General features: G+C 42.0%; 3 protein-coding genes across 6 annotated transcripts; 2 read left to right on the top strand and 1 right to left on the bottom strand.

Annotated features, from left to right (window-relative positions):
• The first annotated feature begins 4,161 nt into the window (after positions 1-4,161).
• Positions 4,162-16,005, top strand: LOC112257801 (gamma-sarcoglycan-like). The gene is made up of 7 exons (XM_024431656.2): positions 4,162-5,722; positions 6,147-6,248; positions 7,259-7,349; positions 13,800-13,919; positions 14,117-14,189; positions 15,215-15,338; positions 15,575-16,005. The coding sequence occupies exons 1-7, from the start codon at positions 5,525-5,527 to the stop codon at positions 15,746-15,748; spliced, it is 882 nt and encodes a 293-aa protein (XP_024287424.1). The 5' UTR covers positions 4,162-5,524; the 3' UTR covers positions 15,749-16,005.
• A 412-nt stretch (positions 16,006-16,417) lies between these two features.
• LOC112257802 (tumor necrosis factor receptor superfamily member 19) lies at positions 16,418-25,005 on the top strand. Of its 4 annotated transcripts, none has more exons than XM_024431659.2 (7): positions 16,418-16,728; positions 16,814-16,924; positions 17,391-17,569; positions 17,656-17,741; positions 23,734-23,895; positions 24,073-24,189; positions 24,379-25,005. In XM_024431659.2, exons 1-7 carry the CDS (start codon positions 16,666-16,668, stop codon positions 24,384-24,386), a joined length of 726 nt encoding a protein of 241 aa, XP_024287427.1. In that variant the 5' UTR covers positions 16,418-16,665; the 3' UTR covers positions 24,387-25,005. The 4 variants fall into 4 exon arrangements, with proteins under 4 accessions (XP_024287427.1, XP_024287429.1, XP_024287428.1 ...); XM_024431660.1 differs by having other exon boundaries at positions 16,421-16,728; positions 24,353-25,005; XM_024431661.2 differs by having other exon boundaries at positions 16,419-16,707; positions 24,073-25,005.
• Positions 25,006-25,058: 53 nt separating this feature from the next.
• Positions 25,059-40,138, bottom strand: mipepb (mitochondrial intermediate peptidase b). Its single transcript, XM_024431655.2, has 19 exons — positions 39,466-40,138; positions 39,040-39,213; positions 38,843-38,931; positions 38,646-38,732; positions 38,366-38,429; positions 37,994-38,176; positions 37,684-37,840; positions 37,493-37,541; positions 37,307-37,367; positions 37,147-37,199; positions 36,750-36,903; positions 36,492-36,569; positions 36,195-36,399; positions 35,804-35,913; positions 35,241-35,315; positions 35,047-35,163; positions 33,464-33,585; positions 29,851-29,924; positions 25,059-25,755 (listed from the first exon to the last, which is right to left on the bottom strand). The coding sequence occupies exons 1-19, from the start codon at positions 39,601-39,603 to the stop codon at positions 25,658-25,660; spliced, it is 2,088 nt and encodes a 695-aa protein (XP_024287423.1). The 5' UTR covers positions 39,604-40,138; the 3' UTR covers positions 25,059-25,657.
• Between the last annotated feature and the right edge of the window lie 11,122 nt (positions 40,139-51,260).

The raw sequence follows: 51,260 nt of genomic DNA on the forward strand, positions 1-51,260 counted from the left end.
GTTTAGTTTGTCTGGGAGCAAGACGTCGGTGTCCGTGATTGACTGTAGACCCAGTCACATATGTCTCTTGTCTGAGCCATTGAATTGCGACAACTTTGTCTCTATACTGATGCTTATCTTATTTGATTGCCTTGCGGAGGGAATAGCTACACTGTTTGTATTCGGTCATGTTTCCGGTCGCCTTGCCATGATTAAAAGCAGTGGTTTGCGCTTTCAGTTTTGCGCGAATGCTGCCATCAATTCACGGTTTCTGGTTGGGGAAGGTTTTAATAGTCACCATGGGTATAACATCACCGATGCGCTTTCTAATAAACTCACTCACCGAATCAGCGTATACATCAATGTTGTTGTCTGAGGCTATCTGGAACATATCCCAGTCCACGTGATCGAAGCATTCTTGAAGCGTGGAATCAGATTGGTCAGACCAGCGTTGAACAGACCTCAGCAAGGGCGTTTCCTGTTTTAGTTTCTGTCTATAGGCTGGGATCAACAAAATGGAGTCGTGGTCAGATTTGTCGAAAGGAGGGCGAGGGAGGGCTTTGTATGCGTCACGGAAGTTAGAGTAGCAATGATCCAGGTCGCGCATTTAATATGCTGATAAAATTTAGGCAGCTTTGTTTTCAGATTAGCCTTGTTAAACTCCCCAGCTACAATAACTGCAACCTCAGGAAATGTGGTTTCCAGTTTACATAGAGTCCAATGAAGTTCTTTCAGAGCCAACGAGGTGTCTGCTTGGGGGCGGGGGATATACACTGCTGTGATTATAATCGAAGAGAATTCTCTTGGTAGATAATGCGGTCAGCATTTGATTGTAAGGAATTCTAGGTCTGGTGAACTAAAGGACTTGAGTTCCTGTATGTTGTTATGATCACACCCCGACTCGTTAATCATAAGGCATACACTCCCTCCCTTCTTCTTGCCAGAGAGATGTTTGTTTCTGTCAGCGCAATGCATGAAGAAACCGGGTGGCTGTACCGACTCTGATAAGTTATCCCGAGTGAGCCATGTTTCCGTGAAACAGAGAATGTTACAATCTCTGATGTCTCTCTGGAAGGCAACCCTTGCTTGAATTTCGTCTACCTTGTTGTCAAGAGAATGGTCATTGGCGAGTAGTATACTCGGGAGTGGTGAGCGATGTGCCCAGCTACGGAGCCTGACCAGAAGATCGCTCCATCTGCGGTGCCGTTATTGGTGGTCTAAACAGAGGATGCGCTTTGGGAAAGTCGTATGCCTGGTCATAATGTTGGTAAGTTGACGTTGCTCTTATATCCAATAGCTCTTCCCAGCTGTATGTAATAAGACTTACGATTACCTGGGGTAACAGTGCAAGAAATAATACATAAATAAACGAAATACTGCATAGTTTCCTAAGAACGCGAAGCTGAGCTGTAATCAACTATTTACCCACTTAATAACCAGACCGTCGTACAAACTTGCTATGCTGAATCCTTGACGCACAACATGTTGCTATATGCTGCCAGCAAAGCCACAAGCGAGCCACTTGTGTGTAGATCACCATTTGTCCTCCTGCGTCACTTCAACACAGAAAATCTCAGCTAAACATAGAATGAAGATGAATACCTGTCTCTCTGTGACCACCGAAAATGTAATAGATGAATATTAATAGCCTAAAAAGCTTGCTGTGTTATAAATAAACGAAGCAAGGATACTTAAAAAAAGGAAAACACAAGCAAATTTCATGTGCAATCAGTAAACCTACCTATTAGCCTATTTCTTAGGGATAGGAGTCCCGTCAACGGGGCAGTTGTAAATCATGCAGCGCCGTGTGTCACAATCGCAGATTTTAGAGAAACAACAAATGTTGGTACATGCAGTATAAGTGTCTTGTATTGTTTTGGGAAACGGGTTTGACATCTTTGGCAGTTATTTCTTAGAATGCATCATTAAAACAGTCATAAGCTTAAGTTCCATCGCTATCGGGAAACCGGGCACAGATCGACTAACAGGAGGGTAAAGTAACTTGCCCAAGGACAATTGGCAGATTTTTCCCCCAGTTGGCTTGGGGATCCGAACCAGTGACCTTTCAGTTACTGGCCCAATGCTCTTAAACCATTAGGCTACCTGCCACCCCTCTTATGCATGCTCATTTCCACGCCAAAACCACCACTGGTGTGTGTGGCCAAAGAGCTCTATTTTCATGTCATCTCACCAAAACACCGGTTCCAATCCAAGTGCCAAGACCATTTGCAATACCATCTGTTGGATGGCATGAAAATAGAGCTCTTTGGCTACCCATAACAGTGGTGGGTTAAGAATTTAAATGAGAATGCATGAGCAGAAAACAACCCCATACCTACTGTAAGAATGGTGGTGGATATTTGATGTTATGGGGCAAAAAGAATTCACTGGTCCTGGGGCCCTTGTTAAGGTTAAACAGCATCATGAACTTTACCCAGTACCAGGACATTTTGAAATCTGGTTGGCTATTTGACCAAGAAGGAGAGTGATGGAGAGCTGCATCAGATGACTTGGCCTCCACAATCACCCAACCTCAACACAATTGAGATGGTTTGGGATGAGTTGGACCGCAGAGTTAAGGAAAAGCATCCAACAAGTGCTCAGCATATGTGGGAACTCCTTCAAGACTGTTGGAAAAGCATTCCAGGTATAGCTGGTTGAGAGAATGCCAAGCGAGTGCAAAGCTGTCATCAAGGCAAAGAGTGGCTACTTAAATATAAAATATATTTTGATTTGTTTAACACTTTTTTGGTTACTACAGGATTCCATGTGTCTTATTTCATAGTATTGATGTCTTCACTAATATTCTAGAATGTAGAAAATAGTAAAAACAAATTAGATTGTGTGTCCAAACGTTTGACTGGTACTGCATATTGTTAATCAAAATCTTTATCAAGGGTGTCAATTTCGCACCCCACTGTATATACAATATACCATTAGTGTTTAGGCCACGTAGCAATGAAATTCCTCCCTTCACATTACTTATTGTAAAAGTATAGACATTTTGGTGTATTTGTTTCATTAGTCCACTGTTGATAGTCCCAAAATGTTTTGCACGTCAGCAATCACGTTTTCAAGATATAGAATGATATGATGCAGATATGATTCTTGTACCAACAACCCTTACCATGGTACCATGGTGATTTTAATGGTTAAACATTGTAACTTCACCTGTAGGGAGATTCGTTGTTGTAGGCTTAGGACTAAATCAAAACATTGGTAATGCATGTATTGGTCTTCAAGTGGCTCATTAAAATGTGTGTATACTTAACAAACAGCTGTGCAAATTACTTTCCAAAATGTGATTTAAAGTTCCGAATGAATTATGTGTGCGCACTGGGATGTGTAAACTCCAAATCAACAAACCTGTCCTTGCGTGATGGCACCCAGGCGCACTGGAGTGGCATGTTTGTAGTGATAACGCCCCCACAGGGATTTAGAATAAGCAGTCCATTATTAACACAACATTGCATAAAGGCATCATATCACTCATTCTGGAGTGGAGTTCCAGTCCAGAGATGTTGAGTTGACAGGGTCGGGGGTCTTTTTTATATCCAAATATCTAAAGCTGTGGCACCGTCACACCTTTAAGAATTTGCGACAATCTGAGTTTCAGGATTGGCGCTATCGCAACAAGGTAATATTGGTGTAGGTATCAGACAATCACTCATTTTAAACGACTTTCTTTGCCATGAATATTTGGTTTTACGCCTGTAAATCCAACACCAACATGCCAGAGACGAGTTTTCTAGTCGTGCAGTCTGTCAAGTCGGTAAGACATTGAGGTATTTTTGTTTACAATGAGGAGGATTTGAATAGAGCATGCACTGACCGACAGACAGAATCGCATGCGGAAAGGAAACGTGATGACTCGTGTTCATTCGTACAGTTTAGGATATGTTCGTTCACAGCATCTCCACTTTGAGCGAACATTTAGGTACAATCCTTCTCTAGTGTGAAATTATGAATGAGTGAATTATAAAAAATGATATTATAAAACCTGTCCTTGGTGCTGATTGTCAACAGCACGTTTTAATTAATAATATCAACATGCATAATGAATCATATGCAATAATTATTAATATTATTACAAAAATCTATAGGTAATTCTGAAATAATATCAGCAACCCTTCAGCAGAATGCTGTACTGAAAACATCTTAATTTTCTAATGAGACTGAGAATCACTTGAAATACTGTATATTTGATGTCTCTTTTTTCTCGTATACCTGACTGTTTTTTTTTCTGCTATTCTGCAAAAAAGTTTTGGACAGAGAATAATGACATGGTTTTTCACCTCTAATGGATACCCATAGGTAGCCCATAACTTAGGCTGAACAAAGAGAATGGAGAAGTGAGGCAGGCAGCGAAATGTGGGTACCTAATGTAGACGATATAATGCAGGAGAGCAAGCCAAAGTCCTCATGCGGAGGGATGCTAAGCATCACTCAGTCAGTGCCGATTCGGATCGTGATTCATGGCATCTTGCTGGTAAATGCCAGGTCCATGGGTCTGAGCTCCATACAAAAGTCCCATTGCCTCTGCAAAGGAGGGAAACTTTCTCTCTGAGACTTTGGTAAGAGATGCTTATTGTCATTGATTTGTCTGTCATTGGTTAAGGAACGAGCTAGTAGTCTGAAGATTCTTCCCTATTGTTTATCATGTTGCATCTTGCATGTCATATGAATTAAAGTTATTTTTAAGTAGCATATGTTATTTCAAGATCAGAAATATTTTTGTCGCTATGGTATAAAAATGTGTAATACATCCCCTGAACATGAGTTGGATGATGTAAAAACCAGCAATCGCTTAAAGTTATGTTACAGAAGATTCATTTTTGACCATCACACCACTTATTCCCATAGATTGTTCCCCTGTTTCAGTGGGGGGAATACTGAACAGCTCATTAGGATGCTTTGAACAGGAACTGAACTGAAATGTAATTACTGGGGAGATTTAGCAGAGTTGTTCCTGTTTTTCTTTTTAAGGGGTTCTTCACAACAAGATCTCATTATTGTTCAGTGCTGTTCATCCTTTGAGGCAAAGTTATCATTTCCATCTCATCTTGTTCCCATCAGTTATTTAAAGCATGCAATGTATAGATTGAGAAATGTACAGTTCACAAATACATTTAGGATTTTGGGTCTCATATCCACTCTAAAAATAATTTCATCATACTGAAGAGATGCCAGAAATTAAAAACTTCTAAACATCCAAGATTCAAATTGACTGGACTTCTGCTCAAAAGGATAATTTCACTCTCACCACGTTTGAAGCATTCGGTTTTCTGATTAGTTTCTAAACAAGGTACTGTATAATAATGGTTTATCTAAATAAAGTAATGCAACAGCAGATTACATGACTTCAATGCAATGTGGTCACACATATAGCAGCACATTATTGCATCTTTACTTCAAACTTGTATGACTTGTACACATAACATGTTGTATGAACATTTTTCATTGTGATGCTCCATGTTAATGCTATGTTCCCCAAGGTTGTAGGTAGCCTATTCTGCAACAGTGCTATAACTGTCCTTCTCAGCTGATGGTTTTGCAGCAATACCCCCCACCAGCAGAGGGTGCTGAAGGCCCGGACACAGAGGAGCAGAATGATGATCACAGGCTGGGGGTCTATGGCTGGAGGAAGCGCTGCGTCTATCTGCTGGTGCTTCTCCTGCTCTCCACCCTGCTGGTCAACATTGCCCTGACAATCTGGATCCTCAGGGTCACCTGTCTCAACACAGTGAGTGCATTTCAACAGTATTTCTCTTCTCCCCTGCTATGAGGTTCCCTCTGACAATTTTGAGTAGGTGGCCAGGAGAAGGATGCATGAAATCAAATTAAATTATTTTGAGACTCACAAGGAGTACATGCTCAGTCTAGTTTGCTCAGTTCAGTATTTATCAGTGACAGTTGCTTATTACTAGACATCCTGGATGAGATAGGCTATCTTGAAATGGGTTTTATCTATAATAAAACAGGGAAGTCATTTATACACCTTTGTCTAGTTAAAGACCATCGAGGCATGTCGGCAGTCTCACAAAACACTTCAGAGGTACGATAAGATAACTTTGAACTCTTCTGGAGGAGAATATCAGCATATTACAAGAGCAAGAATGGCAAAACAGAGTTTGTATTAAAAGTTAATTTCCTCCTGACTGTTTCAGGAAGGAATGGGGCAGCTGAGAATAACATCAGATCGGGTGAGGCTTGATGGAGTGTCCGAGTTCCTCTTCTCTCTCTACGCCCAAGAGATACACTCCAAACAGGTAAACTAATTCAAGTTCTTTACATTGAACATTTACATATCTTCCTGTTTCCCCTCAATGTTCTGGTTAACTCAGTGCTAACTCCACTTATACTGAATGAAGTGTCTGAGCCATGAGTTGAGGACCAATGAAATCATATTCCCTTGCAAAGATTGCATCATCATCCCTTTCACCATGGATTAAATATTTTATTCATCAAATGTTTTTGTGTAAAAAGATAGTAACACAGGTATTTCAATCATATTTAGAAATACACAGGATGCATTTCAAACTTCATCCACAGTAAAAGTTTTGTATGACTTTTTATTAAATGATTTTATTGATAGGAGAGGTGGGAGGTGGTTGTGCATTGATAAGCACACCAAAGCCAGCATTAACAATACGTTATACAATAAAGACGGCAGTTCAACAAGCCTATTTCACACCGTAGCCTGCTTGATTGGCAAGATAACTTTTATAATTTTGATTTTGCCACAAATTAAAATGTGGAACTGACTCGCCCATGGATTGACGTTTCAGCATTGTCTCAATGAAGAGTTTGGTGTTTGACTAGCTAGTTAAAGCCAATTCATGCTTGATCCGAAAATGTGGTCGGAGGCGCAATTGCGGAGCCTTCAGAGGTATGCAGAGGCCAAATTGAGCTCCATACTGCATTGGCATGCGGTGCACACATTTTGTAACAATGCGGGAGACTCTGTACAGCCACGCATTGACATGATTGGTTGACGGTAGGTGGGGCTGAAGGTCCTGTATAAATACAAACTCACATTCTTGACAACATCCTTCACAACAGTTCTGCGATGCTCCGCGAAGAGCAACACATATGAATGCCCTGCCTTCTGCAGAGAGAACAGGCCATATCACCGTAAATGAATGAAGCCTGAGCTGGAATGTGAAGCTAACTGAAGCTGGCTAGTTTTAGAAAACCCTGAATAGATTTAGCTTTAATTGTAGTATACCGCTCTGATCAGAGTGGCACTGCACTCAAACACTGTTCTCTTGCTTCACAGGACACCTCCCTTCTTATCCACTCTGAGTCCCGGAATGTCACGCTCCAAGCCTGCAATGGGAAAGGAGGTGTGTTAGGTAGCCTTAACCTGGGTAAGAGTCCATCTTTGCTAGCTACAAGAATGTGATATATAGTGCTATTATGACTCAAAACATGCTTCTAAGGAATCAAATTCAAAACTAGTATTTTTTAAATACACTTTTGATGTTTAATAGATGACTGTATAATGAACTCATGCTGATGTATCTATTAGTTTCTCTGTGGCACTGATAAGATGCAGACCTACTGGACTAAATAGATTTATGAGAAATGGAGATGTCAAAAAAAGCTAGGTGCAACTCTGAATAATCAGAAAGGATGGCTTTAATGTATTCAAATCAAAATGCCATAGATGGGATGCCTCCACATGAGCCCTGAAATATATTATTCTCAGTTTATGGGCTCATATATATATATATATATATATGATTAATACCTTGGATCCCTACATTTGATGGCTAATATAAATAGCCTGTGAGTATTTATCAAAGTAGATGTCCAAGCCCCCGCTGAAATCTAATTAACATAATAAACCCCCCCAAAAAAAAAAAAATCAGTCCGTTTAAGCTAGAGATATGTTTTTTTGCATTGGATGCATTTCAGTCCACCGCATTCACCGATGTCGCACTTCTGCACCTGCGGTGAAAGGTGACAGAGCTAGAGCGGTGTTTGTCAGACCATGAGACATCCCAGAAATCGGTCTTCTCACAAAATAGTCTGTAGCGTCCGAACAGTTTGGCCCACAAACTATTATGACCCCTCTATGGAAAGATGCTCCACAACCCCCACAAGCGTCTTGGGACTCGTCTGAAGTTGGTACAGCCGATCTGCCAACTTCTGTCTGTAGCATCCAAACAGTTTCAGGTACACGGTAATGCCTCTCACGAACACATACATGTAAGTTGTGGGGCCTGTGGGCGTCCTAGAGCAACACAAGACTCGTCTGATGGTCCGCCGTCAACCATTTGAAAACATTTATGGAAGTACAGTATATATGGAGACTGTTTAGTGCCGAAAATAAGGGGTTAAATACAAGTCCAAAAATAAAGATTCCTGATCTTTCTTATACACGACATGACCAAAAGTATGTGGACAGCTGCTCGTTAAACATCTCATTCCAAAATCATGGGCATTAATATGAAGTTGGTCCCCCCTTTGCTGCTAGAACTGCCTCCAATCTTATGGGAAGGCTTTCCACTAGATGTTGGAACATTGCTGCGGGGACTTGCTTCCATTCAGCCACAAGAGCATTAGTGAGGTCGGGCACTGATGTTGGACGATTAGGCCTGGCTCGCAGTCAGCGTTCCAATTCATCCCAAAGGTATTCGATAGGGTTGAGGTCAGGGCTCTGTGCATGCCAGTCAAGTCCTTCAACACCGATCTCTGTATCGCTTTGTGCACGGGGCAGTGTCATGCTGAAACAGGAAAGGGCCTTCTCAAAACTGTTGCCACAAAGTTGGAAGCACAGAATCATCTTGATTGTAATGTATGCTGTAGCATTAAGATTTCCTTTTGCTGGAACTAAGGGGCCTAGCTCAAACCATGAAAACCAGCCTCAGACCATTATTCCTCATCCACCAAACTTTACAGTTCGCACTATGCAGTCGGGCAGGTAGCCAGACAGTGAAGCGTGATTCATCACTCCAGAGAATGTGTTTTCACTGCTCCAGAGTCCAATGGTGGAGAGCTTTACACCACTCCAGCTGATGATTGGCATTGTGCATGGTGATCTTAGGCTTGTGTGCGGCTGCTCGGCCATGGAAAACCATTTAATGAAGTTCCCGACGAACGGTTCTTGTGCTGGTGTTGCTTCCAGAGACAGTTTGAACTGGGTAGTGAGTGTTGCAACCAAGGACAGACCATTTTTACGTGCTACAGTGAGGGAAAAAAGTATTTGATCCTCTGCTGATTTTGTACGTTTGCCCACTGACAAAGAAATTATCCGTCTATAATTTTAATGGTAGGTTTTTTGAACAGTGAGAGACAGAATAACAACAAAAAAATCCAGAAAAACACATGTCAAAAATGTTATTAATTGGTTTGCATTTTAATGAGGGAAATAAGTATTTGACCCCTCTCAGTCAGAAAGATTTCTGGCTCCCAGGTGTCTTTAATACAGGTAACGAGCTGAGATTAGGAGCACACTCTTAAAGGGAGTGCTCCTAATCTCAGTTTGTTACCTGTATAAAAGACACCTGTCCATAGAAGCAATCAATCAATCAGATTCCAAACTCTCCACCATGGCCAAGACCAAAGAGCTCTCCAAGGATGTCAGGGACAAGATTGTAGACCTACACAAAGCTGGAATGGGCTACAAGACCATCACCAAGCAGCTTGGTGAGAAGGTGACAACAGTTGGTGCGATTATTTGCAAATGGAAGAAACACAAAATAACTGTCAATCTCCCTTGGCCTGGAGCCCCATGCAAGATCTCACCTCGTGGAGTTGCAATGATCATGAGAACGGTCAGGAATCAGTCCATAACTACACGGGAGGATCTTGTCAATGATCTCAAGGCAGCTAGGACCATAGTCACTCAGAAAACAATTGGTAACGCACTACGCCGTGAAGGACTGAAATCCTACAGCGCCCGCAAGTTCCCCCTGCTCAAGAAAGCACATATACATGCCCGTCTGAAGTTTGCCAATGAACATCTGAATGAATCAGAGGACAACTGGGTGAAAGTGTTGTGGTCAGATGAGACCAAAATTGAGCTCTTTGGCATCAACTCAACTCGCCGTGTTTGGAGGAGGAGGAATGCTGCCTATGACCCCAAGAACACCATCCCCACCGTCAAACATGGAGGTGGAAACATTATGCTTTGGGGGTGTTTTTCTGCTAAGGGGACAGGACAACTTCACTGCATCAAAGGGACGATGGAAGGGGCCATGTACCGTCAAATCTTGGGTGAGAACCTCCTTCCCTTAGCCAGGGCATTGGAAATGGGTCGTGGATGGGTATTCCAGCATGACAATGACCCAAAACACACAGCCAAGGAAACAAAGGAGTGGCTCAAGAAGAAGCACATTAAGGTCCTGGAGTGGCCTAGCCAGTCTCCAGACCTTAATCCCATAGAAAATCTGTGGAGGGAGCTGAAGGTTCGAGTTGCCAAACGTCAGCCTCGAAACCTTAATGACATGGAGAAGATCTGCAAAGAGGAGTGGGACATCCCTCCTGAGATGTGTGCAAACCTGGTGGCCAACTACAAGACACGTCTGACCTCTGATTGCCAACGAGGGTTTTGCCACCAAGTACTAAGTCATGTTTTGCAGAGGGGTCAAATACGTATTTCCCTCATTAAAATGCAAATCAATTTATAATATTTTTGACATGCGTTTTTCTGGATTTTGTTGTTGTTATTCTGTCTCTCACTGTTCAAATAAACCTACCATTAAAATTATAGACTGATCATTTCTTTGTCAGTGGGCAAATGTACAAAATCAGCAGGGGATCAAATACTTTTTTCCCTCACTGTATGTGCTTCAGCACTCGGCCGTCTCGTTCTTTGAGTTGGTATCGCACAATCTGTTGGTCCGTGTGGAAAATATTGTATTTAATATGTTTTAGGCTAATAGCATTCAGGCCAATTTTTCATGAAAGAGTTTTATTTAGATATTTTTGGAGAAACTTCAAGGGGTCTGAATTCTAAATCAAATAGCTAATTATCCTTGGTATCACCTTAAAACAATTCTATATAGTTTAGAAGAACTCCCTCTCCCGGCTTAGACTGTTCTGGGTTATATTAGTTATGAAGGTAAGACCCAGATGCAGACAATGTCGAATTAACAATGGTTTAATAATCCAACAGGGGTAGGCAAAAGACAGGTCAAGACAGGCAGGTGTCAATAAACCAGAGGTGGGGCAACGGTACCGGATGGCAGGCAGGCTCAGGAAGAGTGGTCAGGCAGGCAGGCGGGCTCAGGGTCAGGACAGGCAAGGGTCAAAACCAAGAGAGCGAGAAAAAGGGAGACTGGGAAAAGCAGGAGCTGAGACAAATGTTAGTCGATTTGACAAACAAGACGAACTGGCAACAGACCAACAGAGAACACAGGTATAAATACACAGGGGATAATGGGGAAAATGGGTGACAGCTGAAGGGGGGTGGAGACAATCACAAAGACAGGTGAAACCGATAAGGGTGTGACAGGTTATAACATAATGAGGGTGAGAGCGGATATCAACATTAATTATCTCCCAACTTAATGTATTCATGCTCAATGCTCTTTAAAATGTCTGTGTCCTCTCCATGTACTACAGTTGAAGTCGCAGGTTTACATACGCCTTAGCCAAATACATTTAAACACAGTTTTTCACAATTCCTGACATTTAATCCTAGTAAAAATTCCCTTTCTTAGGTCAGTTAGGATCACCACTTTATTTTAAGAATGTGAAATGTCAGAAAAATAGTAGAGAGAACGATTTATTTCAGCTTTTATTTCTTTCATCACATTGCCAGTGGGTCAGAAGTTAACATACACTCAGTCAGTATTTGAGAGCATTGCCTTTAAGTTGTTTAACTTGGGTCAAACGTTTCGGGTAGCCTTCCACAAGCTTCCCACAATAAGTTGGGTGAATTTTGGCCCATTCCTCCTGACAGAGCTGGTGTAACGGAGTCAGGTTTGTAGGCCTCCTTGCTCGCACACGCCTTTTCAGTTCTGCCCACAAATGTTCTATAGGATTGGGGTCAGGGCTTTGTGATGGCGCCTCCAATACCTTGACTTTGTTGTCCTTAAGCCATTTTTCCACAACTTTGGAAGCTTAGGGTCATTGTCCATTTGGAAGACGCATTTGCGACCAACCTTTAACTTCCTGACTGATGTCTTGAGATGATGCTTCAATATATCCACATAATTTCCCTTCCTCACAATGCCATCTATTTTGTGAAGTGCACCAGCCCCTCCTGCAGCAAAGCACCCCCACAACATGATGCTGCCACCCCCGTGCTTCACAGGTGGGATGTTGTTCTTCGGCTTGCAAGCCTCCCCTTTTTCCTCCAAACATAACGATGTTCATTATCGCCAAACAGTTCTAATTTTGTTTCATCAGGCCAGAGGACATTTCTCCAAAAAGTACGATCTTTGTCCCCATGTGCAGTTGCAAACCATAGTCTGGCTTTTTTATCGCGGTTTTGGAGCAGTGGCTTCTTCCTTGCTGAGCGACCTTTCAGGTTATGTCGATATAGGACTCGTTTTACTGTGGATATAGATATTTTTGTACCTGTTTCCTCCAGCATCTTCATAAGGTCCTTTGCTGTTGTTCTGGGATTGATTTGCACTTTTCGCACCAAAATACGTTCTGTCACGCCCTGACCGTAGAGATCCTTCTATTCTCTATGTTTGTTTGGTCAGGGTGTGACTCTGGTGGGAAAGTGTATGCTTTCTGGTTCTTTGTTTTTGGCCGGGTATGATTCTCAATCAGGGACAGCTGTCTATCGTTGTCTCTGATTGGGAATCATACTTAGGCAGCCTTTTTTCCTTTTCTCATTTGTGGGTTGTTGTCTTTGTTTGTGGCATGTATAGCGTTACAGAGCTCCACGTTCATTTTGTTGGCGACATTTAAAATAAAAGAATGTACGCTTACCACGCTGCACCTTGGTCCGATCATTTCCTTGAAGACGATCGTGACACGATCTCCTTCCTGAGTGGTATGACGGCTGCATTGTCCCATGGTGTTTATACTTGTGTACTATTGTTTGTACAGATGAACGTGGTACCTTCAGGCGTTTGGAAATTGCTCCCAAGGATGAACCAGACTTGAGGTCTACAAAAAAAAATTCTGAGGTCTTGGCTGATTTCTTTTGATTTTCCCATAATGTCAAGCAAAGAGGCACTGAGTTTGAAGGTAGGCCTTGAAATACATCCACAGGTACACCTCCAATTGACTCAAATGATGTCAATTCGCCTATCAGAAACTTCTAAAGCCATGACATCATTTTCTGGAATGTTCCAAGCTGTTTAAAGGCACAGTCAACTTAGTGTATGTAAACTTCTCACCCACTGGAATTGTGATACAGTGAAATAATCTGTCTGTAAACAATTGTTGGAAAAATGACTTGTGTCATGCACAAAGTAGATGTCCTAACCGACTTGCCAAAACTATAGTTTGTTTACAAGTAATTTGTGGAGTGGTTGAAAATCACGTTTTAATGACTCCAACCTAAGTGTATGTAAACTTGAGTAAAATATAAATGTGTTTCGGTGATGACCCTCATTAGGCAACTCAATGGATCCCATTTATGAAGCACCTTTCATTTCAGAATCTAAGCGTTTTTAAATATTGGGGTTAACTCACATCTCCCACTACCTACTGTATGTGTACGTGGAGATAGCAAATAGCTGTTCTGCTGAATCAAAACACTCTCCACACACAGTTATTTCTGTGTGGGTAGATGTGTTTGTAACATTTGAACTCAACCCACTGTGTGCATCCATTTACTTAAGTGTTAATTAAATGCCTACTGTGTTTTAATCACTTTGGTAATATAATTTATTATTTGTATTTAGGTCCACAATCCATGGAAAGCGTAGGACAACATTTTGAGGTGATGACAAGCACTGGGAAATTGTTATTTTCTGCTGGTACAGAACAGGTAGTTGTTGGAGTGGATAAGCTAACCATTACAGGTATGTGGGCATTTCACACTATTCAGAGAAACAGTCCAACTTTGTTTAATCATGAAACATCCTTTGTTAGTTTTGTCTGATATACTGTAACTGTCAGGGATATGGTAACACATACAATATCTGCATACTGATTCACATGATGTTATTATAAGAATATAATCTAAACTGGGCAGTGCTCCTAAATTTGTGTTCTACAGGGTCTGATGGTGCTCAGTGTGAACATTCCATAGAGACATCCCTGGTTAGGGCAGAGCATTCCATGGACTTGAGGTAACTTTAAAATGTTGACACCTAATGGCAGTTTTTATCTGATCATAGGGGAGAGAAGCCTTTGCTTTTCTTCTATTGTTAAATTAGAGTTTTGATGATTTTGTCTCCATTTCCTGTGACAGAAATAATCCCACCTTGGGTAAACAACATAACGATTAAACGTAATTTGTTGTCTTACAGTCACCATATGTATCACACAGCAGGGCAACATTTCCCAGACATCTTCTCTCTTCAATATAAATGTTCCATCAACAGCAGTGTCCGCAGTGGTGGAGTGCAGGCTGCAGCACAGACGTAACAGGCACAACAGTCCCCTGCTCTGGGGTTAGGAGCAGCATGTGTTTCCTGTGCCGTTGTTATCTCTCCCTCCATCTTGGTTTCCCCAGTGTGTGGCCCTCAGAATGCACAGCGCTCTGCTCACTCTCTCTCCCTCAGCATACAAAGTGTCCTACCTTAACTAATCGTAATCCTAATGCCACACACTCCATGTACTGCCAGTGGGTGGGAGTAGAGACCTCCTCTTTTGTGTACGAGTGGGCAGACCTATAAATTGGGACTTATGTATTTAGGGGCTTTACTGTCGATGTAAAGAGATGCTTTTGTGGAAATATGTAAATCCAATTTACATGTTTAATTAAGATAAGAGGTATTAAGCTAATTTCTGATTTGGATGGATCAAGGGGTCTCATAGCAACAGCTTGGAGATGGTGTGCATAAATATTCATGTCATTGGCTCATATTGCTCGGTGAAAACCCCCAGTGAATTTGTCCACAGTTCTTTCAGTCTGCCGATTTCCAACAAATTAAATTCAAATATGTTCTGTATTCGAATTGATAACATGACTAAATACATTTGAATGTAGACTGAATAAATGTGCTAAACTGGTAATGTGTGGATTTTCTGCCACCTATAGGCTTAATTCAAGTCCAATGCAGCCTTCTAAGTGTAAAGCATGCACCATTTGTGTCCATTCTCTTATTATCTAATATTCTTTACCGTATACTCTGTCTTTCTGTGTGTTCAGGCTAGAGGCCCCCACCCGGTCCCTCCACCTGGATGCTCCAAAGGGAGTCCACATCAAAGCAGTGTCCGGCAGCGGCCAGGCCGTGTCCAGCATGGACATCTCTCTACTCTCTATGGACGGAGTGGTAAGAAGAGGCACCACTAAATCTAGGATAGCACACATGGCAACACTTTTTTCCTTCAGTGTCCTGATTACAATACTTAATACACCTTTTACGAATTCAATTGCATTGGAATAAGGACACTGTCATGTTTCCAAATATATTTCTTATTGTTAGCAAAAACTAAATGAATGTCTTATGGTTCATGTGCTCAAACAAATAATGAATAAGCATCATATTATTTTCCTCTCTTTCTGCAGTTGATTCTGGATGCTGAGAGGGTGCAGCTGCCCAGGTTACCTCTGAGTGGAGAAGGAGAGAAAGGGAGTCCTGGGGAGCAGTTGTATGAAGTGTGTGTGTGTCCTGATGGAAGACTGTACCTGTCCAAAGCTGGTCACACCTCCACCTGCCATGACAACAGTCACAATTGTTAAAAGACCACACTCTATTATCTTGAGATTTGTATTTACCTGGGATCATCTTTATAAATACATCATCATCATTGTGCAGTCAATCGTGTCTTGCCTGAAAATTATGCAAAGTGCATATTAGAAAAATATGAAAGTTCAGAAAACTTTTAATAAAACAACATTTGTATATTTTAATAGTTTTTTTTTCACAGCTTCATATCTAAAATATGTACATACAAGGTGTTCTACTCTAGTGGCACCAACTATGTTACCTGTTTTGTCTGGGAATAGTTTCATTAATTATATTTGTGGATATTTTCATCCCTTTCACAGTAAACATATGTTGGTTATGATGTTGTACAACCGGATAACATGTATGATACTATACGTCCTATATGATATTGTACGACCGCTATTCCATCCATAACGTAACCTATTGTAGGGTAATATATCATACTAAACGGAGAGAAACAAATGCATTTTCCAAATCCTACCCATTGCTCTGAAGACAGGTTGATATTTTGAACATGCAGTGTACATATGTGATTCAAGATTGTTCATAATGTTCAGGGGGAGCTTGATGCGCTAGTATCTGGCAGGCGGCAACAGTATTTGTTGAAAAAGTAGCCTACCCAATAGCCGTGTCTGCGAACTACACTTCTGACTGGGTATTTAGGAGTGGGGCGCGGTATTTTATAGGAACCTGTTATGGAATAAACGCTGTTGCCTTATCTTGCCTATGGTAGCATCATATGTAATGTCCACCAGATATCTACTTATATTACTGTACTTAATAGCTTCTTATGTCAATTAACATTGGACGTACTGTATCAGAAGATGGACCGTTTAATCGCATTATTATGAGCGTGGGTGGTATAAAAGTATTAGCTCATTGATTCCCATCCAGGTATTGGCAGACATTTTAAGACAAAATAGTTAACATGGAGTGGAAGCTAAAGAAGATTCTGTCGCTTTTACTGGAGGTGATTATTTTGTGCTATATGGTAAGGCATAACGTTTTTCATTTACGGATGTAGTTTTTCATTTGTTGTAGTGTATCTGAAGTCTGTGAATGATGTTCTTGGTCAGGTTCATGGAACTGCAGTGGAGAATAGAGAATGCAGGGAGCAGGAGTACAGGGATGAAGCAGGGGACTGTATCGCCTGCAGACAGTGTGGATCTGGGCAGGAGTTATCCACGGTGAGTAGTCTATCAAACGTATTCCCTCCTGTCAAAAGTATTGATACAACCAGTCATGCCGTTATATATAATATAATATATAATTGATATGCGCGCCGCAAGTAGACTAGCGGTTAAGAGCTTTGGGCCAGTAAGAAAGGTTCCCCTATAAGATAATACAAATCGCTGGTTCGAAACTCTGAGCCGACTAGGTGAAAAATGTGTCAATCTGAACCTGAGCAAGGCACTTAACCCTAATTGTTCTGGATAAGAGCATCTGCTAAATGACTAAAATGTTATGTATTTCCTGTGACATACTTTGTTGACATATGAAACATTTTACACAAATGTTACTCTACAAGTTGTCTCTTTCTCTCTCAACCACTGTCAGCGACCTCTGCTTGCTGTTCCTTCACAAACTCCCAACCCCCACCACACCTCCTCACCATCAACTGGGTCTCCTGTGTGTGTGTGTTAAACCCCTCAGGAATGTGGTTTTGGCTATGGGGCGGGTGCTCGCTGTGCACCCTGCAGACCAGGGCGCTACAAAGAGGAAGCAGGAGGGCAGAAATGCAAGCCGTGTCTATCATGTGCCCACACCAGCCGCCTCCATAGAGCCAACTGCACCACCACAGGAAACGCTGTGTGTGGAGACTGTCTGCCCGGGTGAGGACAGCTGCTGTCTCATCCTCCCCATTATCTCCGAAGTGTCTCCATTTTCCATCACATATGCTGTTGTTGTTGTATTACAGGTTCTATAGGAAAACCAAGCTGAGTGGGTTTCAGGACATGGACTGTGTACCCTGTGGAGACCCTCCTCATGCCTATGAGCCTCTCTGTGAGTAGGCCTTTTCATCAATACAAATGATCTATGCACACTCACACACACTACATACTCTCACAGACATGCATATTGACGCCACACTCACACAGACACAAATTGTATTAGTCACATACACATGGTTAGCAGATGTTATTGCAAGTGTAGCGAAATGCTTATGCTTCTGGTTCCAACAGTGTAGCAGTATCTAACAGGTAATATCTAACAACTTCACAACAAAACCTCATATCTGAAAAAATTCCACAACAAAACCTAATACACACAATCTAGTAAAGGAATGGGATAAGAATATATCAGTATAAAATATATGGATGAGCAGTGACAGAGCGGCTGAGATGCAATAGATAGTGAAGGACACAGTATTCTTTATATACATATGAAATGAGTAATGCGAGATATGTAAACATTCTTGAAGTGGCATTATTAAAGTGACTAGTGTTCAATTTCGTAAAGTGGCCAATGATATCAAGTCTGTAGGTAGGCAGCTGCCTCTCTGTGCTTGTGGTGGCTGTTTAACAATCTGATGGCCTTGAGATAGAAGCTGTAGTTTCAATCTCTCTGTCCCAGCTTTGATGCACCTGTACTGACCTCGCCTTCTGGATGGAGGCGGGGTGAACAGGCAGTGGCTCGGGTGGTTATTGTCCTTGATGATATGTTTTGCCTTCCAGTGACATCGGATGTTGTAGGTTTCCTGGAGGGCAGGTAGTTTGCCCCCTGTGATGCGTTGTGCAGACTGCACTACCCTCTGGAGAGCCTTGCGGTTGTGGGCGGTGCAGTTGCCATTCCAAGTGGTGATACAGCCCGACAGGATGCTCTCAATTGTGCACCTGTAAAAGTTAGTGAGTGTTTTTGGTGACAAGCCACATTTCTTCAGCCTCCTGAGGTTGAAGAGGCGTTGTTGCGCCTTCTTCACCACACTGTCTGTGTGCGTGGACCATTTCAGTTTGTCGGTGATATGTACATCAAGGAACTTTCCACCTTATCCACTGCTCTCCCATCGCTGTGGATAGGGGGGTGCTCCCTTTGCTGTTTCCTGAAGTCCACAATCATCTCTTTTGTTTTTCTGACATTGAGTGAGAGGTTATTTTCCTGACACCATACTCCGTGGGCCCTCACCTCCTCCATGTAAATAAGCCTACCACTGTTGTGTCATCTGTAAACTTTATTGAGTTGGAGGCGTGCATGGATGGAGGTGTGCATGGCCACGTAGTCGTGGGTGAACAGGGAGTACAGGAGGGGGCTGAGAACACACCCTTGTGGGGCCCCAGTGTTGAGGATCAGCGGAGTGGAGATGTTGTTTCCTACCTTCAACACCTGGGGGGCGGCCCTTCAGGAAGTCCAGGACCCAGTTGCACATGGCGGGGTCGAGACCCTGGGTCTCAAGCTTAATGATGAGTTTGGAGGGTACCATGGTGTTGAATGCTGAGCTATAGTCAATGAACAGCATGTTTACATACACCTTAGCCAAATACATTTAAACTCAGTTTTTCACAATTACTGACATTTAATACCAGTAAAAAGTCCCTGTCTTAGGTCAGTTAGGATCATCACTTTATTTTAAGAATGTGAAATAATAGTAGAATGATTTATTTCAACTTGTATTTCTTTCATCACATTCCCAGTGGGTCAGAAGTTTACATACACTCATATTTGGTAGCATTGCCTTTAAATTGTTTAACTTGGGTCAAACGTTTCAGGTAGCCTTCCACAAGCTTCCCATAATAAGTTGGGTGAATTTTGGCCCATTCCTCCTAACAGAGCTGGTGTAACTGAGTCTTCTGATAGGCTAATTGACATAATTTGAGTCAATTGGAGGTGTACCTGTGGATGTATTTCACGGCCTACCTTCAAACTCAGTGCCTCTTTTCTTGACATCACGGTCACTGTAGGTACGACGTATCATGGTAATTTCCTGTATTACTAAGTGAAAGGAGAGTTTACAAACTACACACAAATCAGAGTTATACTTTAAACTTAATCTTTTAATAATATGAGCTTCCCCATAGCCCTTTGACAGATCAATTCAGTGTCTATAAATGAATTCTGAGAGTGCTTACAAAATGGCAACTGAGATCTTTTATAGCAAAGATCCACCCCTCCCAACTCACAATGACGAACCACAGGTCTTAGGAAAACTGCATAAAGGAAGACTTTTACTTGAGAGAGGAGTATCCCATAGCCAGACAGCATTAGCTATAAATTATTGTTCAGTTTGGTCTCCTAAACAAAGTTCTTATCTTGTTCTTGGTACAACATAGTGCCAAAACATTACCTCATCCAATGGCATATATCATTTGTCAATTCTAGATACTCCCATCTCAAATACAATCCCTCCTGGACAAGCTCACGGAGAGGAGAGTGAGCCTCTAGGTCAAGATAAGGGCAACATCAGAGGGGACATACAATGGTTCCAGACACTGCCATACTCTTCCCCCAAATGGGAAAAGTAGGGAGTGACTAGCACAGACATTGTGGAGCCAAGAGATAATTGGTTTCCCCTCAATCATACCTTCACATGGTTTAAAAGAAATGTTCACATATGAAGACAAGCCTGACCTCTCCCCTCTCTGGGCCCCAAGTGACTTTACCCCCATAAGCATATTTATGAAAGTAAAACATCTTATTTATCAATGTTAACTAACTAATTCTGCTACGACAGATGTCATCGATGCACTTATTGATGAAGCCAATGACTGATGTGGTGTACTCCTCAATGCCACCGGAGGAATCCCGGAACATATTCCAGTCTGTGCTAGCAAAACAGTTCTGTTGCTTAGAATCTGCTTCATCTGACCACTTTTTTATTGATCTAGTCACTGGTGCTTCCTGCTTTAAATTTTGCTTGTAAGCAGGAATCAGGAAGATAGAATTATGGTCAGATCTGCCAAATGGAGGGTGTTGGTTCCGTTTTTCTGTGCTCCGTTTTATTTACTTAACAAATAAGGAACACTCAAAATGTGCACTTATAAATCATAACAATTTGAATCAAAATACAGCTGTAGACAGAAGTCAAAGATCAAACATCACACATACAACTGATGTCTCTCATGAGTTCTGCCCCATAGGAAAAGTCCAAGTTACTTTTATCATGCTTGTAGTCAACCCCCTGTGATGTCACTGCATACGTCATTACCTGCTACTCCTCAGACCAAGCCCATGCATACACAGCTATAATAACTTGCAAGAGATACAATAGTTCCAGTGTTTTCTAAGGCCTCAGCAGTAAATGTCCACTCCCCCAAGTTGATTTATAGAGGTATGTCTGATTAGCCTCTTATCTCTTCTAGTCCCCTGCATGGCTCTTTGTTTATCTTTGAAATGCTTTTTCACAGACCCCGTTTCTTTATAAGAGGCAGAGACTTAGAAAAGATTGGAACAATTCTAAAACCTTACAATGAATATATATATTGTTAATCTGTAGTCTAGGACACTTTAAATGTAGAGGAGGATGGGTCCCATAGCCCCTCCCCTTCTATTAATACAACATAAGAATATAAATTATTTTATTATAATACATCAAACATTTGGGGCAGCCCCTATCATGACCCCAATTTGACCCCATCAAGGGCGAGCGTTTTCTTGTTTGCTTATGGCGGAATACAGCTCATTCAATGCTGTCTTTGACTGTGGTGGTATGTAAACAACTACGAAACACACAGATGAAAACTCTCTAGGTAGGTTGTGTGGTCTACAGTTTATCATGATACACTTTCTCACAATAGCTCGAGACTTCCTTAGATATCGTGCACCAGCTGTTATTTACAAAAATACCAGACGCCGCTGTTCTATCCAGCCGGTGCAGCATATAAGCAGCCAGCTGTATGTTGATAGTGTGGTTGTTCAGCCACGTTTCCGTGAAGCATAAGATATTACAGTTTTTAATGTCCTGTTGGTAGTTTAATCTTCCGCGTAGGTCATCTATTTTATTGTCCAAAGATTGCACGTTTGCTTGCAGAATGGAAGAAAATGGGGGTTTATTCAATCGCCCATGAATTCTCAGAAGGCAGTCTGCCCTCCGGCCCCTTTTTCTCTGCCTCCTCTCCATGCAAATCACACGGATCTGGGCCTGTACCAGAGAAAACAGTATATAGTTTGCGTCGGCCTCGTCAGACTCGTTAAAGGAAAAAAAGGATTCTGCCAGTCCATGGTGAGTAATCGCAGTCCTGCACATTGACTCGGTAGCGGTATTCCTTGTATATAGCCTCGTTATTATTTTATTATGTTACTATTTCCTTTTATTTCTTCTTATTTACTAATTATTTTTTTCTTACTTTTTAACTGCACTGTTGGGAAAGGGCTCATAAGTAAGCATTTCACAGGAAGTCTACGGCTGTTATATTCAATGCATGTGACAAATAACATTTTATTTGATTTTGATTTCAACATAGGCAAGATTGGGCAAGATTGGGCTTCAGTCCAGGTACTATAAGCACGCTTAATGTTACTGTACCACTTTTAGAATAATTTAAGAAAATATTTCCAGGGAACATGTGAAATGTGCTTTACTGATGTCTGTCTGTTTAACCATCTTTCTGGGATTGTTTGCACACACATATCCACTATGTACCAGCCTCAAATGAAATTCTTGGAAGATCAAATCATGCCCACCACTATTTTGTAGTGGAGTGTGAGCTAGCTGGCTGTTGAACTTCCGTCTCTCTCTGTGTTTAACTTGGCAGTCAAATGGGGTTGAAATAAGAACACATTTCCCAGATGTTACAACCTACTGTTAGATGTTAGGTATGGAAAAATACTCCTGGTATTGAAGCACACTTTGATACCATAAAAGGCATATTTAGATGATTTTGAGATTACAAAAACTTATTTGAAGTCCATCTGAGAACTCTTGTAGTTGAAATGTGAAATTCTTATGAGACAAATAGGTTGTTGTATCCTAGAGTGACAGTGCTCTCCAAGTGTCTTCTCCCCACCTCTCACTACATGCCTCCAGTTGTGATGGAGCAGCATTTCATTCATAGTGACTTTTATAAAACAAAAACAAAGTGTAGACCAGCACAAGTAAGTTATTGCATATCCTTCCAACTGAAGGATCTTACCGTAGTTTGTACTTCCAATCACTTTTTTGAGAAAATAGGCTTGAAAAAAATTAATAGGTGCTTGTTTTTGATTTCCTGACACCTTTTAGACATCTCTGTTCTGGTGGTTCAGTTTGGTGTTGCCCCAGGGGTATGTTCGGTTTGGTTATCAAACCAAAGGGTTTTGGCACAGAACAGTGTTATGATTAGATCAGCATGTACATTTGTTTCAGTGGATTGTCCTCTATCTGAACTGAAAAGCAGGAAAGATTTGGGGAGACACAAAGACAACCAGACTCAATGTGCTGTCTTTGGATTTGAGAAGCCACTACCAAAGAGGACATATGAGATAGCATTCACTGCCTTACTGAGAACCTAATATACACATGCGAACACACACTGCACCCACACTCAATTACAAATCTGAATTATCCCACACTTAAAAATACTTAGAGAAAGTGGGTGTCATAACAACTAGAGGTCGACCGATTATGATTTTTTCAACGCCGATACCGATTATTGGAGGACCCAAAAAAAAGCCGATACCGATTAAATTGGCCGATTTAACAAATATCTATTTTTATTTGTAATAATGACAATTACAACAATACTGAATGAACACTTAGTTTAACATAATATAATACATCAATAAAAATCAATTTAGACTCAAATAAATAATGTTCAATTTGGTTTAAATAATGCAAAAACAGTGTTGGAGAAGTAAAAGTGAAATACGTGCCATGTAAAAAAGCTAACGTTTGAGTTCCTTGCTCAGAACAAGAGAACATATGAAAGTTAGTGGTTCCTTTTAACATGAGACTTCAATATTCCAAGGTAAGAACGGTTCTATAATTAAATGCATGTTTGTGGGTGTGCTGTATTGCACCCAAGGATAAACAGCTGTAGTGATATTTGTGCACATGCATGTGTGTTTATGCATGTTTACTGTGTAGGCAGTAGCAGGGTGAACCTGGTGCCCCTTTCGTCTGTTGTGGCAAGCTCCAGGGACACTGTCCTGGCTGTAGTCATCTGCATCGCTCTGACTTCTGTCCTACTGGCCCTAATACTTTTCTGTGCCATCTACTGCAAAAGACAGCTGGAGAAGAAACCTCATGGTAACCCTGCCTGAATCACAGATTCTTACTCATCCCTCGTGTCGACTAAGATTGTAATCATGTCAAACAATGTTTAATGCAGATATTATGCTGTATTTATACCATGCCAAATATTTATTGATATAAACACTTGTGTTAATGTAAAAAGTAAATAACTTTTGTTTTTGCACTAATCAGAGCCATGCCAGGGTGGTAGCTGCCATGATGCAAAGTTCCCCAGCTTTGAGAATATTCAGGACCATCAGCTACATCAAATCACCTCAAACTGCTACCATGGCACAGGCATAACTTGTGGTATGTTGTTCTGTTAGCCTGGGCTTGCAAATAACCTTTTCATGTCATTCTTTACCAATATGCACATGGCGCCAAATCCACATTTGAGAAGAGTGCATAACTTGAATTTCTGCACTTGACATGTCCCATCAACATCTCTAAAACTGCATTTTCCTGTCCTAAGGTTAAGTGAAGCTTTTCCCTTATCAGTTCTCTGAGGAACCTTGCAGCATGGAGAACAGCAATGGTATGGCCACATATCCTGCCTGGGACTCACAGAGAAGACCACTAGAGAACACACTGCCCAGTAAGCTGAACCATGACCTCTATATCAAACTGATGTGGAAGTGTCTGATGAGAAGACGTGGACCAATGCTGTATTAAACTAAAGATCTGGGATTCACTAAACTGTACTGAGTAGGCCTAAAAGCAGAGACCATTTCTTCATGAGGATAACCTTTGATATGTTGACTGTCATCATAACAGACTTGTGGTTATGTGAAAGACATTGCAACTGCTGACAGAAACGTGACTTGCTGGTTTCAAAGCCATTCAAACTTGTATTTTCTGCTTCTGTTATTTTCCAGAGCTCATCTCATTGACATGACCAAATGTGTGATATAGTGCAAGTTTAAATTTAACCAATTCTCTTGGATTTTTAAAAATGTTAAAATATGTACAATGTATACATTTAAAAAGCTTGTAATTTACAGTCTCATCCAAAATTATTGGCACCCTTGATAAAGATGAGCAAAAAATTCTGAGCTATTGTATTTTAAAGTAGTACAATTGCTTAGAAAAAGATTGTTTAACAAATAATAAAACATCTCAAAATGATGGATGGCACCCATTTTTCAATACTTTGTTATGAAGCCGTTACGAGCAGGGTGTCAAGCAAAGTGTTAAACATTATTTTAATGGTGTTCGTTAGTATGAAGGAAAACCAGACAGCAGAGCTCTTCCAGAGGCCAGCACGGAGCTGTATTGCTTTAGTGAGTCTCATTTATCTGCAGCCCTTCAGATATCCTCCGTCCCCTTATTCTCTATGTGAAAACAATGACAGGCCCACAGCTCTTTCACTTGTTTCACTAATCAGGCTGCTGACTGTCTATCTCACAAAAAAGAGCATTCAAGAGTGATTAATTCAATAGCTGAAACCTGTAGCTAGAGATTTAGAGAGTAATAGCCAAGTAAGAAAACACTAGTTGTTCAGATGACAAAAAAAAATTGTAGACAATATAGGGTTGGTACTGGCAACATGGATGTTAAGGGTTCATAATTCACAATGAGACAAGGATGCATCACAAGTCAAATACAATATTATACACACTTCATATTTTCATTCCCTCATACTCATCAGGCCACTGCAGAGTAATATCAATTTTAAAATTCAACATCTCTAAGCGTAGGATGAGGTAAGTGGGGAGGGGCCCTGCCCCTAATTTCCCGTGATAATTCACAGTAGGTAAAAAACAAAAGTACAATCTGCTCATGAGGAATCATCACGGCAGGTTACTGAGTCTGTGTCCAGGTCAGCTACTAGAGCGTCCACTAATTCTTCAAGGGTAGGGGATCTCTGAAGCATGCCTGCAAGCCATGGAACAGGCCAGGAGAGAGGGGGACAGATTTAGATAAAAGGACTTCAATGACAAATTTGAAACTTGTCTGAGGGAAAGAAAATCTTGACATTGTATTTGTAGTGCTCAATCTATTGTTTTAACCCGGATTCATTGTGTTTGAGTTCATTCTTATGTACAGCAATTAAACTAGATCCAACCAGGTCCATGTCAAATTGGCCTGTAATACACCGCTGATTATCTGTGCTGTTTCTGTATTGTAACAACTCAGCTTTGGCTGTACTCATGTCATGTTGACAGCTACTAAGAGGTTAATTACCAGAGATGCATGTCACCTCTCAGAGCCTGATCGAGTTAACACAGCAATTGAAAATGAAAGCCATATACAACTCACTTTGGCCCTATGGGAGAGTAATGCCATTGATTAATGTATTTGATCTTCTTCAAATACCGACAAATCATGAATTTCAGCCCATCTTTCAACTGTGACTATGAAAAACAAGAGCCAGTGCCAAAATTCTGAGTGACTCCAGGGAATGTTGAGAGTGGGTTTAGCTTTTTGGGTGTGAGTGGATGGAATAACATCTAGTTTCAACATTTGCTAAATGGATGTAAAAATCTATCTGGAGAGTTTCCAAAGTATCACCATAAATAGGGCTTTGAATTAAGTGTGCAAATTAAAGGAAATATCCACCCATTTTGAACATTATCGTTTTTGTGCATTTCTGAGCAATGTTCCATGATGGCACCGGAGGGGAAGGCTGCCATCTTATCGGCTCTTAACCAACCATACTATTTAAAAATATATATTTTTGCGTAGTTCGTAACTTGTTTTGTACATAATGTGCTGCTACCATCTCTTATGACCGAAAAGAGCTTCTGGATAGCAGAACTGCGATTGCTCACCTCAAACTGGAGAAAGAGTTCTTCAATGAGTCAGGTGGGAGGGATATAATACAGAAACCCGACCAGGCCTAGATCCCCGTTATTCAGCATGTTAAACATGCAACCAGAGGGAAAAACACTCCAGACCACCTTTACCCCACACACAGAGACACGTACAAAGCTCTCCCTTCAACCTCTCCCTGTCGGAGTCTGTAATACCAACATGTTTCAAGCAGACCACCATAGTCCCTGTGCCTAAGAACACGAAGGTAACCTGCCTAAATGACTACCGACCCGTAGCACACACGTCTGTAGCCATGAAATGCTTTGAAAGGCTGGTAATGGCTCACATCAAAACCATTATCCCAGAAACCCTAGGCCCACTGCAATTTGCATACAGCACCAACAGATCATGCAATATCTATTGCACTCCACACTGCCCTTTCCCACCTGGACAAAAGGAAGACCTATCTGAGAACGCTATTCATTGACTACAGCTCAGCGTTCAACACCATAGTACCCTCAAAGCTCATCAATAAGATAAGGACTCTGGGACTAAACACCTCCCTCTGGAGACAGAAAAGATTTGGCATGGGTCTCGGATCCTCAAAAGGTATTACAGCTGCACCATCGAGAGCATCCTGGTATGGCAACTGCTCGGCCTCCGAACGCAATGCACTACAGAGGGTAGTGCGTACGGCCCAGTACATCACCGGGACCAAGCGTCCTGCCATCCAGGACCTCTATACCAGGCGGTGTCAAAGAAAGGCCCTAAATATCGTCAAAGACTTCAGCCACCCTAGCCATAGACTGTTCTCTCTGCTACCGCACAGAAAGCAATATCGGAGCACCAAGTCTAGGTCCAAGAGGCTCCTAAATATCTTCTACCCCGAGCCATAAGACTCCTGAACAGCTAATAAAATGTCTACCCAGACTAAATGCATTGCCCCCCCCACCCATACACTGCTGCTACTCTGTTATTATCTATGCATTGCCTCCCCCCCAGAACAATGCTGCTACTCTTGTTATTATAGGCATAGTCACTTTAATAACTCTACCTACATGTACATATTACCTCAATTACCTCGACACTGGTGCCCCCTGTATATAGCCCCGCTATTGTTATTTAATGCTGCTCTTCAATCATTTGTTATTCTCTTACGTTTTTTGTTGTATTTTCTCAAAACTGCATTGTTGGTTAATGGCTTGAAAGTAAGCATTTCACTGTCTACACCTGTTGTATTCGGCGTATGTGACAAATAACATTTGATTCGATCTATTCCTGGGGAATGGGTGAATCTTTCCTTTAAACACTAATAAAGCTTCCCGTCTTGAGATTTATGGTGGTTTCAGGATAACCTGGGAGGCATCAGAGGGCCATGATGCATAGTGGGAGCCCTTACCTGTTTCCAAACCCAGGGAAAAGCAAAGCAACTGCCATCATCACACAGCTATAATTAAGAGTTTGAAGTAGCCAAAGCCTGTGCCTCAGGCATATAAACTATGCATTGATGGCTTTGCCAAAATGATATAAGTTGATAATATACAGTGCCTTCAGAAAGTATTCTATCCCCTTGACTTATTCCACATTTGGTTGTTTTACAGCCTGAAACCAAAATGGATTTAATATTTTTTTCTCTCACCCATCGACACACAATAACCCACAATGACAAAGTGAAAACGTATTTTTAGAAATGTTAGCAAATTTATTGAAAATTAAATACAGAAATATTTAATTTACATAAGTATTCACACCTGAGTCAATACTTTATAGGAGCACCTTTGGCAGTGATCGTGGCTGTGAGTCTTTCTGGCTCAGTCTCTAAGAGCTATCCACACCTGGATTGTACAAAACTTACCAAACATTCTTTAAGCTCTGTCTAATTGGTTGTTGATCATAGCAAGACAAACAGTTTCAGGTCTTGCCATAGTTTTTCCAAGTAGATTTAAGTCAAAACTAACTCAGCTACTCAGGAACATTCACTGTCTTCTTGGTAATCAACTCGTGTAGATTAGGCCTTGTGTTTTAGGTTATCGTCTTGCTGAAAGGTGAATTTATCTACCAGTGTCTGGTAGAAAGCAGACTGAATCCTCTAGGATTTTGCCTGTGCTTAGCTCTATTCCGTTTCTTTTTTATCCTGAACAACTCCCCAGTCCTTAACGATTACAAGCATACCCATAACATGATGCAGGCACCACTATGCTAAAAAAAGGGTAAGTGGTACTCAGTAATGCCTTGTATTGTATTTTCCCCAAACATAACACTTTTTATTCAGGACAAAAATGTAGTTGCTTTGCCACATTTTCTTGCAGAATTACTTTATTGCCTTGTTGCAAAAAGGATGCATGTTTTGGAATATTTGTATTCTCTTCAAGCCTCCTTTTCACTCCGTCAATTAGGTAATTATTGTGGAGTAACTATAAAGTTCATCCATCCTCAGTTCTCTTGTCACAGCCATTAAACTCTGTAACTGTTTTAAAGTCAACATTGTCATCATGGTGAAATCCCTGATCAGTTTCCTTCCTCTTTGGTAATTGAGTTAGGAAGTACACCTGTATCTTTGTAGTGACTGGGTGTTTTGATACACCATCAAAAGTGTAATTAATAACTTCACCATGTTCAAAGGGATATTCAATGTCTGCTTTAAAAAAAAAATGTACCCATCAACCAATAGGTGTCCTTCTTCGCGAGGCATTAGAAAACCTCCCCGGTCTTTGGTCCGTGTTTGAAATTCAGTGTTCGACTGAGGAACCTTACAGATAATTGTATGTGTGGGGTTCAGACATGAGGTAGTCATTCAAATATCATGTTAAGTGCTATTATTGCATGCAACTTATTATGTGACTTGTTAAGCACATTTTTACTCCTGAACTTATTTATGCTTGCCATAACTAAAGGGTTGAATACTCTTTGACTCAAGACATGTCAGATTTTTAATTGATTTATTACCATTTTGAAAAGCATAATTCCACTGACATTATGGGATAGTGTGTGTTGTTGGCCAGTGACAATAAAAAAAACATTTAATCAATTTCAAATTCAGGTTATAACACAAAAAAAAGTGGTCAAGGGTTGTGAATACTTTCTGAAGGCACTGTACTATACATACAGGAGTGGTGACCTGGGGAAGGAACTAATAGGAGAAAAATAGTGCAAGAACCCTAAAGAAAGGGAGGAAGGTAGTGGCCAAGAAAAATAGTGACAGTGTGAGCTCCTTACCTTGCACCATAAGCATGGGCTCCTTACTACCTCCATGAGCTAGCATCTCCCTTCGATATCGCTCTCCCATGTCCCTGTGTGGGGACATTAAACGGAGGGGGTGAATAGGCAGAGAGAGAGGCAGAGAGGTAGAGAGAGATAGGATTGGGGTTTATGTCAGACAGATAAGGATATGTCTGAATACTGTACTGGCTTGGTTTTCCTGTGGGTTGAGCTGTGCTTTCACTGCCACTGACTGTAGTCTGCCACTCTACAAGCCCCCATGACAGAGACACAAAGAGCAGAAAGAAAAAAAACAGCTCTGAGAAAAACATAACACCCCAGGCAAAACAATACTCAATTTCTAAACACAAATCCCCTGATGTGGGTGTGTGGTCATTTTCTTTGTCACTGTCATGTTCAGACTAGTGTGAGCGAATCCAGCTAGTAGAGATTTCCCTAAAGTAAAATCTTTGAAAGCCAAGTTAAACAGATCACCGACCATTTCAAATCCCACTGTACCTTCTCCGCTATGCAATCTGGTTTCCTAGCTGGTCATGTGTGCACCACAGCCACGCTGGTCCTAAACGATATCATAACCGCCATCAATAAAAGACAATACTGTGCAGCCGGCTTCATCGACCTGGCCAAGGCTTTCAACTCTGTCAATCACCGCATTCTTATCGGCAGACTCAACAGCCTTGGTTTCTCAAATGACTGCCTCGCCTGGTTCACCAACTACTTCTCAGATAGAGTTCAGTGTGTCAAATCGTATGGCCTGTTGTCCGGATCTCTGGAAGTCTATGGGGGTGCCACAGGGTTCAATTCTCGGGCCGACTCTTTTCTCTGTATACATCAATGATGTCGCTCTTGCTGCTGGTGATTCTCTGATCCACCTCTATGCAGACAACACCATTCTGTATACTTCTGGCCCTTCTTTGGACACTGTGTTAACTAACCTCCAGACGAACTTCAATGCCATACAACACTCCTTCCGTGGCCTCCAACTGCTCTTAAATGCAAGTAAAACTAAATGCATGCTCTTCAACCGATCGCTGCCCGTAGCCCACCCGCCCGTCTAGCACCACTACTCTGGACGGTTCTGACTTAGAATATGTGGACAACTACCTAGGTGTCTGGTTAGACTGTAAACTCTCCTTCCAGACTCACATTAAGCAAATCCAATCCAAAATTAAATCTAGAATCAGCTTCCTATTTCGCAACAAAGCCCCCTTCACTCATGCTGCCAAACATAGTCAGTTTTACTAGGGTATCTTACCGATCTTCGACGATGTCATTTACAAAATAGCCTCCAACACTCTACTCAGCAAATTGGATGTAGTCTATCACAGTGCCATCCCTTTTGTCACCAAAGCTCCATGTACAGTGGGGCAAAAAAATATTTAGTCAGCCACCAATTGTGCAAGTTCTCCCACTTAAAAAGATGAGAGGCCTGTAATTTTCATCATAGGTACACTTCAACTATGACAGACAAAATGAGAGAAAAAAAATCCAGAAAATCACATTGTAGGATTTGTAATGAATTTATTTGCAAATTATGGTGGAAAATAAGTATTTGGTCACCTACAAACAAGCAAGATTTCTGGCTCTCACAGACCTGTAACTTCTTCTTTAAGAGGCTCCTCTGTCCTCCACTCGTTACCTGTATTAATGGCACCTGTTTGAACTTGTTATCAGTATAAAAGACACCTGTCCACAGCCTCAAACAGTCACAGTCCAAACTCCACTATGGCCAAGACCAAAGAGCTGTGAAAGTACACCAGAAACAAAATTGCAGACCTGCAACAGGCTGGGAAGACTGAATCTGCAATAGGTAAGCAGCTTGGTTTGAAGAAATCAACTGTGGGAGCAATTATTAGGAAATGGAAGACATACAAGACCACTGATAATCTCCCTCGATCTGGGGCTCCACGCAAGATCTCACCCCGTGGGGTCAAAATGATCACAAGAACGGTGAGCAAAAATCCCAGAAACACACGGGGGGACCGAGTGAATGACCTGCAGAGAGCTGGGACCAAAGTAACAAAGCCTACCATCAGTAACACACTACGCCGCCTGGGACTCAAATCCTGCAGTGCCAGACGTGTCCCCCTGCTTAAGCCAGTACATGTCCAGGCCCGTCTGAAGTTTGCTAGAGAGCATTTGGATGATCCAGAAGAAGATTGGGAGAATGTCATATGGTCAGATGAAACCAAAATATAACATTTTGGTAAAAACTCAACTCGTTGTGTTTGGAGGACAAAGAATGCTGAGTTGCATCCAAAGAACACCATACCTACTGCGAAGCATGGGGGTGGAAACATCATGCTTTGGGGCTGTTTTTCTGCAAAGGGACCAGGACGACTGATCCGTGTAAAGGAAAGAATGAATGGGGCCATGTATCGTGAGATTTTGAGTGAAAACCTCCTTCCATCAGCAAGGGCATTGAAGATGAAACGTGGCTGGGTCTTTCAGCATGACAATGATCCCAAACACACTGCCCGGGCAATGAAGGAGTGGCTTCGTAAGAAGCATTTCAAGGTCCTGGAGTGGCCTAGCCAGTCTCCAGATCTCAACCCCATAGAAAATCTTTGGAGGGAGTTGAAAGTCCGTGTTGCCCAGCAACAGCCCCAAAACATCACTGCTCTAGAGGAGATCTGCATGGAGGAATGGGCCAAAATACCAGCAACAGTGTGTGAAAACCTTGTGAAGACTTACAGAAAACGTTTGACCTCTGTCATTGCCAACAAAGGGTATATAACAAAGTATTGAGATAAACTTCTGTTATTGACCAAATACTTATTTTCCACCATAATTTGCTAATTAATTAATTAAAAAACCTACAATGTGATTTTCTGGATTTTTTTTCTTCTCATTTTGTCTGTCATAGTTTAAGTGTACCTGTGATGAAAATTACAGGCCTCTCATCTTTTTAAGTGGGAGAACTTGCACAATTGGTGGCTGACTAAATACTTTTTTTGCCCCACTGTACTACCCACCACTGCAACCTGTATGCTCTCATTGGCTGGCCCTCGCTTCATATTAGACGCCAAACCCACTGGCTCCAGGTCATCTTTAGGTCTTTGCTAAGTAAAGCCCTGCCTTATCTCAGATCACTGGTCATCATAGCAGCACCCACCCGTAGCACACGCTCTAGCAGGTATATTTCACTGATCATCCCCAAAGCCAACTCCCCTGTTCCAGTTCTCTGCTGCCAATTACTGGAATGAACTGTACAATTAATTGTACCCCAGTATCTCTGCACATTCATCTAATGCACATCTATCACTCCAGTGTTTAATTGATAAAATGTAATTATTTCACCACCATGGCCTGTTTATTGCCTTACCTCCCTAATCTTACTACATTTGCATACACTGTATATAATTTATTTTTATTGTGTTACTGACTGCACGTTTGTTTATGCCATGTGTAACTCTGTGTTGTTTGTGTCGCACTGCTTTGCTTTATCTTGGCCAGGTCGCAGTTGTAGATGAGTACTTGTTCTCAACTGGCCTACCTGGTTAAATAAAGGTGAAATAAAAAAATTCAAATAGAGACTTCACATGGCAGACTAAATAACTTTTGAGAAAATAATTTACAACATGGGTCAGGTCAGGTGAGTTTCTCTCACCTGTTGAAGGGGTCTTTTTGAAAGCACTGCCTCCACACCATGGAGGCTATGGCGCGCGACATGAGGTATGAGTAGTACTTAGCACCGTACCCAATGAGGTGGCTGAATCTCAGCTGCCAGGCCTAGGGACAAGAATACCAGTTACCCATCTTTATCTAAAGACACCAGGGTTGGGGTCAATTCCAATTTAATTTGAAATTCCAATTCAGTTCTTGAATTCACACATTAAGTAGAGAATTTACGTTGACTTCAATTCAAATTTCAACAATCTTCAAGTTTTGGAATTAATGCTGTTTTTTTCTTTGGGAAATGTTCAAATATTGAATTCCAATTAAATTCCAGTGAATGGAATTCATGTAGTTAGTATAAAAAATGGGCTGCAGGATTTGTTTTAAATCATTTCAACTTGTATTTATATATTTCCAGTATAGCTAGGTATAGCTTGAATTGAATTCAATTTGAATTTGTTGAATTGTTGGGGATAATATTGAATTGGGAATTGTATTATTGGAATTTGTATAACATTGAAATTGAATTACCTCTTAATTCAAAAACTGGACTGGAATTGAAATTGAATTCAATGGAATTTACAGGGAGGGTATTTAATTTGAATTGCATTTGTGGAATTAACCCCAGCACTGAAAGACACGTCCATATTTTCGATTGAATATTTTGTATTCCAGCAACATTGTCAATCTGAAAATATTTTTTCAAACCTCTCTCCTACGTGCCACCCACCTTATAGAAGATGACTAAATTGGCTACAGAACATAAGTGAGACGTGCAGTATCTATCGGAATGATGCTGCTTCTGTGTATTCTCTCTCTCTGGCCAGTTGTTTCTAACTCCTACGCAGTCTTATTTTAATGATAAGAGCCCGGCTGTCTGTGTGGTGACTTGTTATAATCCAAATCCAGTGGGAACTCTCCCCTTTGCTTCTCACAGTCAATGACAGATAAGGACCTATCAAAAGACTTGCTGAGTGTCACAGTTCCAAACATGTTCTAAACTAAGACCGGGGTGAAAGTAGCTCCATATGATCACTGCAGTTAACAAATGCAGTTTGGTTTGTATGGCCAGGCACTAACTTAAATTGCACCTGAAATTAAAATACCACATTTTGCAACTGTAAATAAAAAAAGTATCAGAAACTGTCAGAAGTACAGCATAATTTTTCATTCCGACATAAATTGGTCTTTTCACATTTGGGAAACTACTTTTATCATACCCCAGGGAAAAACTGAGCTCTGCTATTTGGCAACAAACTAATGTAAAATTAATAGAAAATCCACTCACGGAGTAGATATTGGTTAGCTGTGGTGGTAAGCCAATTCAGGGAGAATATCATTGTCCAAATTACAGTTGAGAAGAAATAGCCTGTGGGTTGTTCTATTCTGTTTTATGTTTATCTGTGGATATAAATTCTCTCTCACACAGTAAGGGGGGTACAAACCGGATGGTTTATATCCCGTAGAGAGAATAGTCTTAATGACTATTTACCCCCAAGGATCTGACATTCACAGATCAGTACATTGTCCACAGTTTCAGTACTATGAGACTCACTAAGATATCTAGGCACTTACAGTATTTGGAACGTAAGGTAGTCCATAGAATTTCTCTTGTATCTTTTTCAGAATGTCTGTCGTTGACCGATTTTGTGGCTTGCCATGATACACTTGATCCAAAGCAGCATAAAAAACCTGTGAAGAAATAAACACGCCAATAATTTTATTTAATAAGTACTGAAAAGACACACAAACTGCCACTGTGGCTATACCTGAAGCTGAGTGTCGGCAGCCCCACAGATTCTCTTGGATTCACAAAGGCGAGAGACCATGCTCTTGGGCAGGGGCTGAAATAGAACAAAATATTTCTGAGAAAAACAAAACACACCCATCTATCGAGTCTTCTGTGTGGTGAACCTCTGCTATCTTCAGTATTTGGCTAAATAAATAGTTTGCTATTAGCTTGACTGTTTGTAGTCTGTCTAATCAACAGACTTTCAGTCAGATTCAAAATCATGACAAAAGACTTCACACAAAACCAACGTGTGTTCAAGTGCAGCCGAGAGCATTTGGTTCAGAGCTGATGCAGAGCTAGTGATGCGTCTCAGAACTATTATCATACCAAAGGGGCAAAAGAAGGGCTGCCAAAGTCTATATTATTATAACAGACAGTCTGATAGGACAGCTTAGGACACTACTGTATCTGTGGACCACAGCAGTAAACAAACAGCTCAAGAACTACTGCTAGTCCATATAGATGACATAATCTTAAGAATGACTGTGTTGTGTGTTGAGGGAAAGTTACAGAGGACAGGTATGAACTTGTGCTGCCCACCTGTCCGGTCTGATAGTGCCGTGCAAACTGATTTACCACCCGATAGTCTGTGGCAAAGAACTCCATGAGGATGGAGGGGACTTCAGCAAAGTCAGTGGAGCATCTAGTTCCTGGAAAAGACCAGTCAGAAGATGAGTCTCTCAGAAAAGAGATTGTTTACCAACTGTACTATGTCATAAAATGTTTTGCGATAGCATGCCATGCTAGCACTGTATCGTAGGTCATACAAACACAAGACTGTAGGCCTATTAATCATATGGTAGTTCACTAAATGTGTCTGCTAAGCAATTAAATGTGTCTGCTAAGCAAATGCGCAACATATGCAATGCAATAATGAGAGACAGGGGAAATCCCTCCTAAAGCAGTAGGCTCTGGCCTGGACTCAGGTTACCTGTGACATGTTGGTAACGCGTGCGTCCCAGCATGGAATGCATGGCGTGGCCCATCTCGTGGAACAGGTTCTCCATCATGCCGGGGTTGAGCAGTGTTGGGGTGCTACGTGTGGGAGGGGGCAGGCTCAGCATCAGCACCACCACAGGATGTTGGTATTCCCCATCCTTCTTAAGACGCCCCCCTTGGATGGTGAAGTGGCAATCCTGGGAGCACAGAGAAAGCCTTGATATGATCAGCATTAGTATCTTACTTTCGCAGAGGATTTAGGCAGTATTTCTGCAGCAGCTTGTCTTACCTGGTGTGGTTTGTCAGGCCTTCGGAAGAAGTCACAGTAGATGTATCCCAGAAGACCCTCGGTCTCATGGACAACAGCCTGTTAAGAGAACCATCTGACATTTAGGACTGCTTAAAATAAAATCCATCCCCAAAAGAAACGATGGCCCTTAAAATGACAAAAAGCCAAGCAGCAACTATTACATTTTCTGCTGGTTCACTCAAAGGAGCCCCCAGAAACTGGTGTTGAGTGTCATACAGACAGAGACTGTTCTCTCACCAACTTGCGGACTTCTTCACTCCACACCTCTCCTGCCATGGGCTGTTCATTCCGGAAGGAGACTCCCAGCAGCTGGCTGAACAGCATGTTGAGGCCCTCCATGCAGGCCCCTAAGGAGAAGTAAGGACTGTACAGGCTGGGATCGATCTTATACCTGCACACAAACAAACACTTGTAAGGCTATGTTATTACAGACCGTTTCCCGAATAATGTTAAGCAATACACAAGCCCCCTCTAGAGGCCTTTTAGTAGAAAATAAAACTCAGGTACTCCCGTCAACCTTTCCATAGTTTCTTTAGGAGATTCCCAACGATTCCTTGTTGACAAGTTATATTATTTCCACTTAGAATATACACATAGGTTTACAGTACTGTATACCTTTGTATAGGTATCTTACCTCTCTGCCCGCACAGCGCTGCTGAAGTAGGAGTGGTCCCATGGCATGAGTACCTTGGATTTTTTTTTAAACATCAAACAGCAGAAAGATTGTCATGATCTCCTCCACATGGATGTCAGAACCATGAGAGCTACTTATACGCATTTATAAGATGACTCACGGTGCTTCTTGAGTTCATTTTCATCTTCATATCCCTCATCAGGTTGAAATCTTTGGCAGTTCTGGATTGAGGAATAGGGACATTGTGTGAGCATGTGCTACTCTTACAGTATGTTTGAGATGGGCAAAACATTGATGTGTTGTACAGTGTTCATGCCAGTGTCTGGCTCTCTGACTCCTACCATACCTGTCCGAGAGTTTGTCTGTCAGCAATTCAAGGAATTTCATGACAGTCTCTACAAAACAAAAACATACTAAACACACTGGTCAACACAGCATAGTACACACTTCTCTGTTCGAAGAATCAAAAAATCAATTAAATATTTCTTCCAAGCAGCAGAGCACAAAGAAATTAGGTAAACAGCCAGAGTACTTTACCTGGAGTCTTGGCCATAGTTCCATTTAAAGCCCTGTGTGCAAAAGATTCATAGCCCACTAATTTGGCTAGCTCATTCCTACAAGTCAAAAGGTCATCCAGACAAAGCAGCAGACTTGAATTCGGGAAGAGAAAGATTTTATAAGCAGCCTCCCGCACCTAAGAGAAAAGGATAAGCATATAATATCTATAGGCTACTGCTCAGCAAACAAACATGCCCAATACCATTTCCTACCATGGGACAGTAGCTGGAAGACCACTAATTATGTATAGAGATAAACCTCTGGGTTGCGCGCACACGCACACACACACCAGTTCATCAGGAGAATCTGCATGGAGACCTCCAATCTGGATGGAGTTGCCGTCTATGGAGAAGCAGTGTCGGATGTGTTCTGGCAGGGCCGTCTTCTCTATCCTATTGGGCAGGTGGGTGCCATTTAGAAATTCATTGTTCAGATCCAGCAGGTTGACATTGAGGCTCACCGCCTTCCCTCTCTGGGAAAAAGATTCATACATTGAAACAGAGGTGCTGTTTAGGTTAAGCTCACATTGTGGTTATACTTCCCTGAGGATGTGGCTTAGTAGGCTAATAATCAATGTGTACATGACAATTATTGATTTAAAAATATGTTACATGAAGTATAAGTGATAGCCTAGTAATGTTATTTATATCACATCACTAACCTTTGATTCATCCAGATGAATGCCACTGATCTCAAAATCAAACATGAACAGTTCTGCTACTCTCCTGCAAAAATGTATTGCGAAATATCAGTAAAACAAGATTGCCTGTCTACCCAACCTCCTTGCTCCAGCCAAACACTACGCCCACGGACATTAGTTTCTTCTCTGCAATGAAATATGTAGCAAACATTGAGCAGCGGAAGAATTCAGTTTGAGTCGTCAGGCAAAAGACAAAATGCACTGCTACTCATCGTACAAACAGGAAGATGATTGTACATGCCTTGTATCTGGGTCCAAAGAATCCAGAACCTCTTTGTTATCTAGTAGGTTTTTGAGACTCCTACACAGTTCAACATTAGTGTTCAGCCTATCAGGGCAAAAAAAAGAGAAAACATCAAAGAAAGAATGTATTAAAAAAGTGTTTTGCTTGACATCATGTAATATTTTACTAGAGAAACTACGGAAGAGGGTGCATACCTTTCTACTACTGTGCCAATGTTTATGCATGCCTTCTCAGCAGCATCCCGAAAGGCAGGGTCTGGATGGCCAACTTTGACAAAATCTGCCTGCAAGAAAAGAAATACAACATTAAGGGTGTATCATATTCAACAGGGAGGAGTTTGGCTTGACAACAACGATGCCAATGATCTCTGAGTGTGACTGTGAGCCATTACCAAATCTGCCACTTTGCAAAGGCTGTCAGAAAGTTGATCGAAGGTCTCCACGGTCAGGGCGCCTGGTGGGTTATTGCAGGCTATTTCTACCAACTGTTCTGTTTCCCTGAGCGCTCGTTGCTGAGCCACCTCGAAACCAGCCGGAGTACTCAACGCTGGAACCCCGAATAATCCCTGTGCAAATATAGCACGTACAATGCCATGTCAAAAGTCTGTGTGGCCAACTCTTCGTTTTCGAGGCTGATCATTACAACAAACCCCAAATGACACATTTATAAAAGAGCAAGTATTTTTCTAGTGAACACAATTATGGGTGATTTTGACAATGAGGACACTTAATATAGGTTGGGATTTTATGCAGCTAGTTAACTTCTTCTCTGGTATTATGGCGGTCCGCAAACAAACCGCTAACGTTAGCTGACTTACCACGTTCTTCTGAAACAAATCAACTTTCCTCTGCTGGGCATTGAATGCTGCTCCAACTGGAGACCAGGTAGTGACATGTCGTGATAGTGTCCTTGAGTTCCTCACAACACTCACAAATCGTTGACACGCCAACATCATAACAACTTCAACTGATTGTCGTGGAAAGAAAAAGAAAGGTCGGTCAAAGTGGAAATTCCGTGGGGAGTAACTTGGCTCGCGCTAAATGATTATCTCTATAATAAGCAAGCACGTTTTAAGCTTTTGCTTTGCATCCATGCTGATACTTTCATAATACCAAAAAAGTATTGGATTTTAAATTAGTCTTTATTTCACTGTCTATCTATAATTATTCGGTTAACTAGCTAGTAGCCCACCACTGCCATTGAGCTAAAACGAGCACTGCCAAGCATGAATGACGAATGTTTACAATTCTCAAAATGGTTCCGATGTTTCGTGTCTGCACTTTCGCGACTAGACCCTATCCATAGGGCTGGGCGATATATCGAATTAAATCGATTATTTCAAATGTAGTTTATGCACGATATTCGAAATGCATGTATCACATAATCTAGTTTTGTTGTATTTTTCGTTATGAGCGTTTATGTCAGCTTGTTCTCATGTTGTCTTTTAGGTCTCGTTCGCTTCTTCTGTGATGTGCGCCTTCTTATTTCTTCTTCGGTGAGGTTTAACGGCGGTTGGCATCCAATAATTGTTTCATTACCGCAACCTACTAGACTGGAGTACAACTCCCTTATACTTTGCTTCATTATTATTTTTTTTTACCAATACCCTACCATCTAACACTACACTCACAAAAAAAACACCACCCTACTCCACTATTTAAATCTATTTAGTCCTACTTCAGGCCAACAACCTGAAAGGATGGGACACCACCAATTAACACACCCTGTAACTTCTGATGTCAAGTCTGGCACATCCAAATACCTCTCTGCAGCTGCCACCACAACCTCAATTTTCTATAACTTACATTCCATCCCTGCAGTACAGTTGATAACCATTGCTAAAAACCCAATCTTACGGAAACATATCACTTGTTGGCCTATCCCTCTGTACTGGTACAGATCTACTACTCACACCACTCCTCTCAGGTTACCCCACCTTGACCCATCTTCCTCTACTTTCTTCACTGACTCAGCATATGACAACTTCTGCACTACTCTAACCCTGGAAACCCACTTTCCCATTTACACCAGAGATCTGTATATAATAACGTAACTTCCGGCACTATGGGGTGCCTGAGGACATAGTCTCTGTTCGAGGTCTCCAGTTCACGTCAAGGGTCTGGAGGGCGTTCATGAAACGTCTGGGTGTCTCAATCAGCCTTACCTCGGGTTTTCACCCTGAGAGTAACAGGCAGGTGGAGAGAGTTAACCAGGATGTGGATAGGTTTCTGAGGTCTTATTGCCAGGACCGGCTGGAGGGGGAGGGGAGGGGGGGGGGGCAGAGATGCCCTGGGCAGAGATGGCCCAGAACTCGCTCCGCCACTCCTCCACTAACCTTTCCCCCTTCCAGTGTGTACTGGGGTATCAGCCGGTTCTGGCTCCTTGACATCAGCGTTAGATCGAGGCTCCTGTGGTGGACGACTGGTTCCAGCGCGCAGAGGAGACATGGGACGCCGCTCATGTACACCTTCAGCACGCCGTGCTGCGCCAGAAAGCTAGCGCAGACCGTCACCGGAGTGAGACCGGGTCTGGCTCTCGACCTGAAACCTGCCCCTCCGCCTGCCCTGCCGGAAGCTGCGTCCGCAGTTTGTGGGGCTATTTAAAGTCCTGATGAGACTGAAGGAGGTGAGTTACACGTTACAGCTTCCCCCTGATTACCGTATTAACACCTCGTTCCATGTGTCTCTCCTCAGGCCGGTGGTGGCTGGCCTGCTCCAGGAGTCTGAGGTGCGGGAGGTTCCTCTGCCCCCTCTGGACTTCGAGGGGGCCCCGGTGTACTCCGTTCGTGCCATACTGGATTCGAGGTGCCGGGCGAGGGGCCTTCAGTACCTCGTGGACTGGGAGGGGTACAGTCCGGAGGAGATGCTGAGTTCCGGTGGAGGACATGTTGGAACCTTCAATGCTGTGGGAGTTCCACCGTCTCCGTCCGGATCGCCCTGCACCTCGCCCTCCGGGTCGTCCCCGAGGCCGGTGACGGCGCGCTGCTGGAGCCGTGCGTCAAGAGGGGGTACTGTCACGACTTCCGCCGAAGTCGGTTCCTCTCCTTGTTCGGGCGGTGTTCAGTGGTCGACGTCACCGGTCTTCTAGCCATCGCCAATCCACCTTTCATTTTCCATTTGTTTTGTCTTGTTTTCCCACACACCTGGTTTACATTTCCCTCATTACTTGTCGTGTATTTAACCCTCTGTTCCCCCCATGTCTGTGTGTGTAATTGTTTATTGTCAGGTTGGCACTCTTCCGGCTGGTTTGCATCGTGTTATATTTTACACCCGTGCTTTTTGACAGCCTGTACTTTGTACTTTGTTATTTGTACTTAGTGCTGCCTCACTTGTTCTGAGGGCATTTGTTTTGTGACCCATTGCGTTCTATTCATACATTGCCTCAGTAAAGTGCCTTGTCCACTCATCTCTGCTCTCCTGTGCCTGACTTCCAATGCACCAGCTACACCCACACCTTGACATCCAGGCTGTGTAAGTGCCATTTGACCAAGAAGGAGAGTGATGGAGTGCTGCATCAGATGACATGTTCTCCACAATCACCCAACCTCAACCCAATTAAGATGGTTTGGGATGAGTTGGACTGCAGAGTGAAGGAAAAACAGCCAACAAGTGCTCAGCATATGTGGGAACTCCTTCAAGACAGCTGGAAAAGCATTCAAGGTGAAGCTGGTTGAGAGAATGTCAAGAGTGTGCAAAGCTGTCATCAAGGCAAAGGGTGGCTGCTTTGAAGAATCTCATATATAAAATATATTTAGATTTGTTTAACACTTTTTTGGTTACTACATGATTCCAAATGTGTTGTTTCATAGTTTTGATATCTTCACTATTATTTTACAATGTAGAAAATAGTAAAAAATTAAGAAAAATCCTTGAATGAGTAGGTATGTCCAAACCTTTGACTGGTACCGTTGAAAAGTTTGGGGTCACTTAGAAATGTCCTTGTTTTTGAAAGAAAAGCACATTTTTTGTCTATTAAAATAACATCGAATTAATCAGAAATACATTGTAGACATTGTTAATGTTGTAAATGACTATTGTAGCTGGAAACAGCTGATTTTTTTATGGAATATCTACAGTGCCTTGCGAAAGTATTCGGCCCCCTTGAACTTTGCGACCTTTTGCCACATTTCAGGCTTCAAACATAAAGATATAAAACTGTATTTTTTTGTGAAGAATCAACAACAAGTGGGACACAATCATGAAGTGGAACGACATTTATTGGATATTTCAAACTTTTTGAACAAATCAAAAACTGAAAAATTGGGCGTGCAAAATTATTCAGCCCCTTTACTTTCAGTGCAGCAAACTCTCTCCAGAAGTTCAGTGAGGATCTCTGAATGATCCAATGTTGACCTAAATGACTAATGATGATAAATACAATCCACCTGTGTGTAATCAAGTCTCCGTATAAATGCACCTGCACTGTGATAGTCTCAGAGGTCCGTTAAAAGCGCAGAGAGCATCATGAAGAACAAGGAACACACCAGGCAGGTCCGAGATACTGTTGTGAAGAAGTTTAAAGCCGGATTTGGATACAAAAAGATTTCCCAAGCTTTAAACATCCCAAGGAGCACTGTGCAAGCGATAATATTGAAATGGAAGGAGTATCAGACCACTGCAAATCTACCAAGACCTGGCCGTCCCTCTAAACTTTCAGCTCATACAAGGAGAAGACTGATCAGAGATGCAGCCAAGAGGCCCATGATCACTCTGGATGAACTGCAGAGATCTACAGCTGAGGTGGGAGACTCTGTCCATAGGAGAACAATCAGTCGTATATTGCACAAATCTGGCCTTTATGGAAGAGTGGCAAGAAGAAAGCCATTTCTTAAAGATATCCATAAAAAGTATTGTTTAAAGTTTGCCACAAGCCACCTGGGAGACACACCAAACATGTGGAAGAAGGTGCTCTGATCAGATGAAACCAAAATTGAACTTTTTGGCAACAATGCAAAACGTTATGTTTGGCGTAAAAGCAACACAGCTCATCACCCTGAACACACCATCCCTACTGTCAAACATGGTGGTGGCAGCATCATGGTTTGGGCCTGCTTTTCTTCAGCAGGGACAGGGAAGATGGTTAAAATTGATGGGAAGATGGATGGAGCCAAATACAGGACCATTCTGGAAGAAAACCTGATGGAGTCTGCAAAAGACCTGAGACTGGGACGGAGATTTGTCTTCCAACAAGACAATGATGACAATCAATGAGCCCAATCAGTCCTCTATGACAACAAAATCATAAACAACAGAGTAGGGTTGGCTAATAAGTCTTTAGTTTTGGGGTTATGCTCAGGTAAAACAATTTGGCTAATCTATACTTCCATATTTCTAAGTCCTATTCTTGAAGATCAAGGGGTATAACATCTATTAGAAAGGCTGGAATTCTGATAGACTTTGGTTTTTAATGTAAATATATAATTTAATCATATTATTATATGTAGTAGAAAGCGATGAGTTAGAAGAAGCCTACATAACCAACCCATGAAGTAAAATGTAACATCCATGTATGGCCAGCTATGTAAACGTTAACATTGATTTGTCCTGGCAATAGATGTCATTCAATTGGTAACATACATGCTTGTCTTCTTCTAATGCCTCTTAAGGGAATGTAATCTAAGAGTAACTGAATGAAATCAGATTACGTTACTGAGTTTGGGTAATCCAAAAGTTACGTTACTGATTATAATTTTGTTCAGGTAACTAGTAACTGTAAAGTGTTACACTTAGAAAGTAACCTACCCAACCTTTTGCTACTGGCTATAGTCATGCTAGCTAGTAAGTTAGTCCCTCATGCTAGATAGTAGTAGCTAGCTAGTGGAAGTAAGTTAACGTTCCCTCAACCTGCTACAAGATCAAGCGGCCAGGCCAAAGGTAGCTGCTGCAGAAAGTTGAGATTTCTACAGTACTTTAGGTAGCTAACTTTGCTAGATCTTCTGTCTGGCTGGTGCTTATTGACTTAGTAGGCTAACAATGAACTGCAGTTACTGTAAATGGTTACCTGTCTGGCTCTTTGTCTCGCTATTTCTTACACATTCAATATAACAATATCCAGTTAAGCTACTGTCAATGCTGATATTGTGTGTGTGTAAGTGTGTGTTTTCAGAATGTGCCCACAGGAGAAGGACATCTGAGCAGATCAATGTGAACATCATCCAGTTACATCAGCCAATACATTACGTTAAAATCAACCTTTTTATTGGTCATGGGTATAATTCACGAACCTCCTTTCCTGCTTACCGAAAAGGCAGCTGTAGAAAAGGTATAATGGAGAGGATACTACATGAATTGCTACGCCAATCAGCCTACTTTTCTGAATGTATATCTATCACCTTTCAGGGGGCTGATGATCAATGATACAGAGATAGTCTGATATTACTGATTCCCCCCACATTCTCTCTCTCTCTCGCTCTCTCTTTCACTCTCTCATTCACAGGAACATTCACACAGTACAGGTACTCAGCCCTATCCAGAAGCTCTCAAGGTCCTACACTACTTTCTCCTACAACACCCTGATGAGAAGCATAATGCCTGGCCTCATGATTGTAAGTTTGCATATCTCTCTAACTTTGCTGTACCATACAGTGCTGAGACAATCTGAATCTAGAACAGTTTTACACCATTTTTAAATGGAATGTCCAACAGTGATTATTGATCTCGCTCTCTCTCTTTGCCATCCTCACAGTTCATTCACTCAGATAATACTGTATGTAGGCTGGTTGATGGCACCTACAGGCCTGTTTGAGGGACAACTGGCCAGAACATATCAGAATGCTTGGACCTCAGCTGAGACCCTCCTCTCCTTCCCCATCTTCCAAGGAAATCCCCTTCTTTACACCTCCTGTTTGGCAAATCAAATCTTATTGGTCACATACACATGGTTAGCAGATGTTAATGCACATGGTTAGCAGATGTTAATGCAAATGTTAGCGAAATGCTTGTGCTTCTGGTTCCAACAGTGCAGTAATATCTGAAAAGTAATCTAACAATTCCCCAACAACTACCAAGATTGAACTCTTTGGCCTGAATGCCAAGTGTCACGTCTGGAGGAAACCTGGCACCATCCCTACGGTGAAGCATGGTGGTGGCAGCATCATGCTGTGGGGATGTTTTTCAGTGGCAGGGACTTGGAGACAAGTCAGGATCGAGGGAAAGATGAGTGGAGCAAAGTACAGAGAGATCCTTGATGAAAACCTGCTCCAGAGGGCTCATGATCTCAGACTGGGGCGAAGGTTCACCTTCCAACAGGTCAACGACCCTAAGCACACAGCCAAGACAATGCAGGAGTGGCTTCGGGACAAGTCTCTGAATGTCCTTGTGTGGCCCAGCCAGAGCTGGGACTTGAACCAGATCTAACATCATTGGAGTGACCTGAAAATAGCTGTACAGTGATGCTCATGGGGCGGCCGGTAGCCTGGCAGGTAGGAGCATTTGGGTATTGTGTGTAGATTGATAAGAAAAATGTTTTATTTAATCAAATGAATACATCAGTTGTAAAACTGACTAGGTATACCCCTTTCCTTTTACTTTCCTATCCTACCTGACAGAGCTTGAGGGAATCTGCAGAGAAGAATGGGAGAAACTCCCCAAATACAGGTGTTTTTTAAATTATTTTTTTATTTAACATTCATTTAACTAGGCAAGTCAGTTAATTAAGAACAAATTCTTATTTACAATGATGGAAAAAGGCCTCCTGTGGGGATCAGGGATGGGATAAAAAATAAATAAAATAAAAATATAGGACAAAACACAAATCACAACGAGAGACAACACAACACTGCATAAAGAGAGACTTAAGATGACAACATAGCATGGCAGCAACAAATGACAACGCAGCATGGTAGCAACACAACATGGCAGCAGCACAAAACAGAGTATAAACATTGTAGGGCACAGACAACAGCACAAAGGGAAAGAAGGTAGAGACAACAATACATCACGCAAAGCAGCCACAACTGTCAGTAAGAGTGTCCATAATTCAGTGGCGGTTCTGGGGGGGGGAGTTACAGAGGCGCTGTTGTGCCTTCTTCACCACACTGTTTGTGTGGGTGGACTATTTCTGTTCGTCTGTGATGTGTACGCAGAGGAACTTAAAACCTTCTACATTCTTCACTGCTGTCCGTTCGATGTGGATAAGGGGTGCTCCCTCTGCTGTTTCCTGAAGTCCATCTCCTTTGTTTTGTTGACGTTGACGTTGAGTGAGAGGTTGTTTTCCTGACACCACACGGGGAGTATAGGAGAGGGCTGAGCACGCACCCTTTCGGGCCCCAGTGTTGAGGGTCAGCCAAGTGGAGATTGTTGTTTTCTACCTTCACCATCGGGGGCGGCTCGTCAGAAAGTCCAGGACCCAATTGCACAGGGCGGGGTTGAGACCCAGAGCCTCCAGCTTGATGATGAGCTTGGAGGGTACTATGGTGTTGAATGCTGAGCTGTAGTCAATGAACAGCGTTCTTACATACAGCATGTATTCTTTTTGTCCAGATGGGACAGGGCAGTGTGCAGTGTGATGGCGATTGCTTCATCTGTGGACCTGTTGGGGCGGTATGAAAACTGAAGTGGAACTAGGGTGGCCGGCAAGGTGAAGGTGATATGATCCTTGACTAGCCTCTCAAAGCACTTCATGGTGACAGAAGTGAGTGCTACGGGGCGGTAGTCATTTAGTTCAGTTATCTTTGCCTTTTTGGGTACAGGAACAATGGAAACAATCTTGAAGCATGTAGGGACAACAGACTGGGATAGGGAGTGATTGAATATGTTCGTAAACACACCAGCCAGCTGGTCTAGGCATGCTCTGAGGACACAGATAGAGTGCTGTCTGGGCCAGCAGCCTTGCAAGGGTTAAACAGCTTGTAAAAATCCTGAAAATGATATCATGGCTTTAGAAGCTTCTGATAGACTAATTGACATCATTTGAGTCGATTGGAGGTGTACCTGTGGATGTATTTCAAGGCCTACCTTCAAACTCAGTGCCTCTTTGCTTGACATCATGGGAAAATCAAAAGAAATCAGCCAAGACCTCAGAAAACAAATTGTAGACTCCACAAGTCTGGTTCATCCTTGGGAGCAATTTCCAAACACCTGAAGGTACCACATTCATCTGTACAAACAATAGTACAAACACCATGGGACCACGCAGTCATCATACCACTCAGGAAGGAGACTCTTAGGGATGAGCGTACTTTGGTGCGAAAAGTGCAAATCAATCCCAGAACAAAAGCAAAGGACGTTGTGAAAATGCTGGAGGAAACAGATACAAAAGTATCTATATCCACAGTAAAGGGAGTCCTATATCGACATATCCTGAAAGGCAGCTCAGCAAGGAAGAAGCCCACTGCTCCAAAACTGCAATTAAAAAAGCTAGAATACGGTTTGCAACTGCACATGGGGACAAAGATCGTACTTTTTGGAGAAATGTCCTCTGGTCTGATGAAACAAAAATAGAACTCTTTGGCCATAATGACCATCGTTATGTTTGGAGGAAAAAGGCGGAGGCTTGCAAGCCAAAGAACACCATCCCAACCGTGAAGCACGCGAGTGGCAGCATCCTGTTGTGGTGTTGCTTTGCTGCAGGAGGGACTGGTGCACTTCACAAAATAGATAGCATCATGAGGGAGTAAAATTCTGTGGATATGTTGAAGCAAAATCTCAAGACATCAGTCAGGAAGTTAAAGCTTGGTCGCAAATGGGGCTCCAAATGGACAATGACCACAAGCATACTTCCAAAGTTGTGGCCAAATGGCTTAACAGCAACAAAGTCAAGGTATTGGAGGGGCCATCACAATGCCCCGACCTCAATCCTATTGAAAATGTGTGGGCAGAACTGAAAAATTCTGTGCGAGCAAGGAGGCCTACAAACCTGACTCAGTTACACCAGCTCTGTCAGGAGGAATGGGCCAAAATTCACCCAACTTATTGTGGGAAGCTTGTGGAAGGCTACCCAAAACATTTGACCCAAGTTAAACAATTTAAAGGCAATGCTACCAAATACTAATTGAGTGTATGTAAACTTCTAACCTACTGGGAATGTGATGAAAGAAATTAAAGCTGAAATAAATCATTCTCTCTGCTATTATTCTGACATTTCACATTCTTAAATAAAGTGGTGATCCTAACTGACCTAAGACAGGGAATTTTTTACTAGGATTAAATGTCAGCAATTGTGAAAACTGAGATTAAATGTATTTGGCTAAGGTGTATGTAAACTTCTGACTTCAACTGTATACTGAGATCGTGTGACAGATCATGTGACACTTAGATTGCCCATAGGTGGACTTTATTTAACTAATTATGTGACTTCTGAAGGTAATTAGTTGCACTAGATCTTATTTGGGTGCTTCATAGCAAAGGGGGTGAATACATATGCACGCAACACTTTTCCATTTTTTTGAATTTTTTTAAACAAGTTATTTTCTAAATTTCACTTTACCAATTTGAAACATTTTGTGTATGTCCATTACATGAAATCCAAATAAAAATCCATTTAAATTACAGGTTGTAATGTAACTGTCACGGCCGTTATATGGAGGAGACCAAGGCGCAGCGTGGTAAGCGTACATACTTCTTTAAATAAAGAAAGAACACTGAACAAACTATACAAAACAACAAAACGAACTTTGAAGCTAATATGAGAAGTGCAGAACAGGCAACTAAACATAGAATAAGAACCCACAAACTACCTAAGGAATATGGATACCTAAATATGGTCCCCAATCAGAGACAACGATAAACAGCTGCCTCTGACTTACAAAAACTCCTAGACATACAAAACCCCCTACACAATACAAAAACTAAACAAACCACCCTCGTCACTCCCTGACCTAACCAAAATACTGAAAAAAACAAAGATAACAAAGGTCGGGCGTGACAGTACCCCCCCCAAAGGTGCGGACTACCAGCCGCAAACCTACACCTATATGGGAGGGTCTGAGTGGGCATCTAACTTCGGTGGCGGCTCTGGTTCTGGACGCCGCCCCCCTTCTTTACACTGATCCCTCCACCCTTGTAGCACTGACCTGTGGATCATCGCCGGAGGCTCTGGACTGCGGATCCTCGCCGTCCTGATCAGTAACATGCTCCCCACAGTAAGCACGAGGAGTTGGCTCAGGTCTCCAACCTGACTCATGCAATCTCCTCGTGTGCCCCCCCAATTTTTTTTATTGGGGCTGCCTCTCGGGCTTCCGTGCTAGCCTCATATCGTCGCCATTCCTATATTCTCCGGTATTTCTCCTCATAGTATCGCCGTTCCGCTTTCGCTGCCTCTATCTCCTCCTTAGGACGGCGATACTCCCCCGGCTGCGTCCAGGGTCCTGCTCCATCTAGTATCTCCTCCCATGTCCATTTCCCCATTAAACGCTGCTCCTCCTTTTCACGCTGCTTGGTCCTATTATGGTGGGTTCTTCTGTAAGGGACGTTGTATGGAGGACAACAAGGCGCAGCGTGGTAAGCGTGCATACTTCTTTAATTAAAGAAAGAACACTGAACAAACTATACAAAACAACAAAATGAAACGTGAAGCTAATATGAGAAGTACAGAACAGGCAACTAAAGGCAACTAAACATAGAATAAGAACCCACAAACTACCCAAGGAATATGGCTACCTAAATATGATTGAGTGAGTTAGCTAGTGTTACTGTACAGGTTTTCAATGGTTTCTGACAGTGGCAGCTTTAGTCAGACGTGTGAAGTTGAGGATGGATGCAAATTCTCTTTGCTGACGTTAGAGTTTACCTCATGTAGTCAAGTTAGTATAACTAGCTAACTAGGTTTCTAACATTTTAATTAATTTCTGTAATGAAATGCAAAGGTCAAGGCCAATGGACAGCTTTGAAAAGGATATGATGAATGAGTGGAACCTGGCCTCTTTGATTCCAAACTTTGAGGGTTAGTAAAAACTAAGAAATTCATTTTACCATACTTGCTTTATTACAGATATTCTGTCACATTGACCAACCTGACATACAACACACATATCACCGGCTGGGAGCAGCTCATGGGCACTTAGGGGTAAAGTGCCTTGCTCAAGGGCACAACAGCAGAATGTAGTATACAGAGATATTGTAGCTGGTAACCCTCTGACTGCCGGATAACTTGCTGCAGATCTCCCTGCAGGAAGCTAGGGGTTCAAACCGATAACTCGCTGGAATCGACCTGCTTTCTGGAATCGGCCTGCCTGTTTTTTTTCTACCCAATTTCGTGGTATCCAATTGGTAGTTAGTCCTGTCTCATCGCTGCAACTCCTGTAAGGACTCGGGAGAGGCGAAGGTTGAGAGCCATGCATCCTCTGAAACACAACCCAGCCAAGCCACACTGTTTTTGACACAATGCCCGCTTAACCTTTTGCGTGTAGGGGGCAGTATTTTCGTTTTTGGCTAAAAAAATGTACCCGTTTAAAACTGCCTATTTCTCAGCCCCAGAAACTAGAATATGCATATAATTGTCAGATTAGGATAGAAAACACTCTAAAGTTTCCAAAACTGTCAAAATATTGTCTGTGTATAACATAACTGATATTGCAGGTGAAAACCTGAGGAAAATCCAATCAGGAAGTGCCTCTTATTTTGAAACCTCTCTGTTCCTATGCATGCCTATCCTCCATTTAAAGGGATATCAACC

Source organism: Oncorhynchus tshawytscha, linkage group LG09, assembly GCF_018296145.1.
Source record: "Oncorhynchus tshawytscha isolate Ot180627B linkage group LG09, Otsh_v2.0, whole genome shotgun sequence".
In the NCBI taxonomy this organism is placed as follows: domain Eukaryota; kingdom Metazoa; phylum Chordata; class Actinopteri; order Salmoniformes; family Salmonidae; genus Oncorhynchus; species Oncorhynchus tshawytscha.

Excerpts from the sequence above, each read along its gene's own strand:
- mipepb (XM_024431655.2), bottom strand. The coding sequence starts at position 39,603 with ATGATGTTGGCGTGTCAACGATTTGTGAGTGTTGTGAGGAACTCAAGG. Across the intron at positions 38,733-38,842 it reads ATTGGCACAGTAGTAGAAAG|GCTGAACACTAATGTTGAAC; the intron begins GTATGCACCCTC and ends TTGCCCTGATAG. Across the intron at positions 37,200-37,306 it reads AAATGAACTCAAGAAGCACC|GTACTCATGCCATGGGACCA; the intron begins GTGAGTCATCTT and ends AAAAAATCCAAG.
- LOC112257801 (XM_024431656.2), top strand. The coding sequence starts at position 5,525 with ATGGTTTTGCAGCAATACCCCCCACCAGCAGAGGGTGCTGAAGGCCCG. Across the intron at positions 13,920-14,116 it reads GGATAAGCTAACCATTACAG|GGTCTGATGGTGCTCAGTGT; the intron begins GTATGTGGGCAT and ends TGTGTTCTACAG. Across the intron at positions 15,339-15,574 it reads TACTCTCTATGGACGGAGTG|TTGATTCTGGATGCTGAGAG; the intron begins GTAAGAAGAGGC and ends CTCTTTCTGCAG.
- LOC112257802 (XM_024431658.2), top strand. The coding sequence starts at position 16,666 with ATGGAGTGGAAGCTAAAGAAGATTCTGTCGCTTTTACTGGAGGTGATT. Across the intron at positions 16,925-17,390 it reads CTGGGCAGGAGTTATCCACG|GAATGTGGTTTTGGCTATGG; the intron begins GTGAGTAGTCTA and ends TAAACCCCTCAG. Across the intron at positions 23,896-24,072 it reads GCTGGAGAAGAAACCTCATG|AGCCATGCCAGGGTGGTAGC; the intron begins GTAACCCTGCCT and ends TGCACTAATCAG.